The sequence below is a fragment of the Microcebus murinus genome, chromosome 16, assembly GCF_040939455.1.
Source record: "Microcebus murinus isolate Inina chromosome 16, M.murinus_Inina_mat1.0, whole genome shotgun sequence".
Taxonomy (NCBI): Eukaryota; Metazoa; Chordata; class Mammalia; order Primates; family Cheirogaleidae; genus Microcebus; species Microcebus murinus.
This window is the reverse complement of record NC_134119.1, coordinates 66,286,321-66,356,750: the sequence shown is the minus strand read 5'-3', so window position 1 is coordinate 66,356,750 and position 70,430 is coordinate 66,286,321. Positions and strand designations below refer to the sequence as shown.

The 70,430-nt window shown below is 50.2% G+C and overlaps 2 protein-coding genes, 1 long non-coding RNA gene and 1 pseudogene across 4 annotated transcripts; 2 read left to right on the top strand and 2 right to left on the bottom strand.

Annotated features, from left to right (window-relative positions):
* Window positions 1–14,793: 14,793 nt before the first annotated feature.
* Window positions 14,794–21,258, bottom strand: LOC142861195 (NADH dehydrogenase [ubiquinone] 1 beta subcomplex subunit 1 pseudogene; annotated as a pseudogene).
* Window positions 18,010–18,652, top strand: LOC105869617 (large ribosomal subunit protein eL29-like). Its single transcript, XM_012761580.2, has one exon. It carries the CDS (start codon window positions 18,049–18,051, stop codon window positions 18,526–18,528), a length of 480 nt encoding a protein of 159 aa, XP_012617034.1. The 5' UTR covers window positions 18,010–18,048; the 3' UTR covers window positions 18,529–18,652.
* A 4,913-nt stretch (window positions 21,259–26,171) lies between the features above and the next one.
* CRX (cone-rod homeobox) lies at window positions 26,172–38,161 on the bottom strand. 2 transcript variants are annotated; one of them, XM_012761579.2, is made up of 4 exons: window positions 38,088–38,161; window positions 30,020–30,154; window positions 28,889–29,040; window positions 26,172–27,322 (listed from the first exon to the last, which is right to left on the bottom strand). In XM_012761579.2, exons 2-4 carry the CDS (start codon window positions 30,117–30,119, stop codon window positions 26,675–26,677), a joined length of 900 nt encoding a protein of 299 aa, XP_012617033.2. In that variant the 5' UTR covers window positions 30,120–30,154; window positions 38,088–38,161; the 3' UTR covers window positions 26,172–26,674. The 2 variants fall into 2 exon arrangements, with proteins under 2 accessions (XP_012617033.2, XP_075849495.1); XM_075993380.1 differs by lacking the exon at window positions 38,088–38,161 and adding an exon at window positions 34,975–35,109.
* A 17,389-nt stretch (window positions 38,162–55,550) lies between these two features.
* LOC142861176 (uncharacterized) lies at window positions 55,551–56,380 on the top strand. The gene is made up of 2 exons (XR_012912561.1): window positions 55,551–55,846; window positions 56,060–56,380. It is a non-coding gene; the product is annotated as an uncharacterized LOC142861176 (long non-coding RNA).
* Window positions 56,381–70,430: the final 14,050 nt, after the last annotated feature.

The window sequence follows — 70,430 nt, the reverse complement described above, 5'->3', positions numbered from 1 at the left end:
CAGCCTCCCGAGTAGCTGGGACTACAGGCATGCGCCACCATGCCCGGCTAATTTTTTCTATACATATTAGTTGGCCAACTAATTTCTTTCTAATTTTAGTAGAGACGGGGTCTCGCTCCTGCTCAGGCTGGTTTTGAACTCCTGACCTTGAGCGATCCTCCCACCTCGGCCTCCCAGAGTGCTAGGATTACAGGCGTGAGCCACCGCGCCCGGCCTACAGTGTTTTTTCTAATGAACAAAGGATTTGAACAAACACTTTGCCAAAGTGGATTAGCAATGGCAAACAAGCACATGGAAATACTTTTAGCTTCATTAGCCCTTAGGGAAACATAAATTAAAATCACAGTAAGACACCAGTGCATACTTATTACAATGGCTAAAAGGAAAAATGGTGACATAGCCAGGTGACAACAGGGGTGACTGCAACTGAGTCTCCGAGGATTGCTGGCGGAAATGCAAAATTGTGCAGCCACTCTGGAAAACAGACAGTTTTTTTATAAAGTGTCATTTATTTTTGTACTTTCTATAAATTAAACATTTTGGTACCTGGCTTTGTCTTTATGCACATAAGATTCACGCTCGTGTACAGAATTTCACTGGGTCAATCCACCAAAGCTTATTTTATCCATTATCTTGTTGACGGGAATTCGGGAAGTTTCTAGGTTGGGGTTATCAATCCTTAAGGCACCGTGTGACGTGTCTTTTTTGCTTGTCTCGTAGTGGCCATCTCTGTTGGGTATGCATGCACCCAGGACTGGAACTGCTGGATCATTCGACGAGTGTACGTTAGGATTTAGTAGACGCTGCCAAACTATTTCCCAAAGAGGCTGTTCCAGTTTAACCTTCCACCAGCCATGATTCCAAATCCTTGCCGGATTAGTATTTTCTAGCTGTTTGGTTTTAACTTAAGTTACATTAATGGAAAGAAATATAACGTTGCCTCTGTGTGTTTTCCCCGTTTTTCTCCCGCTGGAATGTAGATGCCCCTTGTGTGTAAACAGCAAGGCTAGGAGGGTCCCCAAGAGACGCCAGGACCAAACTCGCCCCGGCTGCTCCCCGGGGCTGGAACGGTGGGGTGTTGTTGCCCCCTGGTGGCCGTTGGGCATCACGACAGGTATGTGGACTCCTGTCTTCCGGTTCTGTTGGTGCTTCTGAGTGAACCAATGACCGGACCCCATTGTGTCTCTAGGGACATCTAAGTGACAACAGTGAAAACCCACACTCCTTTAAGTCAGTTGCAAAAAAATAAAAGAAAGAAAGAAAAAAAGAACACACACACACACACACTCTTCTTATTTCCTGTCAGGCATTTTCTTTAGAAGAATTTCAGGGAAAAAGTCAGTTATTAGGCCGGGCGCGGTGGCTCACGCCTGTAATCCTAGCACTCTGGGAGGCCGAGGCGGGAGGATCGCTCAAGGTCAGGAGTTCGAAACCAGCCTAAGCAAGAGCGAGATCCCATCTGTACTAAAAATAGAAAGAAATTAGTTGGCCAACTAAAATATATAGAAAAAATTAGCCGGGCATGGTGGCGCATGCCTGTAGTCCCAGCTACTCGGGAGGCTGAGGCAGGAGGATCGCTTGAGCCCAGGAGTTTGAGGTTGCTGTGAGCTAGGCTGATGCCGCGGCACTCACTCTAGCCTGGGCAACAAAGCGAGACTCTGTCTCAAAAAAAAAAAAAAGTTTAAGTGGGTTTTGAAACATTTTTTAACTTTTTAATCCTATCTGTGGCTACTGTATTCACTTACTATAAAAAAAATGACCACTCCAAATCTTTCTCCTTATGGCCCTTGATTTCAGTTAGATGGATTTCTGTGAAAGGACCAATCAGATAAGGCAATGTTGAATTTTCTTTTAGTGAAATAAAGTTGTGGTTATGGTCTTAGTCATGACAGTCATACATGAACACTCAAGTCCATCCACTCTCCAGTGGAGAGCCGCAGTTGTCAAGCTCTGCACACCGATCTCACCTGGCAGTTTTAAAACATACTGGGTCCCCATGCACACGGCTTTCCTGTTGTTAGAGACGGGGTCTTGCTATGTTGCCCAGGCTGGTCTCAAACTCCTGGGCTCAAGCGATCCTCCTGCCTCAGCCTCCCAAGTAGCTGGGCTTCCAGGTGTCAGCCACCAGCTCTGGACACTGCTTAATTGTTCTGGGGTATGTGAATGTTAAAAAAAAAAAACAGCTCGTTGTAATGTGTGGCAAGCTTGAGACCCTCAGTTTAGAGCAGTGGTTCTCAAACTGTCACCCCCAACCAGTGGCATCATTTGGGAACTTGCTAGAACTGCAAAAATCTCAAGCCCCACCCCCAGATGTACCAGGGATCTAGGATGACACAGGGTGTTAAACCAAGTGGCCTGGCTGGGATGAGCATCCTGCGGGGACCCAACTAGCCCTGGCAGCCTTGGGGTTCGGGTGTCTAGTTGGACGAAGGAGTCCCATGAGCAGAATCCAAGTGAGGACAGGTGAGGTGTCTCATGTCCCCGCCGTCCCTCCAGCCCGGCTGAGGAGCCAACACACCTGGGTCTCAGGTGATGCGTCTGTGCCACTCAAACAGTGCCCCATCCTCTGTATCATTCTGAGACTCAGTTGGCCCTTGCCAGAAGGTGGGTTACCTGTCCTATTTTTTTCTGATTCCAGTTTATTCATCATGGAAATGAAGCCCATGAATAGAAACTACCCCTGCAGCGCCCTGGACAATAGTTGCAGTCTTTGTATCATCTTTTCTTTTTTGAGACAGAGTCTCACTTTGTTGCCCAGGCTAGAGTGAGTGCCCTGGCGTCAGCCCAGCTCACAGCAACCTCAAACTCCTGGGCTCAAGCGATCCTCCTGCCTCAGCCTCCCAAGTAGCTGGGACTACAGGCATGCGCCACCATGCCTGGCTAATTTTTTCTATATTTTTAGTTGGCCAATTAATTTCTTTCTCTTTTTAGTAGAGACGGGGTCTCACTCTTGCTCAGGCTGGTCTCAAACTCCTGATCTTGAGCAATCCTCCCACCTCGGCCTCCCAGAGTGCTAGCATTATAGGCGTGAGCCACCGCGCCTGACCTATATCATCTTTTTCACACTTGGTTCCACCAGGACTAGGGGGCACCTTGTGTCTGTGAGTCTGACCGTGTCTCCCACCCATCCTTGAATGTCTCAAAACGTGTTTTCCCTTCCCTATCCATCTGTCTGTCCCCCCCCACCCCAGCAAACAGCCCCCCATTCCACCTCCAGCCCAGAACACCCAGAACAGAACCCATCTTGAACTAGACCCGGGTGTTGAAGGTTCAATGATCTCTTCTCATAGATACACTCGTACACACTTTGAGGATTGGAGGGGGGGGTGTATGTTTTGTTGTTTTGGTTTGGTTTGGGGTACAGACAGGAAAACCAAGAGAAATTCTGGCTGCGGCACACCCCCAAGAACAAAGATGTGGGGAAGTTCCAAGACCTGCCTTCCGGAAGTCACCTCCTCCCCTGGCTCCTGGGCTGGGTGGAAAGTTCCAGATGCTTCCACCGGGGGTGCTCAGCCGACAGCATGGGATGATGAGGAAGGGTGGGAGAGCTTCCCAGGAGATGGTAAAATTCCCAGATTCAGGAGGGACTGGGAAGGCTCAAGAAAAAGAAAAGGGGGGGTGGGAGACAGAAATAGAATTGAGAGGGTGAGGTAGAGAGGAAGCTTTTTTTACTTAATCCATTCACTTTCTGTTCAGCTGCTCATGGCAAATGCAGACTTGGTCTCTGTTCATTAATAAGTTAATCCATTTTCCATTCCCTGGGGTTCCTGGATGGCCCTGGGGCACCACCGTCCCTCCCCCAGACCTCAGGTATGCTCTCGAATCTGCCAGGCCAGACCACCTCTCCCCCTGTCCCCAGGATGTACAGGGCCCCTCCCCCCCAGCCCTCTCACCTGGGACACACGGAAAATTGGATTTCTCCCCACCCTTCCCGCAGAGTCAGTCTGGCTAGGGTGGAGTTGCAGTGCGTGTGTCTGTCTCTACCGGGGTCTATTAGATAAGGAGGGGCTTTCGTGCTATCCCCAAAGTCTGTCCCCACGCACACAGCCGTCCTCCCTCCCCCACCCCGTCTGATCTAATTCTGTCTCTGCTCTGATCAGGCCCGCCTGGAGTAAGAGGATTAGGGCATTTGGTAAATGGGACCAGGCCAGGGTCAGAGAACCGGCTGTGGGGAGACCGGGGTGCCCGGATGGCCACCAGGGGGCGGCAGAGCAAGTGGGACAGGAGACAGCCGGCCCAAGCTGAGGGGCTGCGAATACCAAGCAGCAGGTACACCCCCCTGGCCTTGCAGGAGACAGGATGACCATGAACTTGACAGTGAACTTTATTTTCAAATGAATGTCCAGATAAGTTAGACCGAGGCGGGAGGATCGATCAAGGTCAGGAGTTCAAAACCAGCCTAAGCAAGAGCGAGACCCGTCTCTACTATAAATAGAAAGAAATTAATTGGCCAACTAAAAATATATAGAAAAAATTAGCCAGGCATGGTGGTGCATGTCTGTAGTCTCAGCCACTCTGGAGGCTGAGGCAGGTGGATCGCTTGAGCCCAGGAGTTTGAGGTTGCTGTGAGCTAGGATGATGCCATGGCACTGTAGCCCAGGCAACAGAGTGAGACTCTGTCTCAAATAATAATAATTATTATTATTATTATTTATTAATAATAATTATTATTATAATTATTATTATATAATAATATATTATATAATAATATATTATTATTATTATTATAAAGAATTGAGCTAAGCTCCTGGAAATTAAATAAATACATCAACTGAATCCCATATACAAGACTGATTGAAAAATGAAGTTAAAAATACCATCTAAGATATCAGACACTAACAAAGAGGAAGCATGAGAAGCAGGTCTGCAGAAAGATCCATGCAAGACTTCTATGGTTAAACAAACACTTCATGGATAGCTCTTATAAAAGACCAAATGAATGAAATATGAATAAATACTCTTAACTAGATTAGAAAGCTCAGTATTGTAAAGATGTGAATTCCTCCCTGAACACATTGATAGATTTCATTTAATTCCAATTAAAATCCCCCAAAAATTTCTTGAAGAAACTTCAAAGCTCATTTTTAAACGTTGTAGAAAGGCAAAAAGCCAATGAGAGCTGAGGCAAAACTTAGAGATGTCTATAACAGGTTTTGGCTAGTGAATCTGTATTTTTAAGCCCTGTTTGTATTTAGGATATCTTTGGGGTTCTGGGGTGCAGTGGGATTTTACTAAAGTATCAATCTGCCAACAGAATATTTTTAGTGATACCATGAGTGATCCATTTAGCAAAAGTAAAATGACAAGCCACAGCATAGGAGATATTAGCAGTATAAGTTTTATGTTAAGAAACCATAAATATTAATAAAGAAACAAATCAACTACAAAATCAGGCCAAAAAAAAATACCAAAAAGGCAAAAACTCATGAATACCAGTATACAAGGAGCTGTATTTGCCCGCACACAGTACCCAGCAGTGAAGATCAAGCCCCTCCAGGCCTTCTGGTCCCCTGGGATCCTCAGGGCACAACGGCTCCCCTCTATAAATCCAGTAACAACCTGGGGCCTGAGTCTTGTTTATCCCACAAATCATCCCCCTCTAGGTCCCCAGATGTGGTGTTGGAGACCGAGGAGACCCCAAAAGGGTCTTGGGATGAGAAAAGCTTTGTGATGCTGGAGAGTGAAGAAGTGTCCGAAAGTCAGGGATATAGGAGCTTTGAGGACACAATGGGCTTGGGGTTGGCAATGAGGCTGAATATGGGCATGAGGTTGGGCCTGAGGTTGGGCCTGAGGTTGGGCCTGAGGTTGGGAGTGAGGTTGAGAGTGAGGTTGGGCCTTGGTTTGGGAGTGAGGTTGGCCCTGAGGTTGGGAGTGAGGTTGAGAGTGAGGTTGGGCCTTGGTTTGGGAGTGAGGTTGGCCCTGAGGTTGGGAGTGAGGTTGGGCCTGGGGTTGGGAGTGAGGTTGGGCCTGGGGTTGGGCCTGAGGTTGAGAGTGAAGCTGAATATGGGCCTAAGGTTGGGAGTGAGCCTGAATATGGGCCTGAGGTTGGGGCTGGGGCTGGGAATGAACCCTAGAATTGGCCCGGGAATGGGTTTGGGGTTTGGCTTGGGATTGGGCCTAGGCTTGGGCCTGGGAATGAACCCTGGAATTGGCCCGGGAATGGGTTTGGGGTTTGGGTTGGGATTGGGCCTAGGCTTGGGCCTGGGCTTGGGTCTGGGAATGAACCCTGGAATTGGCCCGGAAATGGGTTTGGGGTTTGGGTTGGGATTGGGCCTAGGCTTGGGCCTGGGCTTGGGTCTGGGAATGAACCCTGGAATTGGCCCGGAAATGGGTTTGGGGTTTGGGTTGGGATTGGGCCTAGGCTTGGGCCTGGGCTTGGGTCTGGGAATGAACCCTGGAATTGGCCCGGAAATGGGTTTGGGGTTTGGGTTGGGATTGGGCCTAGGCTTGGGCCTGGGCTTGGGTCTGGGAATGAACCCTGGAATTGGCCCGGAAATGGGTTTGGGGTTTGGGTTGGGATTGGGCCTAGGCTTGGGCCTGGGCTTGGGTCTGGGAATGAACCCTGGAATTGGCCCGGAAATGGGTTTGGGGTTTGGGTTGGGATTGGGCCTAGGCTTGGGCCTGGGCTTGGGTCTGGGAATGAACCCTGGAATTGGCCTGGGAATGGGCTTGGGGTTTGGGCTGGGCCTGGGATTGTGCCCTGGCATTGGCTCAGCAATGGGCATGGGGTTTGGGTTGGGATTGGAGTTGGGATTGGGTTTACCAGTGAGTCCTGGAATTGGCTCTGGGATGGGCCTGCAGATGGGCCTGGGCTTGGCATTGGGCCTTGGAGTGGGGCTGGGGCTGGGAATAGGCCTGAATAAGGGTTTGGATGTGGGCGAGAAATTGAGCCCTGGCCTGGACCTGTGGCACACAGGACGCCCTCCTGGGCGTGGTACCTGGGGCCCTCCCAGGCCTGGTGGAGGCTGTAGAGGGCGGGTCCGGCTGCAGGGAAGACTCCCGAGGGGCCGGGCAGAGCGAGGTTCTGCAAACCCGGGTCCTCCGAGATCACCGGGTCGTTTGGGGCGGGGGCTCCGGGGCAGGCGGGCTCGCAGGCTGCGCCTCCTCCCTGCTGTCGTTGCTGGAGCCGATGTCCTCTGGCTTGTTTGGCCCTCCGGTTCTTGAACCACACCTGGGTGTGTCGGGGTGGGGAACAGAGGGGGGAGGCGGTGTGAGACACGCTTCAGGCCTCTCGAGTGGAGGGTGCCCGGGCAGGCCTGGCTGCCAGGAGCCCAGGGCCTGGGAGGCTCTGCGGGACAGAGTCCCCGGGGTCACAGGGGAACTCTGAGGTCCCCCCGCCGGGAGGCCCGAGAGCCACAGTCTGGGCCCATGGTGTTGGGGGTGCGTGCCAGCGCAGGCGGAAGCGGGACTGGGGTGCCGCCCTGGGTCCCCCGCAGCGCGTCCCCTTGCCAGCTAGGCCCCGGTGGGGTGGGGGCGCCTCGCCTCGCGGAGGGAGGGAGGGAGGGCCGGAGAGTGACAGTGGGGGGGGGGGTCCTGTCAGGGGGTGCAGACCTGCACTTGGTACTCCTGCAGCGTGAGTCGTGCAGCCAGGGCTGCTCGGTCCGCGTGGGAGGGGCGGCTGTTCATCTCGAACTCTCTTTCCAGCTCTTGCTGTTGCTCTTTGGTGTAGACCGTGCGCTCCCGCCGCTGCTTCTTCAGGTCCTCTGAGCACGGTGGGCGGCCCGGGGCACCTGAGGTCGGTGTGGGGCCCGGGGCCCCTGAGGTCAGTGTGCTGCCCGGGGCACCTGAGGTCGGCGTGCGGCCCATGGCACCTGAGGTCGGCGGGCGGCCCGGGGCACCTGAGGTCGGCGGGCGGCCCTGGGCCCCTGAGGTCGGCGGGCGGCCCGGGGCACCTGAGGTCGGCGGGCGGCCCGGGGCACCTGAGGTCGGCGGGCGGCCCGGAGCACCTGAGGTCGGCGGGCGGCCCGGGGTCTCCGAGGTCGGCGGGCGGCCCGGGGTCTCCGAGGTCGGCGGGCGGCCCGGGGTCTCCGAGGTCGGCGGGCGGCCCGGGGTCTCCGAGGTCGGCGGGCGGCCCGGGGTCTCCGAGGTCGGCGGGCGGCCCGGGGCACCTGAGGTCGGCGGGCGGCCCGGGGTCTCCGAGGTCGGCGGGCGGCCCGGGGTCCCTGACGGACGGAGGGGAGCAGGGTCAGATGAACCCCAAAGCAGCCCCCAGCCCCCTAGGGACCCCCCCCAGTCCCCTGGGCCCGGCTAGGCGCTCACTCAGGGTCTAAGGTGGGGGCGGCCCCTGGTGGCAGTGGCTACCCCGACCAGAGGCCCTGGGTCAGACCCCGGCTCTCCACCGCCAGCCCAGACCTGCACTCTCTGGGCCTCAGCATGATACGCCCGCGGCATTAGGACCCACAGCTGGGGAAGCGGGCAGGTGGGCTCCTCGCCCCTGGCTGGTGCCTGCGGCCTGCTCTGCCCTCCCCCAGCCGCCCTCCCATCCCAGGGCTAAGGGGCCCTGGCACGTGGGGGGAGGGGACCGTGTGCCCGTCCTCTGCCCAACTCACTTGCAGGATTTCCTTCCGCCCCAACCCGCTAAGTCCTCCCCACTCTACTTTACTTTTTACCTTTTTTGTTGTGTGTTTTTTTTTTTGTTTTTTTTTTTGAGACAGAGTCTCGCTTTGTTGTCCAGGCTAGAGTGAGTGCCGTGGCATCAGCCTAGCTCACAGCAACCTCAAACTCCTGGGCTCAAGCGATCCTCCTGCCTCAGCCTCCCAAGTAGCTGGGACTACAGGCATGCGCCACCATGCCCGGCTAATTTTTTATATATATGTATCAGTTGGCCAATTAATTTCTTTCTATTTATAGTAGAGACGGGGTCTCGCTCTTACTCAGGCTGGTTTTGAACTCCTGACCTCTAGCAATCCGCCCGCCTCGGCCTCCCAGAGAGCTAGGATTACAGACGTGAGCCACCGCGCCCGGCCTTTGTTGTGTTTTTTTTTGAGTCAGAGTCTCACTTTGTTGCCCAGGCTAGAGTGAGTGCCATGGCATCAGCCTAGCTCACAGCAACCTCAAACTCCTGGGCTCGAGCGATCCTTCTGCCTCAGCCTCCCAAGTAGCTGGGACTACAGGCATGCGCCACCATGCCCGGCTAATTTTTTATATATATATCAGTTGGCCAATTAATTTCTTTCTAGTTATAGTAGAGACGGGGTCTCGCTCTTGCTCAGGCTGGTTTCGAACTCCTGACCTCTAGCAATCCGCCCGCCTCGGCCTCCCAGAGTGCTAGGATTACAGGTGTGAGCCACTGCGCCCAGCCTCCTCCCCACTCTAGAGGGCAGGAAGCCCCATCCTACACAAGCCCGGTCCCTCTCTGGGCGCCCCAGTTGGCACTCTGCAGCCGGGGCCACAAAACCAGCCTGGGGCCAGCACGTCCCCATCACCACTCACCCTGGAAATCACTGGGGTCTTCCATACTGCTCCCACTGTGTCCGGAAACAGATGGTGCACTCTCAGGACCCAGGGCTTTAACATATATTACCTCCATGCCCACCCAGTCCCACCCTGCTGGGACCCTCCCTTTCCTGCCCTACCCTGCAGTCCCTGCCCCCTGGAGGAGCCGAATGTTGATCCTTTCAATATTGAGCAGCTACTGCTTCTGGGGCGGGGACAGGGCAGGGCTAGTTGTCCCCAGTGGCCATCACAACCTTGCTCTACCCCCACGGGCTCTAGCCCAGGGGGAGGTGGCATTCCACCAGGGGCTGGGGGAGGGGCGTCACTGAGCATCGTTACCCATGTTAGGGTCCCCATCTCAGGCCAGGCAGCCATTCCCAGGGAGCCAAGGCCAGGGAACCTGCCTGCTCCTCCCACCTCCCTCGATGCCCACCTTGTCCAGCCTCCAGCTCTCCTGCCCGGGTGGTCCAGCAGCCTCCTCCCTGGTCCCTCGTGGCCACTCTGGCCTCTACTGTCCATTCTTGAAGTTGTCCTCTGGTGCCTGGGTGTGGGAGGGCTCAGTGCACATGGGCCCTGGTGCTGGCTGGTTTCTGTACTGGGATGTCCCCAGTGGGCCGTGGTCTGGTGGATATTCAAGTGGAGCCTTGCTGGTTTCTCCTTTTAAGTAAACGACGTCGCCTCTGGTGTACTCCACTTTCTCTGTTGGGCTCCTGAGCTTAGTTCACATGAGTCCAGCCCCTCTGAGCTGCACAGACCTGCATCTAAACATTAGAATCAGTGGGAGATAAAAAATTAAATAGGAAATCAAATACAAAATTAAACAAAACCAATAGATGTTGTGATTTTAAATTTACTTGCGCTCAAACTGCCGGTTAGTATCTCATAGTAGCACTCTACCGTAATTGGATATTTATTTTGCTTCCTTTCTGAGAACTTTCTAGAACATTCTTCCTTTCTGAGAACATAATTGGAGATTGTATTCTGCTTTTTTGGGTGGCTGGGAAGGCATTGGTCACCAAGATTCGTGACAGCCCCACTATCAAGAGGAATGATCCAGCAATTTCCTTGGTCTTTAAGATGCAACTGGATGGGCCCCCTCTCTATAAATTGTCAAAGAAATTAAATGTAAAATTTTGCTTATTAGGTTGGTGAAAATGAAGAAGAGAGACCATGCCTGGCATTAGCAGGGGAAGGGATAGGGAATCTGGTGTTTTCCCAGATTACCTGTGCTTTTGGAGCACAGATTGATTTTTGAGATACTGGTCAATATCGCTCAGCCAGAGACCCTCAGAAGGATATAAGTGGTCGGGCCAAGTTGGGTTTATTGTCTTGTTGCTCAGAGAAGAGCAGGGCAAAGGAGGGGGTCCATGGGGTGTCACAGAAAGAGAAACAGATGGTAGGATTTGGGCTCGTGTTTGATGATTTGGGAAAGAGTTCAAAATAGAATGACTTTTATACCTAAAAGAATTTAAATCAGGGACTCAAACAGATATTTGCACACTACTGTTTATGGCAGCATTATTCTCAATAACCAAAAGGTGGAAACCATCCAAACGTCCATCAATGAATGAGGGGGATAGAAAAAAAGGGGGTGTCTCCTCATACGATGGAATATGCTTCAGCCTTAAGAAAGAAGGAAGGAAGTTCTGCCACATCCTGCAATATCCGTGAATCTATGAAATAAGCCAGACAAAACAGGACAGGGAGGTTGAGGCAGGAGGATCACTTGAGGTCAGGAGTTCAAGACCAGCCTGGGAAACATAGCAAGATCCTGTCTCTTAAAAAATGAAAAAATAGGCCGGGCGCGGTGGCTCACGCCTGTAATCCTAGCACTCTGGGAGGCCGAGGTGGGCGGATAGCTCGAGGTCAGGAGTTCGAAACCAGCCTGAGCAAGAGCGAGACCCCATCTCTACTATAAATAGAAAGAAATTAATTGGCCAACTAATATATATAGAAAAAATCAGCCGGGCATGGTGGCACATGCCTGTAGTCCCAGCTACTCGGGAGGCTGAGGCAGGAGGATTGCTTGAGCCCAGGAGTTTGAGGTTGCTGTGAGCTAGGCTGATGCCACGGCACTCACTCTAGCCTGGGCAACAGAGTGAGACTCTGTCTCAAAAAAAAAAAAAGAAAAGAAAAGAAAAAATAAATAAATCAGCTGGAGTGTGGTGGCACCTGCCTGTAGTCTCATTGGGAGGCTGAGACAGGAGGATCGTTTGAGGCCAAGGGCTATGATAGCACCACTACGCTCCAGCCTGGGTGACAAAGCAAGACCCTGTCTCTTTTTTAAAAAATGTGGTGATGGTCGTACAACCATATGAATATGCCTAATACCATTGAACCGTGTGCTTAAAATGGCCACAGTAGTAAATTTTATGTTATGCTTATTTTACTGCACTATACAAAAAAAGCCAAGTGGTTTTGCTGTGGCTTGGATGCAGGAAACGAGGGTCACTCTATGGCTACCTTATGTTGAAGGTGAGGAGGGTGGAGCGTGGCTACAGCTCTGATGGGTATAGAAACGTTGTCACCCGTCATAGCCAGGATAGGGGGACACTGGTCTCGGCGGTGGTTTGGATGAGGTTTGTGTTTGTCTGTCTTCAGACAGGGTTTCTCACAGATCACTGCAACACCATCAAACAGTGACTTTGTCCATTTGTGTCGTGTGAGATCGTTTCTATCCAACCAGGTTGGGGGGGGCTGGCTGTGGGTGCTAGACCAGCTCCCGATGTCGGGGGGCTGCTTTTCTTTCTGGTATTCAGCAAACTCCCTTGTACTGTTTCGTTGCAGGCGTAGGTCTGAGAGCAGCTGGCAATGGCCGAAGGTCTTTGTCATCAGCGGCTGCCTGACCCAGGCCAAGGCCTTGCTGCCCACCCCCCCACACCCCTACCCCACCCCACCACCCCCACCCCTACCCCACCCCACCACCCTCCTACCCCACCCCACCCCATCACCCCTACCCCACCCCACCACCCTCCTACCCCACCCCACCCCCCCACCCCTACCCCACCCCACCACCACCCCTACCCCACCCCACCACCCCCCTACCCCACCCCACCCTCCCACCTGTACCCCACCCCACCACCCCCCTACCCGACCCCACCCTCCCACCCGTACCCCACCCCACCACCCCCCTACCCCACCCCACCCCACCCCAACCCCTCCCCACCCTCTGGGCTCCCGTATTTCCCCACCTATACATGGGATTATCTCAACTTCCGCTCCCAAGAAGCCTTTGGTCTTATCATGACATCTGCTCAGGAGAGGACTATCCCAGTGGCTCAGAGAACCCTCCCCTGTGCCCAAGGTTTGTCCTCAGGGCAAAGTCACTGCCTGACATCCACCCTGCAGGAAACTGCCACCACCTTCCCAGGCCAGGCCAGGGATCTTCAAGGTCTCACCAGGGATGCCCTGGAGAGCTTGCTGAAATGCAGGGTCCCCGGCCTCAGCCCTAGGGTTTCTGATTCAGCAGGTTAGGGGTGGGGCACATAAAACCTTGAACATCTTCCATTTCCCCCCTCGCTCCCCCCCAACCCTGGCAACCACCATTCCACTCTCTGCTTTTATGGGTTTGATTTATTATTTAGGCTCCACATATGAGTAAAGCAAAGTAGAGAGACGAGGACGTGTAGAAATTTGAAAACGGGACATAGGCACCGTTTTGCTCCCGTATGCTCAGCCTGTCATCCAGGACGACACGCAGGGAGTGGCTGGGAGTGGCAGCCCGTGCAAGGACAACTGTGGGGTGGGGGACAGTTTTCACGGCACATTGCCGTGCATTCCCCATGGTGCAGAGGTATTAACCATGCAGAGTATAAGTAAAATAAGATCTATTCTTTGTTTTAGAAAATAGCGTCCTTTCTTCTGAGCTCTCTGGACCACGTTCCCTTCCTTCTGCAAAAAACAGCTCCTTTTTTCCTAAGCTCAGGTTTTCTGAGCCTCAGGTTGACTCCGTGGGAAAGAGCCCCTTTCCATCTGCTGCTCTTTGCTTCAGGTTTGCTTCTGGAAAATGTCTCCATTTGGGCCCACCTGGAGGGGCACTGAAGGGTGACATGGGTTGAGGACAATGCACAGGTCCATGAATTCTCACCAAGGAAACACACTTGCGTAATCACCACCCAGCATGAGTGGCAGAATATTCCCAGCGACACCGGAGTTCCCCCACGACAGCTCCCAGTCTGGACCCCCCCCCCAAAGATGACCACTGCCCTGCCTCCTGGTGAACAGTGTTGCTTGGCTTTGAACTTTCCATGCACAGGATCGTAGAGTGTGCCTTCCACAGTGTTTGACTTCATTCATCAAAGTTTGCAAGATTCATCCATGTTGCCTATAGCAACGGTCAGCTCCTTCTGATGTCCATGTGGTTTTCATTGTGTGATAGAGCACATTTAATTTATCCATTCTTTCACTGGGGCACCTTTGGGTTGGTTCCAGCTAGGTTGTTACAATGATGCCATGAAGTCTCTGGCATATATATTTATGCATTTCTGTTAATATATTCCTCGAAGTGGAATTTGGGGGTGACAGAGAAGTCATTTGTTCAAATTTACAGATACTGCTTAATAGATTTCCAAAGTGATTTTAGCAGTTTACACTTTCCGTTTCTCAATATCCTCAACCAAATATGGCATCGTCTGTCTTTTCATTTTAGCCATGCTGGTGGCATTGTGACAGCAGTTGAGGAAGACCCCGAGGAAGAAATTATGGCTTCATTTTGTGTTTTTCTGATGACCAATGAAGTTGAGCGCCTTTTCCATTTATTATGGTCTACTTTAAGTTTGTTGTTGTTGTTATGTTGCGTATAGTTTTCTGTGTAGAGATAATCCACAGATATTGTTAGATTTTTTTTCCCTACATATTTGATGTTGTAAATTGCATCGACTTTTTTTTTTTAATAATAAGCATGTTTTTATTTCTCTCATGACTTTAAAAATGTTCAGGCCGGGCGCTGTGGCTCACGCCTGTAATCCTAGCTCTTGGGAGGCCGAGGCGGGCGGATTGCTCAAGGTCAGGAGTTCAAAACCAGCCTGAGCAAGAGCGAGACCCCGTCTCTACTATAAATAGAAAGAAATTAATTGGCCAACTGATATATATATAAAAAATTAGCTGGGCATGGTGGCGCATGCCTGTAGTCCCAGCTACTCGGGAGGCTGAGGCAGAAGGATCACTCAAGCCCAGGAGTTTGAGGTTGCTGTGAGCTAGGCTGACACCACGGCACTCACTCTAGCCTGGACAACAAAGTGAGACTCTGTCTCAAAAAAAAAAAAAAAAAAAATACACATGCATATGTCCATTATAAAAAAATAAATAAATAAATAAAATAAAATAAAAATGTTCGCATTTTGTAATTCAGCCAGTTTTTTACTTGTAGGTAACTTCTTCATTGGGTCTCAATTCCCTTCTATATAACATACTTTTATTCCGGAAGGCAGTTAGCTTTTCATCATTCTCTGTCTAGATAGCACCCAATGACAAATCCCATAGGGACAAGAACATGAACCCAATGGTCACCATGATTGCTGTGACCCCAATGTCAACAAGGAGCCCGGCCACCGGCGCCAGCGGAAACCTGCATCGACTTTTTAAAATTTGTTTCCTAATTGTTTGCAGCTGTAATGTATTAAAATAATCAAGTTTTGTTGCATTCACTTGTATCCAGTGACCTTGTGAAATTCTCATATTAATATTAAATGATTATCTATAGATTGCTTGGATTTTCCACCTAAACAATCATGTCACCTGCAAATAATGATAGTTTTATTTCTTCCTTTCTAAACGATATACCTTTAATATTTCCTTTTCTTTTTCTTTCTTTCTTTCTTTTTTTTTTGAGACAGAGTTTCGCTTTGTCGCCTGGCCTAGAGTGAATGCCGTGGCATTAGCCTAGCTCACAGCAACCTCAAACTCCTGGGCCCAAGCAATCCTCCTGCCTCAGCCTCCCAAGTAGCTGGGACTACAGCCGAGAGCCATGACACCCGGCCAACTTTTTGTTTCTATTTTTAGTTCACTGGCTTATTTTTTTTTCTATTTTTCATAGAGACGGGATCTCGCTCTTCCTCAGGTTAGTCTCAAACTCCTGACCTCAAGCAATCCTCCTGCCTCAGCCTCCCAGAGTGCTAGAATTACAGGCATGAGCCACCACACCCGGCCTTTTCTTTCTTTCTTACCTCTTAATTTTTTTATTGCAAAAGCCTTCAGTACAGTGTTGAATAAAAGCAATAAGTACTAGACGTTCCTGTCTCATTCCCAATAATAATAGAAGGAAAGTTCTCAACATTTCAACATCAGACATGATGTTCTCTATAGGATTCTTTTGCACCTACCCTTTATCAAGTGAAGGAATTCACTTCTCTTCCTCGTTGGCTAAGAGTTCGTTGCTTTTAATCACAAGTGAATTTTGAGTTTTATCAAATGCATCCCCTGCATATATTGAGACGATATTACTTTCCCTTTATTGTGTTAATGTAGCAAATTGCATTGGTTTGTTTTGAATATTAAACCATGTTTACATTCTTGGAATAAACTCAACTGGGTCAGAACGTGTCATCCTTTCTTTATGTATTCTAGATTTCATTGGCTAATATTATGTCTTGGACTTTTGTATCTACATTCGTGACCTATAATTTTCCTTTATTTTAGGGTTCTTGCCTGGGTTTTTAGACCAAGATTATGCAAGTCCCGTGAAATAAAAAGGAAAATGTTCCCTCTCTTTTAATTCTCTGGAAGTTTGCATAAGATCAATGTTATTTCTTTCTTAACTGTTTGGTAGAATTCACTGACAAAGCTAAATGTGCATGGAGTGTTCTTTGTGTGAATATTTTTTTTTTTTTTTTTTTTTAGAGATGAGGCCCTGTCGTTGTCACCAGGCTAGAGTAAGTGCAGTGGCACAATCATCGCTCACTGCAGCCTCAAACTCCTGGGCTCAAGCGATCCTCCTGCCTCAACTGACAAATCTCTGGGATTATAGGCATGAGCCATCGAGATTGGCTGTGTGAAAAATTTTAAGGCTGGATTACTGTTTCTTTAATAGGACTATTCAGATTTGTGGGCGTGTCTGTGTGTGTTCACTATGTAGTAAGGTGTATCTGCTAGGAATTTGTCTTCTAAATTTTCAAATTTCTTGGCATAAAATTGTTCATCTATCCCATCCAACTAAGTGAAGTATCACAAGAATGGAAAAACAAGCACCATAAGTACTCACCATCAAATTGATCAACAAACGCACATATAATAGTAACATTGATTGGGTGTTGGGCAGATCATAGGAGGGTGGAGGGGTTGGGTTTATCCATACCTAATGGGTGCGGTGCACACCGCCTAGGGCAGGGACACGCTTGTAGCTCTTACTCAGGCCGGACAAAGACAATATATGTTACCTAAACATCTGTACCCCCATAATACAATAAAAAAATAAAATAAAAAAATATAATAAATAAAAAACAATAAATAAATAAAATAAATAAATATTTATTTATATAATAAATAAAAATAATAAAAAATAAAAATAAATAATAAAAATAATAAATTAATTAATAAAAATTGTTCATATAGCTTATGACCATTAATGTCCTTAAATGGGATCTTTAGTGGTACCTTCTTTTTCATTCTTTTTTTTTTTTTTGAAACAGAGTTTCACTTTGTTGCCCAGGCTAGGTGAGTGCCATGGCGTCAGCCTAGCTCACAGCAACCTCAAACTCCTGGGCTCAAGCGATCCTCCTGCCTCAGCCTCCCAAGTAGCTAGGACTACAGGCCACCATGCCCGGCTAATTTTTTGTATATATATTAGTTGGCCAATTAATTTCTTTCTATTTATAGTAGAGACGGGGTCTCCCTCTTGCTCAGGCTGGTTTCGAACTCCTGACCTTGAGCAATCCTCCCACCTCTGCTTCCCAGAGTGCTAGGATTACAGGCATGAGCCACTGTGCCCAGCCTCTTTTTCATTCTTGATATTGATAATTTTCTCTCTTTTTCTCTTTGTTACTATTTTGGGTCACTATTGATTTTATGACTCTTGAACAAAACAAAGTCATATGTCTATTGGGTTTTTTTCTATTGTACATTTATTTTCTTAATTTCTCCTCTCACCTTTATTATTTCTTCCCTCTGTTCCTTTTCTAACTTTTTAGGATGATGTTAACAATGATTGATGTTAGTCTTTCTTCTTATTTGGTACCTATAACACCATTTACAGTAAAAGATAAATCAAATGGATCTTAGAATATTATGAAAAAATGTATGCCAATAAATTTGACAAATTTAGAGGAAATGGACAAATTCCTTGAGAACTAGAACTTACTGAAACTGACACACAAAGAAATTTTAAAATATAAATAATTATATGTTTATTAAAGTAAGTCCATAATTAGCCTTTCTAACAAAAAACTACAGGCCCATTTGCTTCACTGGTAAATTCTATCACATACTTAAGAAAGACATAATATCTTGCACAAACTCTCCTACAAAATACCAGAGGAGAATATTCTTCCCGTTTCATTTTATGAAACCAGCATAATTGTGACACCAAAATCTAATATGGACAGACATTACAATAAAAGTAAATTATAAGTCAGTCTTCCGGTCCCAGGCTCTTCGGCAGACGTGTGTTACAGTGTAGACATGGCCAAGTCCAAAAACCACACCACACAGAACCAGTCCCGAAAGTGGCACAGAAATGGCATCAAGAAACCCCGATCACAAAGATACGAATCTCTTAAGGGGGTGGACCCCAAGTTCCTGAGGAACATGCGCTTTGCCAAGAAGCACAACAAGAAGGGCCTGAAGAAGATGCAGGCCAACAACGCCAAGGCCATGAGTGCACGTGCTGAAGCTATCAAGGCCCTTGTAAAGCCCAAGGAGGTTAAGGCTAAGATCCCAAAGGGCATGAGCCGCAAGCTCAGTCGACTTGCCTACATTGCCCACCCCAAGCTTGGGAAGCGTGCTCGCGCGCGCATTGCCAAGGGTCTCAGGCTCTGCCGGCCAAAGGCCAAGAATCAAACCAAGGCCCAGACCGCGGCTTCAGCCACAGCACCAGCTTCAGTTCCAGCCCCAGCTCAGGCTCCCAAAGGTGCCCAGGACCCCGCAAAGGCTCCAGAGTAGAAGTCTCTGTCTGCCAACATGAGGACAGAAGGACTGGTGTGACCCCTGGGCTGCTGTCTGCATGGGGCTGGGGTCCTCCTGTACTATTTGTACAAATAAACCTGAGGCAGGAAAAAAAAAAAAAGTAAATTATAAGTCAGCATCCGGGCCGGGTGGGGTGGCTCTTGCCTGTAATCCTAGCACTCTGGGAGGCCGAGGCAGGCGGATCGCTCAAGGTCAGGAGTTCGAAACCAGCCTGAGCAAGAGCGAGACCCCGTCTCTACTATAAATAGAAAGAAATTAATTGGCCAACTAATATATATAGAAAAAATGAGCCGGGCATGGTGGTGCATGCTTGTAGTCCCAGCTACTCGGGAGGCTGAGGCAGGAGGATCGCTTGAGCCCAGGAGTTTGAGGTTGCTGTGAGCTAGGCTGACGCCACGGCACTCACTCTAGCCTGGGCAACAAAGTGAGACTCTGTCTCAAAAAATAAAATAAAATAATAAGTCAGCATCCGTCACAAACATAGATGCAAAAACTCCTAAATCAAATCAAACAATAGATAAAAAGAATAATACATCAGGACCAAGTCGGGTTTAGCTCAAGGATGCAAGTTGGTTAAGCATCCATAAATCAATCAATGTGATTAGCCTCATTACCAGAGTAAAAGGAAAAACACAGGATCATCTCAATAGATGTGAAAGAAATATGTGATAAAATTCACACCCTGTGGTCCCGGCTACTCAGGAGGCAGAAGCAGAAGGATCATTTGAGCCCGAGAGTTCGAGGCCAGCCTGAGCAACATAGTGAGGCTTCATCTCTAAAAAAAAAAAAAAAGAAGAGAAGAGAAGAGAAGAAGAAAAATGATATTTCAAATGCTCAGGCAAACTAGAAATAGAATGGAATTTATGTAATCTGATAAAAGGCAACTATGAAAAAGCTACAGGTAATACGATCCTTCGGGATGCAAAATTGAACACTTCGCCCCTAAGATCAGGAAGAAGACCAGGATACCTGCTTTCATGGCCTCTTCACCACAGTCCCAGAGTCTCTGAGTAGGAAAGTCTGGTCCTTCTAGCAAGTTCTGGCCCAGTGCCATGAGGCCCACGCAGGGACTACCTCCCCTTCTGTTATTTCCTGAGACAAATAATCGCTCAGATCCAACTTCATACCCTGTCCTGGTGTTGGAAATGCAACTGTGACCAAGACAGTCTTAATTCCTGATTTCTAGGACTTGCAATAACAGTACAGGACACGGAAAATAAACACAAGAAAAGGGGAAAACCCGCTGGAGTGCTGTAGGCTTGAGGGCTGGTGGCATGGCAAATGAGGAGGAAGACCCCATCTTTAAGCATGAAAATGAAGAAATTGGAGGAGGTGGACAAGATAAAAGAAAGAGACTTTTCTTTCTAAAGAACTGAGATGTATATCTTTGGAGGTGGCCAGAACCCTTACACCAGGCGTCCTCAAACTATGGCCCACGGGCCACATGCCGCCCACCGAGGACATTTATCGGGCCCACCGGGTGTTTTTGCAGCCGCTGCCTGTCCTGCTTAGCAGCCGACTGGTCCCGGGCCCACAGTGCACACTCTCCAACAGCCTGAGGGACGGTGAACTGGCCCCCGTTTAAAAAGTTTGAGGACCCCTGCCTTACACCGAGTCAGGAGACATTCTTGAAGAGCTTGTCATCGAGTTCATCACAAGGCAATGTCATAGTTGGAAGACAAGGTCATGCTCAAGTTGAAGATATCAACTTCATGATTCCAAAGGACCCCAGGAAGTTTGCTAAGGTTAAAGACTTGCTTCCTATGAGTGAAGAATTGAAACGAGATACCAAAGCATCTGATCAAACGAACTGTGGATCATGACACCTTTTGTAGTTTGTGCAACTCCATAATGTTCTAGGGAAAACATATGTAATAATTGTATATATTCCACAGTAAGGTCTTGATAGCTACCTATCTAAATGAAAAGTGGAGAAACATGGAGTGTTCTGCTTTTATTTTCATGCCTTTCATTTTAGAGTAATATTGGATGAATTGCCTGCCTTTATATGATCATACTTGAACTACTTTTTGGTTTTAATGACCACACATAAGTTAAAGTACCTTGCAAGCCAGGCAGCTCCTTCTGACTTTGACTATCTAAAGGATGAACTAGTATTTATGCGTTAGGTATATTTGTGCATTGTAAGCTCTACTTGCTGTTTAATACGCTAAATCCAAATGGCATCTTTATAGTCAAAGGTCATATTGGGTTAAAATAAAAAAAAAAAAAAAAAGAAATGGCATCTTTGACTATATGATAGCTGAACCATGTGCTTTATGTAATTCTGAAATTTTTAAACAAAAGTGTTTTTTTTGTTTTGTTTTGTTTTTGAGACATAGTCTCACTCTGCTGCCCGGGCTACAGTGCCGTGGAATCAGCCTAGCTCACAGCAACCTCAAACTCCTGGGCTCAAGCAATCCTCCTGCCTCAGCCTCCCGAGTAGCTGGGACTACAGGCATGCGCCACCATGCCCGGCTAATTTTATATATATATATATATATACACACACATATATATATGTTTAGTTGGCCAATTAATTTCTTTCTATTTATAGTAGAGACGGGGTCTCGCTCTTGCTCAGGCTGGTTTCGAACTCCTGACCTTGAACAATCCTCCCTCCTCAGCCTCCCTACCTTTCTTGATTTCACACTCTCTTTCTCTGTCTCTTTCACCTCCCCCATACTTCCTAGGGGCTAAAGGCATCGTCTTTGAAGTTACCCACACAGAGGTTGCCTCCCTTGCTGTGTGACCCCAGGGCCTTTGCACTCTCTGCTCCCAACCAGGTTTCTTCATCTTTAACCTGAGAAGCACCTGGAAGGCTGGGGCTGGGTTCTGTTGCCTTAGGGAAGTCACTTAACCTCTGCTGATCCTTAAGACGAGGGAGGAGGATGGCCTGGGGAGATGTCATGAGGTTTGAGTGAGTGAGGAATACAAAGAAAGTGCTTGTTGGAAGCACCCAATGCAGAGTGTCACCTGTGATTTGATGAGTATGGTGTGTCTCAGGCAGCACTGATTTCACATGGAGGGGACAGCGGGGGGAGGGTGCATCATTTAGTTAAAACTCCCCTCCCCTCTGGGTCGTGAGTCCACACCTAATCCTCCCTAATTCCCCTGCCGTCCTGCTGAGGCTGGGCCATTGTCATAAGAGGATTGGAGCATTTGCTAAATTAGTCCTGCTCAGGGACAGAGGGAGCAGCTGGGGTGGTGGGAGGGGTGCGGTTCAGAGGCGGGAATCGACAGAGAAATATGGGAGCGAGGAGAGAGACAGAAAGAGGGAAACAGAGAAGGGGAGAATTAATTGTACCCAAGACCCAGGAAGGAAGAAACAGGGGAGAAGAGAACTAAAATGAAGTACCAAAAGTGGAGGGGAAAAGGCCCACACCCCGACAAGCTGAACGTAAATGCCTCGCTTTGGGAAGTCACCCAGCCCCCCTCTGCCTCACTTTCCTCACCTGTGAAATGGGCATAATAATTAGCATCTAGGGCCAGGCGCGGTGGCTCACGCCTGTAATCCTAGCACTCTGGGAGGCCGAGGCGGGCGGATCGCTCAAGGTCAGGAGTTCGAAACCAGCCTGAGCAAGAGCGAGACCCCGTCTCTACTATAAATAGAAAGAAATTAATTGGCCAACTAATATATATAGAAAAATTAGCCGGGCATGGTGGCGCATGCCTGTGGTCCCAGCTACTCGGGAGGCTGAGGCAGGAGGATCGCTTGAGCCCAGGAGTTTGAGGTTGCTGTGAGCTAGGCTGACGCCACGGCACTCACTCTAGCCTAGGCAACAAAGCGAGACTCTGTCTCAAAAAATAATAATAATAATAATTAGCATCTATCTGATGGGCTGTTTTGGGAATTAAACGAGTTAGGACCAGCTTGCCCCAGTGTCTGTCAAATAGTACCTGCTCGTTAATTTTTCTTTCTTTTCTTTTCCTTCTGATACATTGAGGTATAACTTATAGTCTATCAAATCCACCCATGCTGAGTGTCAGTTTGATGAGTTTGGGCAATTGTGCACAGTCACGGAACCACCACCATAATCAAGATAAAGATACTTCCAGCACCCCCCAAAAGTCCTTTTTTGTCCCTTAGTGGGAAAGCCCATTTGCTTTCTCCAGCTCCTGGCAACACTCTCTGCTTTGTGTCCTATATCAGCTTGTCTTTTCCAAAATTTCGTATATGTGGAATCGTGCATGGACCACTTCGTGCCCAGTTTCTTTTACTCGCCACTATGTTGTCATCACTCAAGGGTACCTTTTGTATGGATGCACACGGCCTGTGTCCCCATTCACCTCCTGGCAGCTTCCAGCTTGGAGCCGTTATAAATAAAGCTGCCTTGAATGGCACAAGTACAAGTTAAGTTAAAAAAAAAAATACCAGGTTAACATACATGTTTAGCATGACGTTTCCAAGGTTCGTCTATGTTGTAGCATGTTATCACTGCTTCGTTTCTTTTGGTGGCTGAGTGACATCCCCTGCTAGGGCCAGACCACATTCTGTTTCTCTGTCCTTCCGTGGATAAATTGTTTCCATCTTTGGGTTATTGTGAATCACTCTGCCCGAGAACTTGAGTGTACGAGTTTTTGTTTGAACATCTGTTGCTCTCAGTTATTTTGGGTATAGAGTTAGGAGCGGAATTGTTAGGTCACTATGCGGTTTCAGAACTTTTTTGTCATCCCAAAAGGGAACTCCATATTCATTAAGGAGTCACCCTGCTCCCCAATTCAAAGGTCCACCCCAGACCCTGCCAGCCACTCCCCTGCCTTCTGCCTCACAGCTTTGCCTATTCTGAATATTTCATATAAATGGAATCATACAACATGTGGCTCTTTGTGACTGGCTTCTTCTGTCAATGTATCAATACTTAATGCCACTAAATTAATTACCTTAAAATGGACAAAATGAATTAGGATCCTTAAAATGGGAAAAATAGTACGTTTCACAGTGTGTGCATTTTACCACAAAATTATATAAATAAGTATTTATTAAGCTCCTACCATGTACTAGCCTTCAAGACCAAGTATGTAATATAATAACTTCATTTCATTCTCTTGAGATGGGTCTTCTTGGAGGCTCCACGTTACAGGTGGGGAAACTGAGGCTGGGAGAAATGAACCCCCCCCCCAAGGTCAGATGACCTGAAGGGGCCGAGCCAGGCTGGGACAGCAGGCCTGCCTGACCCCCTCAATCCAATGTTCGATGTCCACCCCCGTCCCTCCAACAAAAATAACCTGAGACTCAGCAAGTGAGAGGAATGGAAGCAGAAAAAGCCAACTTAGAGCTGGAGAAAGAGAAAGCCAGAGGCAAAGGAAGAGACAGAGGGGGGAAAGAAAGGAAGAAGATGAAAATTCAGCAAAGAGAAAAGGATGCCTGGGAGTCTGAGAGCCTGGAGCAAAAAAGGAAAGAGACAGAGAAGAGAAGAGAGAGGAAGGGGGGAAGTTAGTTGGAGATCCTGCAGGGCTGAGAGACAGAGCTGCAGGGGGAATGTCCCCAGGGCTGGGCGGGGCTCCCCACGCTAGCCAGAAGCCCTGGAGCCTCTTATCGGCTTTAGGGAGATAACAAGGAAAAGACTGTGATGGGAGATAAGAGAGGAAGCCCATGGCTGGACCCATGTCCCCAGGGGCACAAGGGACAGAGGAGTCCCTGTGCCAACCGCCCCAGTCTGCCCCTCCAGGGAAAATCATGGAAATCAAGAAAAAAGAAAGAAATCACCCAGACTTTAAATGGGACTCAATATTTTAATCAGTTTCACTGTGTGGGTGGCCAGAGAAGGGAGACCTGGGATGCCAGTGTGTGGGAAGGGGGGACAGAGAAAGTGACACAGAATGAGGGAGGCTCCTGGCCTCTTCCCTCTGTGCCCACTTGCCTCGTCCCCCGTCCTGGCTTTAGGAAGTAGGACAAAGGACAGCAGAAGAGCCAGGTACAGGAGGCCGGCCCAGGAAAAGGGACTTGGAACCTCCTGATCAGATGCAAATCCTGGAGAAGTCTCAGAAGACCCTCTCCTCCACGCCCTCCTTGACCCCCTTGTCAAGTCTCCTTTGACCTGTCTGCACAAGACACGGCCTCCCGGAGAACCGGTTGTCGCCCGCGCCCCAGTCCCCAGCCGCCAGCCCAGAGCCTGGGCGTCTCTGCAGAGAGAAACACTGACGCTGGATGCTGGTCCCAACCGAGCCACAGACCCAGGGCGCCATGTCATCTCATCCCTGTCCCCCCCGGCCCCCTGTGACTTCTGTCTGGGTCTCCCAGCCTCCACCCTGCCATGGGTTGTCGTCCCCTATTTATGCTTTTGTGTCCCACCTCCGGGCCTCTCTCTTCACACCGCGCCTTTCTCCTGACTTTGGGGTGCTGGTGCCAGCTTGGACCAGCTCATGAACGCAGAGATGCCACATCTCTTCCCAGCTCCAAGTTCAGTGACCTCAAGTCGGTAGCTTGAAATCAGCCATGGTGGGAGCATTTACACCACGGAAATTGGCCAACTCCAAACCAGGGCTTTTCCACTTCCGTGCAGAGCCGGTTGTTAAACCTCTACCCGGCGCACCCCTGCCTTCCTGCCCTGCTTTCTTTCACAACCTGCCTTCAGACATCCCCAGTGAAAGGCTTTTTTAAAGATCCCGCCTCCCTTTTTTAAGATCCTGCCTCCCCTTCCAAAAGCGAAAAGAGAACTCAGACTGAGGAAGCAGGGGCCAAGCACCAAGCTTCTCAGAGTGTCAGAATACCCGAACCCTTCTTGGACTCCTCACAGAGATTGTGTCGCTGTGTATGAAATTGTATTTCAGGAAATAATGGTGCCACCCCAGGAAAACTTCCTCAAGCCAAGCTCTAGTTTCCAATCCCACAATCAAAACTGAAAACAAAACAAAAAACCTAAAAGAGAGAACACACGTTGAAAATGCGGAGCCACCTCCAAATCCGTGTCTCTCTCCCTCGTTTGTTGTTTATTTACAGGTGGGAAGCTTGTCCCCCTGCCTCCTCTCTTTCAAATAGCCTCAACTACAGGGGGTGCACCCCACGTAATCACCCCAAATCCACCAATGTTTGGGTGAAATTCACCTTTTTTTTTCAGCTCTTAAGTCTGAGGGATTCTGTGACAAAATTCACCTTTCGACAATCCTAAGGCAGGGTGCAGTGGCTCACACCTGTAATCCTAGCACTCTGGGAGGCCAAAGCAGGAGGATCACTTGAGGCCAGAAGTTCAAGGCCAGCCTGAGCAACATAGGGACACCCCAGCTCTACAAAAAATAGAAAAATCAGCTGGGCACGGTGTGGCACATGCCTGTAGTCCTAGCTACTCAGGAGGCTGAGGCAGGAGGATGGCTCGAGCCCAGGAGTTCAAGGCTGCAGTGAGCTATGATGGTGCCACTGCACTCCAGCCTGGGTGACAGAGCAAGACCCTATCTCTATTAAAAAAAAATAATAATAATAAGAAAATCCTAAAACAAAATAAAAAAGAATAGGGATAGAACAGGCAACTTGCCTTTCATTCTTTTACCAAATATGTTCATTTCCAGTGTGCTAATGAGTGAAGGAATGATAAAATGTCTTTAAAAAGAAACCAAGAAGAAAATATATATGTATATACATACATATATGTATCAAAAACCTAACACATAAGCCTGATATTTGTGAAGACTGTAACATTTTTTAATGAATTTTTTAATGTAACTGTATAATTAGCCTAAGGTTTCCTGATGGGGCTTCTTAAAGTCTGTCTTTGGGATTTCTAGAAAGATCCCTAATCCTATGCTAAAAAAAGAAGACCCAAATGGAAAGTTCGGGAACTAAGCCGCCCACCTGTGTGTTCAAGGGCATGGTGATTCTGACCTAAGCATCACTTCAAATCAACTGCCAGTGTGGTTTAATTTCTCCGTAGGGGAAGTTCTCAGCACCGGTTTCTGGAGTAGGAGCTAACGAGACAGTGCTGGGGTTGAGAGTCACTGAGACCTGCTGTCTGTCCCTAAGGAGGGAAGGGTGGACGGTGCCAAGCAGGCTGCACCTGGAGAGGCCAAGGAGGCCACACCCTTGGAAGAGTCGTTAGTTCCAGCTGTTTTCGCAGGGATTCCTCCGGATTTAGATAAGAGAGGGTCCTGAGGCCAGACGGAGAGGTGCAGAGACATGCAGAATCTTCTACAAGATCTGAAACTTCCAGGCACTCTGATCCTTGTAGTCCAGAGGATCCATGGGGTTGTAGGTGAATTTCCAGGTGCCCGAGGGGTCCTTGAATTCCAAGCTGTCCACAGGGCTGTAGGGGCCATAGCTCTGGCCTGACAGGGACGTGGGGGACTGGGCCAAGGAGGGTCCCACGGAGGGGCCGGAGAGGGGGCTGAGGGCCGGGCCCCCCAGCTGGGGCACCATGGGAGACAGGTAGGGATCCAGGCCACTGAAATAGGAGCTCGGAGACCCGTAGGCGGAGGGGGAAGAGCAGAAAGCAGAGGCTGGGGCGTAGGTCATGGCATAGGGGGCAGAGGTCAGAGAAGGCCCCGAGGCCACCAGCCCAGCCCGCTGGGCCTCGGGCAAAGGGGACTCTGAGGCCGGACTCCAAATGGACACCGTGGCCACTGCCGTGGTGGGGGAGCCCGAGGGGCCGGGCAGAGGGGGGCTGTAGGAATCTGAGATGCCCAGAGGGTCTGGACACACATCCGTGGAGGGGCGTGGCGACGAGCCCGCCTTCCTCTTGGCAGGACGGGCCTTGGCCTGGCCCCCCGGGGGCTGCTGCTGCTGTTTCTGCTGCTGCCGCTGCTGTCTGCACTTAGCCCTGCGGTTCTTGAACCAAACCTGGGGGGTAAGAGGAGAGATTGGGGTGGGTCAGTGAGGAAGAGGCCCAGGAGAGCCCTCGGGGTTCCCAGGAATCAAGATGCTTCTTGGTAGCAGGTGCTGAAGTCGCAACTCCCAACTTTGCATTCAACTGCGGGGCATCTATTCATCCACACACCCATCCATCCATCCATCCATCCACCTACCCATCCACCCACCCATCCATCCACCCACCCACCCATCCATCCATCCACCCATCCATCCACCCACCCATCCACCCACCCACCCATCCATCTATCCATCCACCTACCCATCCACCCACCCATCCATCCACCCATCCACCCATCCATCCATCCATCCACCCATCCATCCACCCACCCATCCACCCACCCACCCATCCATCTATCCATCCACCTACCCATCCACCCACCCATCCATCCACCCACCCACCCATCCATCCATCCACCCATCCATCCACCCACCCATCCATTCACCCACTCACCCATCCATCCATCCATCCATCCACCCATCCATCCATCCATCTATCCATCCATCCACCCATCCATCCATCCATCCACCCACCCACCCATCCATCCATCCACCCATCCATCCACCCACCCACCCATCCATCCATCCACCCATCCATCCACCCATCTATCCACCCACCCATCCATTCACCCACTCACCCATCCATCCATCCATCCACCCATCCATCCACCCACCCACCCATCCATCCATCCACCCATCCATCCACCCATCCACCCATCCATCCACCCACCCATCCATTCACCCACTTACCCATCCATCCACCCACCCACCCATCCATCCATCCACCCATCCATCCATCCATCCATCCATCCATCCATCCATCCACCCATCCACCCATCCATCCATCCATCCACTCACCCAAATCACCCACCCAGCCAACCAGCCACCCATCCATTCATCCATCTATCCATCCATCCATCCACCCATCCACCCACCCATCCATCCATGCGATCAATGGACAAGCATGCATTAACCATCTTCCCCACTCTGGGCACCCATTAGTGGCTCTGACATTCCAGTTGGGAGAAGCAGATGATAAATAGTCAATCAACAGGCAAATCATATAGTATTTTAGATGGTAATAAAATACCACTGAGGAAGCCATTGAGCAGGACAAGGGAGGAGGGCAGGAGAGTTGGGAAAGTGCAGAAAGGTGGTCATTTTAAATGCCACGGTCAGCGTGGGTCTCACTGATTGACAAGGTGGCTTGATTGGTTGATGAGCAAAGACCCCGACAAGGCGATGGGCCGGCCACGCGGTCATCAGGACAAAGCGAGCGATCGGGGTAGGAGCGTGCTGGGCGGGCGAGTTGGTGGCTGCAGTGCGTGGGAGGGGGCGGGGGGGGGGAGGTCGGCGGGACGGTGCAGGGAGAGATTACTCTTTACAGCCCTGGCTGCTCCCTTCGCTCTGGGTCCCGGGGGTGGGGGTAGGGTGGGGGTGGGGTGGGGGTGGGGTGGGGTGGGGGTGGGGTGGGGGGTCCCCGGAAGGTCACAGGGAGGGTCGGGCGTGCCGGGAGGGGCCCGGGGACCAACAGCCCACCTGGACCCTGGACTCGGGCAGGTTGATCTTCAGCGCCACCTCCTCGCGGGCGTACACGTCGGGGTACTGCGTCTTGGCGAACAGCGCCTCCAGCTCCTCCAGCTGGCTGCGCGTGAACGTGGTCCGCTCCCGCCGCTGCTTCCGCGGGGCGCCTGCGCGGGCGGGCGGGGAGGCGGGCGTCAGGCCACCGGCGGCGGGGGCGGCATGCCCAGGCGCCCCGCCCGGTGTCCACTGGCCTGCACCGAGGGCGGGGTCGACACTGCCTGCTTGTCACTCTGGGACTCAGGCCTCGCCCCCGGGGCAGTGGCTGTGTAGCCCTGCAAGGTGTGTGAGTTGTGCTTTCCCCCTTTTAAACTTCCTTCCGCGCTGCCCAAGACACGCTCAGGAGAAGCGTGGCATGGCTGATCCAGCCATTTCCAGCCTGCCCGAGTGGCAAGTCCACGCGCACGGTTCCACTTCATGCAAAAATAAATGAATAAAATGGCCCGGCGCTCACCTGCGCTTGGAAATAAAGCTTTGCTTGCCGCCAGGAGAGGTGGCTCAGGCCTGTAATCCTACCACTCTGGGAGGCTGAGCCCCGGGAGGATTACCTGAGGTCAGGAGTTCGAGACCAGCCTGAGCAAGAGCGAGACCACATCTGTACTAAAAATACCGAAATTAGCCAGGTGTGGTGGCCGCAGGCCTGTAGTCCCAGCTACTGGGGAGGCTGAGGCAAAGAGGGTCACTTGAGGCCAGGAGTTCAAGGCTGCAGTGAGCTATGATGAAGCCACTGCACTCCAGCCTGGGTGACAGAGTGAGACTCTGTCAGAAAGAAAAGGGAGAAGAGAAGAGAAGTTTTGCCAACAGATGACAGTTTCTCTTGGAACCTCCTTTCTCTTGGTTCCGCTTCCAGATTGCTTCCTCCTTCCTCGCCCCAAAGGGAGCCACTGTCCTACATTTCTACATGTCCATGTTTTCCTACATCCCTAAGTGACATACAGTAGTGTTTTGCATTTGCAGGTGAACACATAGGGCTGGTGTGTGGCCTCCATGTCACCCCTGTAAGTGCCTTCTTCCTGAGGACAAGGGACCCCAGAGGTCCCCAAGAGAAGAGACGGGGGGGGGGTTGTCGAGGAGAAGGACCGTACTCACTGGGGTAGGGCACGGCCTGGTGCACCAAATCCACACTGGGGCCACTCAGGGCCAAGGCGTTGACGGAATAGTGGGGCCCCGGGTTCATATACGCCATCATGATCCTCGGAGACACTGGGGCCCAGGGCAGGGGGCCTGCAAGAGAAGATAGAGAGGGGGACACTCAAACACTCACCAGTGACTCAACTGTCTGGCGACAGGCAGGCGGAGCTTCAAACCCTGCCTCAGACTCCTCTTAGGTCTGTGGCCTGGGGCCATTTATCTCAACTCTCTGTGCCTCAGTTTCCCTCCCCATAACCTGGCCCTTTTCTTGCGGTTGTCGGAGCTTCGTTGCGACTCAGTATAAAGCAGAGAGCTGAAGCCACAAGGCATCTCGCAAATGAAAGCCTTTTTTCCTACTCTGGCCTTTAAAAAAAAAAATCTGATCCAGACACAGTCCCTTCTCCAAGACCTTTTCTCTCTGTGACCACGGGAAAAGATGTTCAGCCTCGCAAATAACCAGGGAGAACAGGCTGACCAACTGTCCCTGTTTGGCCGGAATGGGGAAGAGGCAGTTTCTTGGGATGTAGGATTCTCAGTGTTAAAACCAGAACAGTCCCAGACAAACCGGATGGTCACCCTAAAAGAGAGACATTAAAATGACAGTGAGCAATGATCTTCCACAGCCATTTTGGACCTATCAGGTTGACAAACATGAAAGAGACTGGTAACTCCCAGCTCCGGCCTCAGTGGGGACAAACAGGGACCCCTATGTCATGTCAGTACCAGTGCAGATTGGAACAAACCAGAAACAGTTATCAGAGCAAAATGCCATCTTCCTTTTGTCCCTGCTACTCACCTCCCACGTGTACCTCAGTTGCCTTGTTGGAAAATGAGAATGAAAGTAGCATTTATGTGTCAACAATATCTACACCATAAAAAGAAAAAAATAAATTAAAATAAAAAATTAAAATAAAAGAAAGTAGCATTTATGGCCGGGCGCGGTGGCTCACGCCTATAATCCTAGCACTGTGGGAGGCCAAGGTGGGAGGATCGCTCAAGGTCAGGAGTTCAAAACCAGCCTGAGCAAGAGCGAGACCCCGTCTCTACTAAAAATAGAAAGAAATTAATTGGCCAACTAAAAATATATAGAAAAAATAAGCCAGGCATGGCAGTGCATGCCTGTAGTCCCAGCTACTCGGGAGGCTTGAGCCCAGGAGTTTGAGGTTGCTGTGAGCTAGGCTGATGCCATGGCACTCACTCTAGCCTGGGCAACAAAGTGAGACTCTGTCTCAAAAAAAAAAAAAGAAGAAAGTAGTATTTCTATGTTTGGGTAGGTGTGACAGTTAAATGCATTCATGCTCTGCGGGGGCTTTGAATAGCACCCGACACATAATAAGTGCAATGCGACTGTTGGTGGTTATAGTTGTTATTTGCAAACAGATGTTTGCACAGACTTTACACTAAGATTGTTTTTGTTTTTTAGAGATGAGGTCTTGCTATGCTAACCAGGCTGGAGTGCAGTTACTATTCACAGCTGTGATCATAGTTCACTGCAACACCGAACTTCTGGGCTCAAGCGATCCTCCCACCTCAGCCACCCTAGTAGCTGGGACTACAGGTGTGTGCCACCTAGCCCATCTACACTAGGGCTTTTTTCTTGTAAAAGTGCAACCCGAATACAATAGGATTTTTAGATGCCAAAATGTAGACACAGCCAATATGTTCACCAAAGGGGATATATTAGCTAAACTATATTAAATAAATTATGAGGCCAGGCTTGGTGGCTCAGGCCTGTAATCCTAGCACTCTGGGAGGCTGAGGTAGGAGGATCGCTCGAGGTCGGGAGTTCGAGACCAGCTCGAGCAAGAATGAGACCCCATCTCTACTAAAAAATAGAAAGAAATTAGCTGGGCAACTAAAAATATATAGAAAGAAATTAGCCCGGCATGGTGGCACATGCCTGTAGTCCCAGCTACTTGGGAGGCTGAGGCAGAAGGATCGCTTGAGCCCAGGAGTTTGAGGTTGCTGTGAGCTAGGCTGATGCCACGGCACTCTAGCCCGGGCAACAGATTGAGACTCTATCTCAAAAAAAATAAATAAAAGTAAAAATAAATTATGGCATACCTATGTAGGGGAATACTATAAAGTCATTAAAAATTATAAAGCTGCTCTCTATGAACTGATTTTAAAAGATCTCTAGTATACAATTAAGAAACAACATCCTAGGCTTGGCAATAAGACAAATGGCTGACGACATGTCACTTCCAAGTCATTCTGGAACCTGGTCGAACAGACCCACCCACAGATTACTTTCTAGGGGACTGTACCAGAGTTTGATTTAAGACTCACTTATTGATTTTCGATTAGGGTCTAGACTCTGACAAGGTAAATGGTAACTTCTGGAAGTTTGGTTGCAAATGATTTCTCTCTAATAGAGAAGATAACCTCATAGGTTACAGTTTTATTGTCCGGTTTTGTATCTAACCGGGCAAACTTTTTTAAGAACACCTTTCCGAATAATCATATTAACCTCTGTCCATGGAATTCTTTGAAACAACTGCTTCCTTTATTAATGACTTAAATAAACCTTTGACCTGCACTTATTATATATGTGACTTAGAGTCAGATTTTTAAATTTTTTAAAATTACACTTTGATAAAATAATAATATATTTATCCAAATAATAAAAGTCTGGTTCTGAGCAGTGTGCATATATAATATGCTGTTATTGGTGATTTTTAATACAAGGCAGGGATTATGTATATAATTTATGCTCGTACAGGCATGGAAAATTCCCAGCAAGGAAACAAGCTACTAGTTACAATGGCTGCCGTCAGAAAGCTATGCTGTGTCCATACGTTGCTTTTACAGTTGGATTACTTTTTCACTGTGTGTGTGTTACTTTTTCAAAAACAGAAGCAACAATGAAATCTCCAAAAAGCAATCAAAACATGGAAACTTTTGGGGGGTTCCCCACTGAGGGGCGCTAGGATGGCCTCAGACAACCTCAGGCCCTGCAGCTTTTGCATAAGCCCTTTCCTGGGCCAGGAATGTCTCTGCTGAAGTCCAGAGTCCCTCTCACCAACTAACCCCTCCTCCTCCTCCCCAAGGTCCCCCGCTGAAACCTAATTTCCCAGGGAAGCCATCCTGCACCCTAAGCTGAATGGATTTCTCACACACTCCCAATAAATATTTGAAAAATAAGGAAATGAATAAAAACCAGGTGACTTTTATTTTTACCTCCCACCAGCTTCCTTCCTCCCACCAGCCTGTTTACTGCAAGTTGAGGTTCTCCTGCTCACTCGGTAAACGTTTCCTGAATGCCTACCCTGCTCCAGGGATGTCGCAGGAAATGAGACCCTGTTCTCATGGAACTGAACTGCTAGGATCCGCTCAGAGAAACTGACAAGGAACAAGGAAGTGGATTTTTTTTTTTTTTTAAATCAAGATGTTTTCAGAGGGTTTCAAGAACTCCTGGGGAAACAAAGCAGGGTAATACAGCAGTGAGGGAGTTTGGGGTGGCCGAGGCAGCTAATGAAGTTGAGTAAGATCTGAGGGTCCCCAGCAGAGGGGACTAGCAAGCGGCGAGTTGGAAGATGGGCTCACTTTGTCTCGAGGGAGGAGAAACAATGCGTCCCGTGTGACCACAGCAGAGTGATCAAGGAGGAACAGGCAAAGGTCATGTAGAACCTGATAGGAATATCGAGACTGATAAAACCAAAAACAGCAGCATTAAACCCAGAGAATCAAATCGCCTCCAAGGCAACCCCCAATAATCCTTACACCGTGATATTCACTATTCACATCCTTGTGCAGTCCCGGGCTCGAGGGTGTGACCAGCAGGACATTGCAGAAATGGCAGTGTGATTCCTAAGGCCAGCACTGGCTCCAAGGGAAGCCAGCTGCCATGTTGTGAGGAAGCTCAAGCAGTCCGGTGGAGAGGTCCACGTGGGAAGGGACTGAGGCCTCCTGCCAAACTCCACATGGGCTACACCGGACGCTGATTCTCCAGCCCCAGTCAAGCCATCAAGTGACTTCAGTCCTGGTCAACATCTGACTGCAACTTCATGAAATACCCTGAACCAGGCAGGGCGCGGTGGCTCATGCCTGTAATCCTAACACTCTGGGAGGCCGAGGCGTGCAGATTGCTCGAGGTCAGGAGTTCGAAACCAGCCTGAACAAGAGCAAGACCCCATCTCTACTATAAATAGAAATTAATTGCCCAACTAATATATATAGAAAAAATTAGCCGGGCCTGGTGGCACATGCCTGTAGTCCCAGCTACTCGGGAGGCTGAGGCAGGAGGATCGCTTGAGCCCAGGAGTTTGAGGTTGCTGTGAGCTAGGCTGACGCCACGGCACTTACTCTAGCCTGGGCAACAAAGCAAGACTCTGTCTCAAAAACAAAAACAAAAAAATACCCCAAACCAGAATTACCCAGTTAAGCCACTCGTGGATTCCTGTCCCTCAGTAACTATGTGAGATCGGAAGTGTTGACTGGTTTAAGCCACCAAGTTTGGGGGTCATTTGTTACACAGCACCAGCTAGCTAATCTATGCAGGATGTCGTTAAATCCTCAGCATGATCTTAGGAGGTAGAGACTGTATTATTATGACACTCACACTTTAAAGAGGAGAGCATCTTCAGATGCAGGTGCTGTGACTCACCCAGGGCCACACACAGGCTGTCACTGGGGACCCAGGATTACAACTCAGTAGTATTCCTGAACGTCCTATTCTCCCAGCCCCCTAACCTGGAGCTGTCCCTCTGTCCTCTTCCACTTCTCCAAAATGCAAAAATGCTTAATATGAACCTCCAGACAGTGGAAACAGGGAGACTTGTGAAGTTGTCCCACTAGGGACAATCTGCAGGGGCCGGAACAAAAGCACCCACTTTCACTGTCTTCACCGTCAAATCTGAGCCCGACTGCCCAGTGAAGCAGGTGACCTTCCAGGAAAGCCAAGAATTTCTCACGTTTAAGACGATCCCTTGGGCCGGGCGCGGTGGCTCACGCCTATAATCCTAGCAATCTGGGAGGCCGAAGTGGAAGGATCCTTTGAGCTCAGGAGTTCCAGACCAGCCTGAGCAAGATCGAGACCCCGTCTCTACTAAAAATAGAAAGAAATTGATTGGCCAACTAAAAATATATAGAAAAAATTATGGCCGGGCGCTGTGGCTCACGCCTGTAATCCTAGCTCTTGGGAGGCCGAGGCGGGCGGATTGCTCAAGGTCAGGAGTTCAAAACCAGCCTGAGCAAGAGCGAGACCCCGTCTCTACTATAAATAGAAAGAAATTAATTGGCCAACTGATATATATATAAAAAAAATTAGCCGGGCATGGTGGCGCATGCCTGTAGTCCCAGCTACTCGGGAGGCTGAGGCAGAAGGATCACTCGAGCCCAGGAGTTTGAGGTTGCTGTGAGCTAGGCTGACGCCACGGCACTCACTCTAGCCTGGACAACAAAGCGAGACTCTGTCTCAAAAAAAAAAAAAAAAAAAAAAAAAAAAAAAAAAAAAATATAGAAAAAATTAGCTGGGCATGGTGGCACATGTCTGTAGTCCCAGCTACTCGGGAGGCTGAGGAAGGAGGATCGCTTGAGCCCAGGAGATTGAAGTTGCTGTGAGCTAGGCTGACACCACGGCACTCACTCTAGCCTGGGCAACAAAGTGAGACTCTGTCTCAAAAAAAAAAATAAAAAAATAGAAAAAAGATGATCCCTTTCCATGGACAGGGAATCTGAGCCCCAGGGGGAGAAACGGGCCTGCCCAAGACCAAGCAGCTGGTAATGATCCTGACCTTGAGAACTGAGTATTTACCTACTCATCCAGCATCCGTCTATGTAAACAAGACGTCAGCAAAGAATAATAACAAAAATAATATTGAGGCCGGGCGTGGTGGCTCACGCCCGTAATCCTACAATTCTGGGAGGCCGAGGCAGGCAGATTGCTCAAGGTCAGGAGTTCAAAACCAGCCTGAGCAAGAGCGAGACCCCGTCTCTACTATAAATAGAAATAAATTCATTGGCCAACTAATATATATAGAAAAAATTAGCCAAGCATAGTGGTGCATGCCTGTAGTCCCAGCTACTCGGGAGGCTGAGGCAGAAGGATCACTCAAGCCCAGGAGTTTGAGGTTGCTGTGAGCTAGGCTGACGCCACGGCACTCACTCTAGCCTGGGCAACAGAGTGAGACTCTGTCTCAATAATAATAATAATATTGAACATCCATTGGAACCTCTGCCCAGGTTTGGCAACGAGACGAGACAGCTCATGATACAAGAAGCTCCAGTCACTCAGCAGACACTGGCAATGGCTTTATACACAAGATATGACAGGTCCCAATGACAAGAACAGTTTCTACCTTTCACTGGGAATGGACGACGAGCCTGACACCAACACCTGCCCGGTTGGATTTCACGGCAATGACGTTTCGTGACCTCAATGGGGCAGTGAGGGTCGCCAGGGTCCCTGTCCCGGGGGTCCACCTTGAGGCTGGTCTCAGAGCTCAGGTGTTCAGCATCACGGGGGCCGGGTTCCCACCTGAGCAGCGGCCCTCACAGGTGAGGGCTGAACACTCACAACCACCCGGTGTGAGGCAGGCATGTCGATTAGCCCATTCTACAGGTGGGGAAACTGAGCCCGGCAGGAAGGAAGGTGCCCACCTCACGTCAGGCAGCTGATGACAGTAAGGACCTCTGGGGGTTCCCCACTGCTCAGACACCGTGTGCACCCAGGACCTTGAGGACCAGAGCTTGGGGAACAATAACCCAGTGCAGACTGCCTATGAGTAGCTCCTAGTGTCAGCCCCACTGCACAGAGCAGGAAACTGAGGCTCAGAGAAGCTGAGTGTCCGCTTTTGTCACACACATCAGTGGCAGGGCCAGGACTGAGCCAGCACCTGTCCCCACAGCCTGTGCCCTCCTGAGCCCCAGGCTACACGGCCTCTTAGGACGCTCACCACAGCCCCACGGAGCCCAGAGGTCCATTTCTCAGATGAGGAAACTGAGGCTAGCAGAGGTTCTGTCAATCCTGAGGTCACACGGGTGGTGAGTGGCAGAACCAGGGGTGGAATCCAAATCTCTCTGGGCCCAGAGCCCCACCCTTCACCCCCAAATCTACCTGGGGTCCCTGGAAGTGGGATGAGCCCAAGCCCTCCCCTGACCCCACCATGGGCCAGGCCTGTGACACAGGTTTCTTGAGGCTCATCTGATAGGATTGTCATGACAACTTGTCATTGTCCTCATGTTACAGATGAGGAAACTGAGGCTCCAAAGCCACACAGCGAGAAAAGGGCGTGGTGTAAGCCCAGGGGCACGTGCCCACACATCAGCCCTTGGCAAGGCCACCCCCAACCCGCCTCTGCCAGGTTCAAGGCCCCCCCCCCGCCCCTCCAGCCTCCCTCTGCTGCCCCCGGGGCCACTCGTCCAGTGGGGACAGGGAGCTGGGTGCTGGGCCCAATACTCAGGTAGGACCTTGGGTGCAGCGAGACCCCCAGCGGTCGATTCACCGCCCTGTGACCCCCAGACCGTCGCACTCCCGGCCCCTCGGGCAGTCTCTGAAGTCTGCCCTCAGTCCCTCCCGCCGCAGCCCCACCCCGGGCCCCATTTCTGCCATCCGTCCCTCGGCTCAGCAAATGATAAGCGAATCCCAACCCCACGCCGGGCACTGGGCGAGGGAGACGGGCAAGTAGTGGGTAAACTCGCAAACGAGAGGGAAATTTCGGGCAGCGATGAGTTTTAAAGGAAATACAAGCAGGATAAAGAGTTGCTTTGAAACCAGGGTGAGAAGTCCCCACCCTGGACGCTGCTGGGGTCTGATGGCATCGCCTGGCCAACAAGCCACCCCGAATGCTCGGTACCCCGCCTGCCTGCCGTGGGCCAGTCCCTCACTTCCTCCTGGTGCCGGCACAGCCCGGTCCCACGTCCCCAGAGGCCAGGACGGGACCTCTGTCCCATGTGTGACTGTTCAACAAACATCACGCGCCAGCCACAGATAAAACACGGCCACGGATAGAATCCACCCGCCTTCTGCCGTCTGTCTGCCCCTTCCTGTCCCTTCCTCGGTGGCCCTGCTCCTGCAGACACTCACCTTCAGCAAGGAGGGACAGGTCTCCCCGGGTGGCCCAGGTCCTGGGCAGAGGCTCCAGACAGCAGAGGCTGGAGGAAACAGGCCCCCTCACAGGGGGAGATTTTAAGCCCGGGCTGGGAGTGATGTCATTTGCCATGGCCTGGATCTCGGAGGGTAATCCCGGCCAAGGTGGGGGACTCGACTGGGCACCAGGAGGTGACATTGGCCGGGAGGGGGAGGGGCACCCGTCTGCTTAATCCCCTCCCCTCCCCCATGACATCTTGGCAATTAGGGCCATGGGGAGAGGCCCCAGCTCCTGCCCGTGGCCATAATCCCCCCTACTCCTCAGGGAAGTGCTTCCTTAGGTCTGACTGGTGTCCCTCCAGCTTTGGCTATTTATTGTCCCAAGAGAGAAGCATCAAAGAGGAAGGAGAGAAAGGCTGGGTGTTCCTGAGAGATCATTTGGGAAACGAGGGGCTGGGGCTCTCCGGGGTCCCCCTTTCTCTCCCCGACAGTCTGTCTGCCAACCAGCTCATCATCCTGCCTCATCGTTCACTTTTTTCTTGCCTCGGTTTCCCTTTTTTCTCTTCCTTTGTTTTGAAATTCTCCACTTTCTCTTCCCACCTTCTCTCTCTCCCTCTCCCCACACCTTTGGTCTTTGCTTGGGGTCTCTCTGCCTCAGTTTCCCTTTTGGGGGGCCTCAGGCTCTGCCATTTCTGCCTATCTGCCTGTGAACTCCTCCATCACGCTCCGCCTGCTCCTCTCTGCCCCTGTCCTTATTGATTAGCCCGTATTACCATCTCGGTCTCTCTTATTCTCTCTGTCTCCCCCTCCCCCGCGTCTGTCTGTCCCTCCGTCTCTGTGCCTGTCCTCCCGTCCCTGAGGCTCGGCCCATCTTGGTCCCTCTGTCTTTCCTTATCCAGCCCAGCCTCTCGGGAAAGCTTCACTTTCTGTCCCTTCTTCCTCTCGGGGTCCCCCTTCTGTCCCCCTTTCTCCCTGTCTTGGTACTGCTCTGGCTCTGCACTTCTGGTTTTCTTTGTCTCTGTCCCTGTCTGTGTCTCCTCTCGTCTGTCCTTCTGCATATATCGCCCTGCGCTCCTGGGTCCCACGTGGGGCTGCTCGAGACACACACACACACACACACACACACACACACACACACACACACACTCACTCAGTAATCCCTCCTGTGGCTGGGTCATTCTATGCACCATAAGGGGCCTTTTCTTCCTCCTCCCCCTCCCCCAAGCCCCCTGCTAGGAGGGGTTAAGCCTGCTGGCCTGGCTGGGGAATCAGGGCAGGCCTCATTAGCTTGAAGAGCCAGGGGTGACAGCAAGACAGGGAGGGGCCACCTGACCCTCGGTGGCCCAGTCAGGAGGCCCTGATGGGAAAATCCAGTCCTGGAACAGACCCTCTGGAGCAGGGAAGGAAGGTTGGCTGTCTGGGGACAGGAGGAGAAAACAGGTCCTTGCGAGAGGGAGAAGGTGTCAGCAACTCTAAGTCACCTCCCCTGGGAATTTCGGCATTTTTTTGGCTCTGGGGATGGGGGTGCAGAGAGGTGGGTTTCAGATGATCGTGCATGTGGCCCTGGGGTCAATTAAGCTGAATCAAAGTCTGTGTCCCTCCTCTTATCTGGGTCACCTGAGGCAAGTTGATTTCTTTCTCATCGACACCCACTGGCTCAAGCAGAAATCTGAGCCTTCAGCCTGGTCCCCAACCCCCTCTTTTCACCCAACCTGTCCCATACATCCATAAACCCTGTGATCTCTTCCATTAGATCATTGTCCTACTGAAAACTACAAAAGCACTGCTGGGAGAAATCGAAGAAGACCCAAGTCAGCAGGGAAATATACCATGTTCATGGATTGGCATACTCAACATTATTAAGACGTCAGTTCTTCCCAAACTAGTCTTTTGCTTCACTGCAATCCCAATCAGAGTCTCAGCAGGATTTTTCTGCAAAAATTGACAAACTGATTCCGAAGTTTCTATGGAAATATAAAAGATCTAGAAAAATCAAAATAGTCTTAGGGGGAGGGGGGGAACAAGTTGAAGAACTCATACTACCTGACTCTGAGACTAATTGTAACGTCCATGACTATAGCAGGAAGGAGTGGGGTTAGACTTTGGCGGTCCCCAGGGCCTGTGGGATGCTGGAACATCCTTGGATTGGATTGTTGATGGGTTTCAGTCCACACTCTACTGCAGGACTGTGGGCCTCCTCACGCCTGCACCCCTTACCTTCCCTAGCACGGTCACCCTACTTTATTTTATGCAAAACTCTTGACACCTCGTTTCTTGTCTGCCCCTGGTCAGGAGGGCTGGCACCTTGCCTGTCTTGTATTCCCAGTGCCTGGGACAGTGTCAGACACAAAGCAGGTGCTCGATAAACAGGGATGGAATGAATGCATGAATGGAAGTAGGACAGAGCGGGTAGAGTGACTCAAAGAAAAAAGGTGAAGCCGGGCACGGTGGCTCACGCCTATAATCCTAGCATTACAGGCGTGAGCGGGTGTATTGCTCCAGGTCAGGAGTTCGAAACCAGCCTGAGCAAGAGCGAGACCCTGTCTCTACTATAAATAGAAAGAAATTAATTGGCCAACTAATATATATAGAAAAAATTAGCCAGGCATGGTGGCGCATGCCTGTAGTCCCAGCTACTCGGGAGGCTGAGGCAGGAGGATTGCTTGAGCCCAGGAGATTGAGGTTGCTGTGAGCTAGGCTGACGCCACGGGACTCACTCTAGCCTGGGCAACAAAGCGAGACTCTGTCTCAAAAAAAAAAAAAAGAGGAAAGAAAAGAGCTGTGATGGGGTTTTACCGAAAGGCCCAAGGGCTTGTGACAGCAGCAGAGCAAGGTCAGACGGTGGGGCTGCCACTGATATCTGAAACTCTACCTGCTTCAATGATCACATCATCCCTGAGTCGATTAGTCCAGGCCCTAACTGTGCCATGAACCCAAGTTTTCCCCATGTCTCATGTCTGGTAGTGGGAACATCCACTCAGCTCCTTGTCCCCACTGGACAGAGTGGCCATGGGGGTGGCAGAGGGAGGCTGGAGGGCTGACAAGGGAGGGCCTCAAACGTGGCAGAGCAGGGGGTGGCCTTGCCAAGGGCTGATGTGTGGGCTCGTGCCCCTGGGCTTACACCACGCCCTTTTCTCGCTGTGTGGCCTTGGGGCCTTCATGTAGTCTCAGCCTCTTGATCTGCAAAGTGGGGACAATGATGAGTTGTCATCACGATCCTATCAGATGAGCCTCGAGACACCTGTGTCACAGGCCTGGCCCATGGTGGGGTCAGGGGAGGGCTTGGCCTCATCCCACTTCCAGGGAGCCCAGGTAGATTTGGGGGTGAAGGGTGGGGCTCTGGGCCCAGAGAGGTTTGGATTCCACCCCTGGTTCTGCCACTCATCACCCGTGTGACCTCAGGAATTGACAGAACCTCTGCTAGCCTCAGTTTCCTCATCTGAGAAATGGACCTCTGGGCTCCGTGGGGCTGTGGTGAGCGTCCTAAGAGGCCGTGTAGCCTGGGGGTCAGGAGGGCACAGGCTGTGGGGACAGGTGCTGACTCAGTCCTGGCCTTGCCACTGATGTGTGTGACAAAAGCGGACACTCAGCTTGTCTGAGCCTCAGTTTCCTGCTCTGTGCAGTGGGGCTGACACTAGGAGCTACTCATAGGCAGTCTGCACTGGGTTATTGTTCCCCAAGCTCTGGGCCCCAAGGTCCTGGGTGCACACGGTGTCTGAGCAGTGGGGAACCCCCGGAGATCCTTACTGTCATCAGCTGCCTGACCTGAGATGGGCACCTTCCTTCCTGCCGGGCTCAGTTTCCCCACCTGTAGAATGGGCTAATCGACATGCCTGCCCCACAGCAGGTGGTTGTGAGTGTTCAGCCCTCACCTGTGAGGGCCGCTGCTCAGGTGGGAACCCGGCCCCCGTGATGCTGAACACCTGAGCTCTGAGACCAGCCTCAAGGTGGACCCCCGGGACAGGGACCCTGGCGACCCTCACTGCCCCCGTTGAGATCACGAAACATCATGCCTTGAAATCCAACCAGTTTGTAGAAGCCTTGGGCATTTCAAAAGTGAGGATGGCAACTAATCTATCAACAAATAACACAGGGCTCACGTTCCTCAGTCATAAGAGAAATGCAAATTAAAAGCTAGTAGTGATAACTCCATGTCCCACCAGGATGGCTAAAATGAAAGACTGATAATACCGTGTGTTGGCAAGGACGTGGCGCAATTGGAATTCTCACATACTGCAAGTAAAGTATTAAACTGTAGCCCCCTTTGCAAACTGGTTTGGCAGTGTTTTTATAAATCAAATATATGCCTACTATATGACCCAGCACTTTCATTCCTTGGTATGTACCCAACAGAAATTGGTCTTCTTTCACCAAAAAGACAAAGAACAAGAACTTCCTAGCACCAGTCTTCCCAATAGTCCCAAATTGGAAGCTACCCACATGCCTGTCTAGCAGAATAAGCAAGTTCCTTCTTTTTTGTTGTTGTTTTTTTTTTTTCCTTTTCTTTTTTCTTTTTTTTTTTCATATGAAACAAAACAGAGGCATAGCAAGTTACTCCTGCTCCATCCACATAGAACAATCTGCCCAGAGACGGGTCTACACCTCCTTGGTCACAGGATTTTCTTATGTTCTTAAATATCATTGAATACCCAAAGAGCATTTGTTTATATCAGTTATAGCTATTGCCATTTACCTTAAGAAACATTAAAATTGAGAAACAAAATAATCTATTCAACCCATTTAAAATAACTGAAATAAATTCATGACACGTTAACATAAAATGGCATGTTTTTTAATGAAAAACAAATAACCACATTTTCCAAAATGAAATGTTAGTGAGAAGAGCGACATTGTTTATAGTCTTGCTCTTGCCAATCTCTTTAATGTCAGGCCCAGTTGAAAACAGCTAGATTCTCATAGCTGCTACCACGTTGGGTCTGTTGAGATCTCTTACAGGCTCTGGAAAACTCCACTGTCAACCAGTGATGTAAGGAAGGGAAACATGGAAAATATTAGCATTATTACGACGATAATTGTGGTGTCACCAGGCTTGTGTGATGGTCTTGATGGTCCCCAGGAGTCCTCGGACCCCCTTTACGAACAACTGCCAGCCAAGCCAGGGCACAGCGGCTCACGCCTATAGTCCCAGCACTATGGGAGGCAGGAAGCTCACTGGAGGCCAGGAGTTCGAGACCAGCCTGGTTAATAGAAACAGAACATGTCTCAATAAAAAAATTAAAAAATTTAGCCGGACATGGTGGCACACGCCTGTAGTCCCAGCTACTCGAGAGACTGAGACAGGAGGATCACTTGAGCCCAAGAGTTTGAGGAAATAAAGAAGACTTTCCCCAAGTCCCCAAGACACACCCCAGGGTCCTCCCCAGCTCTTGAAATTTGAAGCAACTGAGGATCCAAAGAGCTTCTGTTGATATCAGTTATATCTATTGCTACCAACTGTATTAGAAATTAAAACTGTGGAATTTTTAAAATATTTTTAAATATTTTAAACTTCATTTAAAATGTCCTTTGGCCAGTCGTGGTGGCTCACGCCTGTAATCCTAGCACTCTGGGAGGCCGAGCCGGGCGGATTGCTCAAGGTCAGGAGTTCGAAACCACCCTGAGCAAGAGCGGGACCCTGTCTCTACTATAAATAGAAAGAAATTAATTGGCCAACTAATATGTATAGAAAAAATTAGCCGGGCATGGTGGTGCATGCCTCTAGTCCCAGCTACCTGGGAGGCTGAGGCAGGAGGATCGCTTGAGCCCAGGAGTTTGAGGTTGCTGTGAGCTAGGCTGACGCCACGGCACTCACTCTAGCCTGGGCAACAGAGTGAGACTCTGTCTCTAAAAAAATAAAAAAAAATTAAAAATAAAGTGTCCTTTGAATTTTGTATCACATTTTTTTGCAACATGCTTTGCATCAGGGAGAGACCCCAGGGCGGGGCAATATTTCTAACCCTAACAATATTTGTACCTCCATAATATGATGAAATAAAAGGGGAAAAAAAAACACAAAGATGCTGGCGTCCTTCTACCCCCTCCAACCCGGGTTGTGCGGGTGTGAGCGGGTGTGCGCGCCCCGGCCCCGCGCCCTCTGCCGCCCCCTGGTGGCCGCCCCGGCGCCGCGGTCTCCGCACAGCCGTTCTCTGACCCCGTCCTGGGCCGGGTTAGCAAATGTCCCAATCCTCTTAGGCCAGCCGGCCCCGCAGAGCAGAGACGGAATTAGATCGGATTTGGGGGGGGCGGGGGCCAGGACATGATGAAAACTCCTTCTGCTTATCAGACGGAGCCCGCAAGGGGACGGGCACGGCACAGCTCACACACTGAGACCCCGTGAGGGGCAGCCAGAAGGGGAAACTGAGGGATGGGGGGTAGGCGTGGCGCGGAAGGGGGAACAGAGGGGCAGGAAGAAGGGGACACAACGGGGTAGAGAGGGGACCTGGAAGCTGAGATGTCTTGTATGTGTGTATATATATATATATATATATATATATATATATATATACTAAGAAACAGTGACAGAAGGCTGAGATGTCTTGCTCCCTGTGACTGGGAAGTGTGTCCCCAGCGTGGCTGTCACCTCCACAGGCACTTTAGTGTCCAACGCCTCTGCCTGCACTTTTGGAACATCTCCCCTGTCTGTAGGACCTTATTTTCTCATCCAAAATTATTCATTCTTGGCATGTGTGGGGTTTTTGTTGTTGTTGTTGTTTTTGTTGTTTTTTTGAGACAGAGTCTCGCTTTGTTGCCCAGGCTAGAGTGAGTGCCGTGGCGTCAGCCTAGCTCACAGCAACCTCAAACTCCTGGGCTCGAGCGATCCTCCTGCCTCAGCCTCCCGAGTAGCTGGGACTACAGGCATGCACCACCATGCCCGGCTGATTTTTTCTGTATATATTAGTTGGTCAATTAATTTCTTTCTATTTATAGTAGAGACGGGGTCTCGCTCTTGCTCAGGCTGGTTTCGAACTCCTGACTTTCGATGATCCGCCCTCCTCGGCCTCCCAGAGTGCTAGGATTACAGGCGTGAGCCACTGCGCTGGGCCTTGTGTGTTTTTATAGGGACAGGTGTTGGCAGTTCATCCTTTCCCTCCAGCTGGGGAAGCCGGAGCCCCGGCGCTGGGGCCCGGAGCTGTCCAGAACAGAGGGGCAGGCAGAGCACCTGTTTTCCTTCTGACATCTGATAAAGGCTCTGGGCCTCTCCCTCCCCCCCCCCAGGACCCCATTCCCGGACCTCACAGATTCCACGAATCACATTCTTTCTAGAACCTTCCAAATAGGTGAGGGTGAGACATTGAGAGGAACTTCCAGAGACAGCCAACTCTTCCCACGTTCCTAGCACCTTGCAGGGAATATTTGGACTCACCCCACCGCACCCCCCACCCAGATTAGATCAGAGACCCGGTGAAGCCTTTGCAAAGCCACCTCCCTTCGAAGTGCTGATGCGAGTTCAACTTTTGACATTCTTCGCTGTGATCCTGTGGTCCTGCCTTCCCCTTGGACGGTGCGCTCCGTGAGGACAGGGACTGTGTGTGCTGACTCGCTGGAGGAACACAGATCAGTCCCTTGAATGGTACCGAACACTTGATAGACATAGTCAGTTCCCATTATTCTCACTGGTTAATTTCTATGAAGTCCCCATGAACTAGCCAGTATAGAACCCTTGCTCCTAGAGGAATATAGGGACAGGTTCCTACAAGCCTCTGTTCACAATGTTGTCCCCAACAGATCAATCCATCACCTTGGTTTAGGTGTACTTCTGTTCAAAGCCACCTCATTTAATATAAATTGTCAGGCTGGGCGCGCTGGCTCACGCCTGTAATCCTAGCACTCTGGGAGGCCGAGCCGGGCGGATTGCTCCAGGTCAGGAGTTCGAGACCAGCCTGAGCAAGAGCGAGACCCCGTCTCTACTATAAATAGAAAGAAATTAATTGGCCAACTAATATATATAGAAAAAATTAGCTGGGCATGGTGGTGCATGCCTGTAGTCCCAGCTACTCAGGAGGCTGAGGCAGAAGGATTGCTTGAGCCCAGGAGTTTGAGGTTGCTGTGAGCTAGGCTGACGCCACGGCACTCACTCTAGCTTGGGCAACAAAGTGAGACTCTGTCTTAAAAAAGAAAAAAAAAAAAACACAATGGCACAAAAATACCTTATGACCCAAGCAGAACCACTCCAAGGTATAGCTGCAAAAGAATTCGATGCAAGGACTCAAACAACTACTTGCACAGGCATGTTTATTGCAGCATTATTCATGAGACTGAAAAACAGAAACAACCTGAGTGTCCATCAGCAGATGAGTGGATCTACAAAATGCGGTATATACATGCAGTGGACTATCATTCAGTCAAAAAAAGGAATGATTTTTTGTTTCGTTTTGGTTTTAGAGACAAGGTCTCACTCTTACCCAGGCTGGAGTCCAGCGTCGTGATCATAGGTCACTGCAACTTTGAACTCCTGGGCTCAAATGGTCTTTGCACCTTAGCCTCCTGAGTGGCTGGGGCGACAGGCACGTGCCACCACACCTGGCTCATTTTTAATTTTTTTGTAGAGACAGGGGTCTCACTATGTTACCCAGGCTGGTCTCAAACTCCTGGCCTCAAGCAATCCTCCCACCTCGGCCTCCCAAAGCGCTGGATATACAGTCGTGAGCCACTGCACCCAGCCAGGAATGAAATTATGATATATGCTACAACATAGATAGACCTTGAACACATGCTCAGTGAAACAAGCCAGACACGGGACAGATATTACATGGTTCCACTTATAATGAGATACTTAGAGTAGTCAAATTCTTAGAGGCAAAAGGTAGAATAGAAGTGACCTGGACTGGGGAGGAGGGAGGGGGAATTATTGTATAATGGGTACAGAGTTTTTATTGGGGATAACAAAATAGTTTTAGGTATAGATGGTGGTAATAGTGTGTAATAGTAATAATATTGTGAATGTATCTGATGCCACTGTGTACGCTGGTTAAAATGATAACTATTGTGTTATGTGTATTTTACCACAATTTTTAAAAAGCACAAAGATACAAAAACAGGGCACTAAATATACCTCAAAAAGGGCATTTGTTTACAGCATAAGAGCTGAAACAAGGCAGAGGGTAGCTCTGTTCGAACTCTGCTGGGAATGTCATGATGGGGTGACTCCATTTTTTTTTTTTTTTTTTTTTTTTTGCTGCTCTGCACATGTCTGAGAATGACTAGGAAAACACACTGAGTGTTGATTTGGGGGTTACAAAGAAGTTTTAGAATGCAAAGAAATTTGCAAATAAGGATTGACAGTATTTCAAGAATGAATGCAACAACAGAAGGAGGCAGACAGCAATGTCTAGACACTAACAGGAGCCCCAGTGACAAAGAGACAGCTGGGCCAGAAAGTTCTAGAAGGCAGGCAGACACCAACCCTGCTCTTTCACCCCCCACCCTCCATCCACCTGACCTTGTCTTGAAAGTCCAAACTCTTCATTGCCCACACATCCTTCATGAGCTCCCACCCTCTAACTAGGTCAAGAGACACGCTCACAACGCAGAGACGGTGGGAACGGGTCCGTGGGCATGTTTGGGGTGGGGGCAAAGATGATTTGACCCTACAGGAAGCCCCAGGGTCAGGGCTTGCAGGGGAAGGAGTGAAGGAGGAGATTAAGGGCCGGGCGGTGGCTCACACCTATAACCCTAGAGCTCTGGAAGGCTAAGGCGGGAAAATTGCTTGAGGTCAGAAGTTCGAGACCCACCTGAACAAGAGTGAGACTCCGCGTCTCTACAAAAAAATAGAAAAATTAGCCAGGCGTCCTGCCTGTAGTCCCAGCTGCTTGGGCGGCTACAGGAGGGTTGTTTCAGCCCAGAAGTTTGAGGTTGCTGTGGGCTGTGATGATGACACTATACTCCATCCAAGGCCACAGAGTGAGACTGTGTCCAAAAAAAAAAAAGAAAAAAAAAAGAGATTAAGGAATTGACCGACAGGGAGAGAGCCATTGTTTCTGTTCTGTGTGAATCAAAAATGGATGGGTTAATCCTTTCCTCTTAGCACGAGTTTCCACTGACTTCACTGCTACTCATCTCTCTCTTGCCCAAGTGGATGCCAGGCGTAGGTGACTTCCCTACATCCATCGAAATCTAGGAATACAGTGGTTGCCTGAGAGGCCCCAAATTCTCGAAGATTCCTGCCCCCACTATTGAGAGTGGCCTCTCTCGGGATTTCCACCCAACCCTGAAGGCGGCAGGAGAACAGAGGGCAGAGGGGGACTTGGGGGGGGGGGCCGAGACAGCATGTCACAGGCCCCAGTGTGGCATCAAAAGCCACAAATTTTTTCTCTTTGCCTACTTGTAAATTAAAAAAGAGAGAGAGCAGTAAGAAAAAGAGAAAATGTTCACTGACTTGATGAGATAAAGACAAAATGGAAGAGAAATTTAAGAATAAATAATTTTAAAAAGAAAATGGACATTCCCCATAATCCTTGGGTGATTGATTTTGGGTGGGTGTTTTATTTTGTTAATTTAAACATGTTATATATGTGTATATGTTTTTGCACGTGCTCATTAAGTATATGCACGAATTGAAATAAACAACATGCCTGAAATAGCACTCAAGATGAAAAACTGCAGGCTCAATCATTTCTTATGTCATTAGCCAGTAACTCTGAGCTTTTCCTATTGCAGACGTGGAGAGATTCGGGAGCAAAAAAGAAAAAAACCAAGAAAAGAAAGCAAAAAACAAGCCAAAAAAAAAAAAAAAGCAAAAGAAAATAATTCTAACGGAGTCCCTGTGTTCAAGACACACTTATTTCTGCAAGAGGAAGACAGACATCCACCACAGAAATAAAACAATATATGCACTAAAAATCATTCATTGTTAGTAATAGTGTTTCCCCCTTTATTCCTTTTTTAACTGTGAATTAGCATGCCATAGTCTAAAGTTGCCACAAATGCCTTCTAGCTGCAGCATATTAGAGAAAGATAAAATTTTAAAGAATTAAGTTGCTGGGGGGAGGGGGGAATGGGCATTTATTGAAAGCTTAAATCTGTACCCCCATAATATGCTGAAATTTTTAAAAAAGGATTAAAAAAATAAGAATTAAGTTGCCACAAAGTATTTAACCATCCTCTTATTCACGAGCCTGAATGAATCCAATTAGCTCCATTAGTTGATATTTCAAATGAATGCTACACTGGACGTCCATATATATTTATGCTTGTTCACATGGGAGCAAGTATTTGTCCCAGGATAAATCTCTTACAATGCAATCAATGAGTCCAGGGGTACTAGATACATTTTTTCCTTTAATAGACGCCAACAAGTCAGTTTCCAAAATCTCCAAACATCTCTGCCAAGCTGCACTCCACCAATGGCAAGAGAAAGCCATTTCCCAGGTTTAGGTGCATGATCCATGTCTTTCTTCTTGGCTGGTCCAGTTGGCAATATAATGAGCATTGCATTAGTTTATATGTATACACACACACACACATATATTTAGAGACAGGGTCTCCCTTTCTCCCTCTGTTGCCCGGGGTTGGAATACAGCCACACAATCACAACTCACTGCAGCCTTGAAGTCCTGGTCTCAAGCGATTTTCCCACCTCAGCCTTCCAAGTAGCTGGGGCTACAAGTGCCAGCCACCTTGCTAGTTTTATACTTTTTAATGATAAGTAATTCACATACATAAAATTCACCCCTTTAAAGTCTACAATTCAATGTTTGGGTTTTTTGTTTTTTTTTTTTTTTTGAGACAGAGTCTTGCTTTGTCGCCCAGGCTAGAGTGAGTGCCATGGCGTCTGCCTAGCTCACAGCAACCTCAATCTCCTGGGCTCAAGCAATCCTGCTGCCTCAGCCTCCCAAGTAGCTGGGACTACAGGCATGCGCCACCATGCCCGGCTAATTTTTTCTATATGTATTAGTTGGCCAATTAATTTCTTTCTATTTATAGTAGAGACGGGGTCTCGCTCTTGCTCAGGCTGGTTTCGAACTCCTGACCTTGAGTGATCCACCCGCCTTGGCCTCCCAGAGAGCTAGGATTACAAGCATGAGCCACCGCGCCCGGCCGGGTTTTTTTTTTTTAATTAAGTATACTGCAAAGTTGCAATATATATGTATATATGCATCAACACAATCAATTTCAGAACATTTTCATTCCCCCCAAGAGAAACTTCATAGCTATTAGCAATAAGTCCCAATTTTTCACTCCCCCCAGCCCCTGGCCATCACTAATCTACTTTCTGTCTTTATGGGTTTACCTATTCTGGACACTTCATATAAATGGAGTCATAACAATATGTGGCCTTTTGTGTCTACTTCACTTAGTGCAATGTTTTTAAGGCTTATGCATGTTGTAGAGCATATCAGTGCTTCGTTCCTTTTCATGATTGAATAATATTCCCCTTGTGTAGTTACATGGCATTTTGTTTATTCACTGACCAGTTGATGGATGTTTTGGTTGTTTCTCCTTTTAGGCTATTGTGGATAATGCTGCCATGAACTTTTTATATTTAAACTTATATTTTCACAAATTAGTATCAGTGAGCCTGTTCATCTATTTACGCCTTTTTTAGCCAAGTAAATAGCCACAGTGAAAAATCTCTGAAGACAGGGACATTGCTCTCATGGTCACCCCTGCACCCAGCGTGTACTGTATATAAAGTGTGTGGCCGGTGTGGTGGCTCACGCCTGTAATCCTAGCACTCTGGGAGCGCGAGGCCAGAGGATCGCTCAAGGTCAGGAGTTCGAGACCAGCCTGAGCAAGATCGAGACCCCCGTCTCTACTATAAATACAAAATTATTTAAATAAAGTGTGACAACATTTGAGATGAGGGACAGTTGATGAATATGGCACCTATATGGGCAGAACTCCAAGGAGCAACTGAAAATAACGCATAGACCTGTGATAACAATGTCTACATTTTATTGAATTTTGGATTTGATAACCTGGGTCGTCTCTGGCTGCCAGGACTGTGACCTGCTCAGTCTCCCTGACCCCTGAGCCCATGCAGGCCCTGCCATGAGGGCAGCCAGGTGTCTGGCAAAGTGGTTGCACCTCTGAGGGGTTGGACTCACATGACCAGCTAGCGGGTCCTGTGTGGCATCAGAAGCTGGTTCACTCACAGGCCACCTGAACGCCCATCAGACCTTTGCCCCATGCCCAGGCACAGGGTCAACTACAAGGAGGGATGGTGGGGGCTAGGGTGGCCTCGAGGGACCAGGGAGGAGGCTGCTGGATCACTCGGGCAGGAGGGCTGGAGGCTGGACAAGGTGGGCATCGAGGGAGGTGGGAGGAGCAGGCAGATTCCCTGGCCTTGGCTCCCGGGGACTGGCTGCCTGGCCTGAGATGGGGACCCTAACATGGGTAATGATGCTCAGTGACGCCCCTCCCCCAGCCCCTGGTGGAATGCCACCTCCCCCTGGGCTAGAGCCCCGTGGGGGTAGAGCAAGGTTGTGATGGCCACTGGGGACAACCAGCCCTGCCCTGCCCCCGCCCCAGAAGCAGTAGCTGCTCAATATTGAAAGGATTAATCAATCATTCGGCTCCTCCAGGGGACAGGGACTGCAGGGTGGGGCAGGAAAGGGAGGGTCCCAGCAGGGTGGGTCTGGGTGGGCATGGAGGTGACATTTACTTAAGCCCTGGGTCCTGAGAGTGCACCATCTGTTTCCGGACACAGCGGGAGCAGTATGGAAGACCCCAGTGATTTCCAGGGTGAGTGGGGGTGGACATGGGGACCTGTGACCTGCGCTGGTCTTGTGGCCCCGGCTGCAGAGTGGCAACTGGGGCGCCCAGAGAGGGACCAGGCTTGTGTAGGATGGGGCTTCCTGCCCTCTAGAGTGGGGAGGACTTAGCGGGTTGGGGGGGGGAGGAAATCCTGCAAGTGAGTTGGGCAGAGGACGGGCACACGGTCCCCTCCCCCCACGTGCCAGGGCCCCTTAGCCCTTGGATGGGAGGGCGGCTGGGGGAGGGCAGAGCAGGCCGCAGGCACCAGCCAGGGGCGAGGAGCCCACCTGCTTGCTTCCCCAGCTGCGGGTCCTAATGCCGCGGGCGTATCATGCTGAGGCCCAGAGAGTGCAGGTCTGGGCGGGCGGTGGAGAGCCGGGGTCTGACCCAGGGCCTCTGGTCGGGGTAGCCACTGCCACCAGGGGCCGCCCCCACCTTAGACCCTGAGTGAGCGCCTAGCCGGGCCCAGGGGACTGGGGGGGGTCCCTAGGGGGCTGGGGGCTGCTTTGGGACTCAACTGACCCTGCTCCCCTCCGTCCGTCAGGGGCCATGGGCCGCCCGCCGACCTCCGGGGCCCAGGGCTGCCCGCCGACCTCAGGGGCCCCGGGCCGCCCGCCGACCTCCGGGGCCCCGGGCAGCACACTGACCTCAGGTGCCCCGGGCAGCACACTGACCTCAGGTGCCCCGGGCAGCACGCCGACCTCGGAGACCCCGGGCAGCACGCCGACCTCAGAGACCCCGGGCCCCACGCCGACCTCCGGGGCCCTGGGCCGCAGGCCGAGCTCGGAGACCCCGGGCCCCACGCCGAACTCAGGGGCCCCGGGCAGCACGCCGACCTCGGGGGCCCCGGGCCCCACGCCGACCTCGGAGACCCCGGGCCGCACGCCGACCTCGGGTGCCCCGGGCAGCACGCCGACCTCGGAGACCCCGGGCCGCACGCCGACCTCGGGGGCCCCGGGCCCCACGCCGACCTCGGGGGCCCCGGGCCCCACGCCGACCTCGGGGGCCCCGGGCCCCACGCCGACCTCGGGGGCCCCGGGCCCCACGCCGACCTCGGGGGTCCCGGGCCCCACGCCGACCTCGGAGACCCCGGGCCCCACGCCGACCTCGGGTGCCCCGGGCAGCACGCCGACCTCGGGTGCCCCGGGCAGCACGCCGACCTCCGGGGCCCTGAAGAAGCAGCGGCGGAAGCGCACGGTCTACACCAAAGAGCAGCAGCAAGAGCTGGAAAGAGAGTTCGAGATGAACAGCCACCCGTCCCTCGCGGACCGAGCAGCCCTGGCTGCACGACTCACGCTGCAGGAGTGCCAAGTGCAGGTCTGCACCCCCTGACAGGACCCCCCCACTGTCACTCTCTGGTCCTCCCTCCCTCCGCGAGGCGCCCCCACCCCACCGGGGCCTAGCTGGCAAGGGGACGCGCTGCGGGGGACCCAGGGCTGCACCCCAGTCCCGCTTCCGCCTGCGCTGGCACGCACCCCCAACACCATGGGCCCAGACTGTGGCTCTCGGGCCTCCCGGCGGGGGACCTCAGAGTTCCCCTGTGACCCCAGGGACCCTGTCCCACAGAGCCTCCCAGGTCCTGGGCTCCTGGCAGCCAGGCCTGCCCGGGCACCCTCCACTCGAGAGGCCTGAAGCGTGTCTCACACCGCCTCCCCCCTCTGTCCCCCACCCCGACACACCCAGGTGTGGTTCAAGAACCGGAGGGCCAAACAAGCCAGAGGACATCGGCTCCAGCAACGACAGCAGGGAGGAGGCGCAGCCTGCGAGCCCGCCTGCCCCGGAGCCCCAGCCCCAAAGGACCCGGTGATCGCGGAGGACCCAGGTTTGCAGAACCGCGCTCTGCCCGGCCCCTCGGGAGTCTTCCCTGCAGCCGGACCCGCCCTCTACAGCCTCCACCAGGCCTGGGAGGGCCCCGGGCACCGCGCCCAGGAGGGCGTCCTGTGTGCCACAGGTCCAGGCCAGGGCTCAATTTCTCGCCCACATCCAAACCCTTATTCAGGCCTATTCCCAGCCCCAGCCCCACTCCAAGGCCCAATGCCAAGCCCAGGCCCATCTGCAGGCCCATCCCAGAGCCAATTCCAGGACTCACTGCTAAACCCAATCCCAACCCAAACCCCACGCCCATTGCTGAGCCAATGCCAGGGCACAATCCCAGGCCCAAGCCCAAACTCAATCTCAACCCGAACCCCAGGCCCAACCCAAACCCCAAGCCCGTTCCCAGGCCAATTCCAGGGTTCATTCCCAGGCCCAAGTCCAGACCCAACTCCAGGCCAATAGCATCCTCTGAGCCCCAGTGCCTCCAACTCAACACATTTATCCTCTGACGTCACAGAGCCCTTCTCACCCCAAGACCCCTTGGGAGTCTCCTCGGGCTCCAACACCATGTCTGGGCCCCAGGAGGAGGATGACTTTGTGGACGAAAATGACTCAGGCCCCAGGCGGTGACCGGAGTTATAGGGGATCCTGCCTGCAAAGCCGTCTTCACCGCTGGGCCCTTTCTGCAGGTGAATGTGCCACTTTTTACCTAGTCTGCTGCCAAGGTTCCAATTTGCTGCCTTTACTGTGCACCCTGCTACGAATGTCCCCACCAGTCCCCTGGGTGGAGCCTGAGCATTTCTTGGCACTGGGAGAGAATCGCTGCTCGTGGGAATGTTTAGCGATAGCCAGGAGCTTCCTAAAGGGCTTTTCCCAGCGCTTCTGGGGGTCAGCGCCCCCCCTTCGGGTTTTGTGACTTTAATGTTTGCTGTACTATGGACTTGTGACTTGGTTGTGGTCTTAATATGAATGTCCCCAATGACAGAGATTGAGATATTCCGCACATGTTCATTGAACATTAAAAATCCTCATAATGTGTCACTTTTGTATGTTTTTCTTTATTTGAATTCTCATATTCTTTTTTTTTTTCTTTTTTTGAGACAGAGTCTCACTCTGTTGCCCAGGCTAGAGTGAGTGCCGTGGCGTCAGCCTAGCTCACAGCAACCTCAAACTCCTGGGCTCAAGCGATCCTCCTGCCTCAGCCTCCCGAGTAGCTGGGGCTACAGGCATGTGCCACCATGCCCGGCTAACTTATATATATATAAATTTTTTTTTTTTTTTTTTTTAAGTAGAGACAGGGTCTTGCTCTTGCTCAGACTGGTCTCGAGAACTCCCGAATTCAACCCATCCGCCCGCCTCGGCCTCCTAGAGTGCTAGGATTACAGGCGTGAGCCACCCCGCCCGGCCTGTATCTACAAAATTTTTAATTTGGGTTCTTGGGTCTCTAGCTCCTTTCATCAATACCACCCTGCCCCTTCCCTCTGCCCTCTCCTTTCCTGCATCTTTTGCCCGTCCCCTGTGGCCATCCTGGCCCCTGAGTCTTCCCACAGCCAGGTTCCCTGACCCAGTCCTGTTCTCATTTAGCAAATGCTCCAATCCTCTTAGGTCAGGACAGCCTCAGCAAAACATAGGGAGAATTAGTGGGGATTTGGAGGAACATGTGAGAGGCTGAGGTTGGGGGTGGGGACAGACCACCTGGATATAATGAAAAAACCTTCCCGCTTAACAGAGAGACCCTGGCAGGAATGAAACAGACTGAGACCCCACAAACAGACGGAGGGGCAGGAAGAGAGGGAAACTGAGGCACAGGAGTTTCTTGCCCTCGAAACCAGAACAGGCAGGGTCCCCCCCAGCATGTGTCACTTTCCATGCGATAGCAGCTGCCCTATGTGCTCTAATAACCTTAGCAAAGGTCCCTCGAGGTTGGCAGCCTTTAATCTCTTTGCCTAGGCAGGGTTACACTGAACATCAGCATGTTTAAGTGCCTTTCTGAGCAGACAGAAAATACCCAAACTGAGCATCCTTCTGGCCGCCCAGCCGGAGGACGGAGAGCACAGCCTTTAACCCCTCTACTCTCATCGAGCTGTGACGAGCCCGTCTGCTTCTTGGACTATTTGGAGAAAGACGTGTGAACAGCTGGACATTTCTGACACCGAGTAGCAACTGCGCCTTCTCCCTGCACGTGGAGTCGCGACACTTAGACACCCAGCGCACAGTCTGGCATGCAGGGAGCGCCGAGTAAAGGGGTGACTTTATTCTGTCATTTAGACAACACCCCCCTCCCCTAGCTCTTCCCTCCTCGGACTCATCTCCCCCCTCTCTGCCCTGGGTAGACTCGGGTCCCCCCTTCCCTCTCCTTCCCTGGTCCCTCTCCCTCCCTGGCAGTCCCTGGGCTTCTTCCTAGCAGGTTTCCCTGGCCTTGACCTAGTGGAGCTCATCACCTGCCCCAATCCTCTTAGAGCCAGGCCAGCACCTGCAGAATCCCGGCCAGTCAGAGGAGAGTGGAAGAGAACACGGGACATGCCGGCAGATGATGTCAAAACCCCCCTCAGGCCCCAGCTGGCACGTCCTCACACCACCTGAGTGACAGAGACTTTGGTGACAGCAGCAGGTGCTGCCGGGGGCTCTTGCATCCCCTCCCCCGCATAAGCCCCAGGGAGATGCTGTCCCCAATTTGTCATCAATGACTTGGGCCGCCCCTGAAACGACATGCTGTACCTGTTCACAGACACGCTTGGTCGTCTTTGCACAGTAAATGGAAACAATGTAAAACCTTCCAATTTTTGTTCTCTCTTTTGGCTGCGCTCAGCTCTGGAAATGGGAATAGGATGGATATTCGTTTTTACTACTGTAATCATTCACTTTTGTGTATTTGGAATGTCTTGTTAGAGAAGTGCTTTTATCTTTAAAAACTGTAGCTAGGGGCTGGCTGCAGTGGCTCACGCCTGTAATCCTGGCACTCTGGGAGGCCGAGGCGGGCGGATTGCCCGAGGTCAGGAGTTCGAAACCAGCCTGAGCAAGAGCGAGACCCCGTCTCTACTATAAATAGAAAGAAATTAATTGGCCAACTAATATATAGAGAAAAAATTAGCCGAGCATGGTGGCGCATGCCTGTAGTCCCAGCTACTCGGGAGGCTGAGGCAGGAGGATCGCTTGAGCCCAGGAGTTTGAGGTTGCTGTGAGCTAGGCTGACGCCATGGCACTCACTCTAGCCTGGGCAACAAAGCGAGACCTTGTTTCAAAAAAAAAAAAAAAAAAAAAAAAGATCCCATTAACACTCTTGAAGCTCTGACTCCGGGGAGGAAGGGAGGGGAAAGGCAACACATGTAACCTAAACATTTGTACCCCCATAATATGCCGAAATAAAAAAAAATGTTTTAAAGAGATCCCATTAATAAAATCAGTAAATAAGCCACAAACTTGGAAAACATATTTGTAGTGCGTTTACATGATGAAGAACTCATATCTGGGCTCAATTTTTTAAATCCTACAAATCAACAATAAAAAGACAAGCAGCCTAACTTTTTGAAATGGGCAAAAGACTTGAAGAGACCTCACAAAAGAAGACATACAAAAGGCTGATAAGCACATGACATAATTAGTTATCAGGAAAAGGCATATTAAAACCAAAATGAGCTGCCAATTCACACCCATAGGAATGGCTAAAATCAAAAAGACTGACAATCTTAAGTGTTGGTGAGGATTTGGAGCAACCAGAACTGTCTTTGCTGGTTGGTAAGTGCAAATGGTATAAAACCATTTGGCAGTTTGGGGTTTTGGGGGCTTTTTTTAAAGACAGGGTCTCACTATGTTGCTAAGGTTTATCTCCAACTCCTGCTCTCAAGCGATCCTCCCACCTTGGCCTCCAAAACCGTTGGAATTACAGGTGTGAGCCACCATACCCAGCCCAAAATTTACACAACTTTAAAGCATCAACTTTTCTTGTCTTCTTTCTTTCTTTCTTTCTTTCTTTCTTTCTTTCTTTCTTTCTTTCTTTCTTTCTTTTTTTGTTGTTGTTGTTGTTGTTGAGACAGAGTCTCACTTTGTTGCCCAGGCTAGAGTGAGTGCCGTGGCATCAGCCTAGCTCACAGCAACCTCAAATTCCTGGGCTCAAGCAATCCTCCTGCCTCAGCCTCCCGAGTAGCTGGGACTACAGGCATGCGCCACCATGTCGGGCTAATTTTTTCTATACATATATTAGTTAGCCAATTAATTTCTTTCTATTTATAGTAGAGACGGAGGTCTTGCTCTTGCTCAGGCTGGTTTCGAACTCCTGACCTGGAGCAATCCGCCCGCCTCGGCCTCCCAGAGTGCTAAGATTACAGGCGTGAGCCACCTCGCCCAACCAAAAGCATCAATTTTTTAAAAATAGATGTTTTATTTACATTAGATAAAATGCAGTGGTCTTAGGTGTTCAGTGTAATTGACTTGATAAATATATGCCACTGTGTTACCAAGACAAGAGGCGCCCATCACCCTAAAAAGTTCCCTGGGGACTCTTTGCAGTCATTTTCTCTCTATTTCTCCTTCACTGCCCCTCCACAATCACTGATCTGCCTTCTGTTACTGTAGATTAGTTTTGCCTATTTAGGATTTCATAAAAATGAATTTGCACCATGGATAGTCTCTTGGGTCTGGCTTTGCTCAGCATCATGATTTTGAGGTTCTTCTGTATTATTTTGGGTACCTGTAGCGTGTTCCTTTTTATTTCTGAGTGGCCCTTCATTGTATGGATGTACCACAATTTGCTTAGCCATTCATTTGGGCTGTTTCCATTTCTGCCTCTTAGGAAGAAAGTTGCTATGAACATTTTTGTGCAAGTCTTTTTGTGAACGTATGTTTTAATTTCTCATGTGGAAATACTAGTAGAAGAATTTCTGAGTCATATGGTAAGTTTATGTTTAACTTTATTAAAAACTGCCAGGCAGGGTGTGGTGGCTCATGCCTGTAATCCTAGCACTCCAGGAGGCAGAGACCAGCTTGGGCAACATAGTGAGACCCCATCTCTACAAAAAAAATAATTAGCTCGGCGTGGTGGTACAAGCCTATATTTCCAGCTACTCAGGAGACTGAGGCAGGAGGATCCCTTAAGCCCAGGAGTTTGAGGTTGCTGTGAGCTAGGCTGATGCTACTGCACTCTAGCCCGGATGACAGAGAAATACCCTGTCTCAAAAATAATAATAATATGTAGGGAGGAATATATACAGAAATTCTCTATACCATCTTCTCAATTTTTCTGTAAAAACAGAATCATTCTTAAAAAGTAAAACCTGGGCCGGGCGTGGTGGCTCACGCCTGTAATCCTAGCACTCTGGGAGGCCGAGGCGGGCAGATTGCTCGAGGCCGGGAGTTCGAAACCACCCTGAGCAAGAGCGAGACCCCGTCTCTACCATAAATAGAAAGAAATTAATTGGCCAACTAATATATAGAGAAAAAATTAGCCGGGCATGGTGGCGCATGCCTGTAGTCCCAGCTACTCGGGAGGCTGAGGCAGAAGGATCGCTTGAGCCCAGTAGTTTGAGGTTGCTGTGAGCTAGGCTGACGCCACGGCACTCACTCTAGCCTGGGCAACAAAGTGAGACTGTGTCTCAAAAAAAAAAAAAAAAAAAAGTAAAATCTGTCAGGTACAGTGGCTCACACCTATAATCCCAGCAACTGGAGAGTTCAAGACCAGCCTGGGCAACATAGTGAGACCCCGTCTCTTTTTTTTTAAAAGTCTAAAAAGTGTATTTTAATTAAAATTAAAAAATTTTAATATGTGTCCATGTATGTGTAACAGATTTGTGAGAGTCAGTGAGTTCTAGCACAATGACTAGACCATATCGCTTCCAACTCTGACAGTTTTCCTGCTGTCTCTCAGTTCCTCCATGCCCGTCTTCCTCACACCCTCGGCATTCATACGTTGTCTATTTTATTTCTTAAATATGTGTCTGGTGACCATGTGACTACTGCTGACCCGCCCTGGCAGGGGACACGAACCCTTTTTCCATACCTTCCCGGCCTCCCGGCCTCTGCCGCCCCCTGGTGGCCGCCCCGGCGCCGCGGTCTCCCCACAGCCGTTCTCTGACCCCGTCCTGGGCCCGGTTAGCAAATGTCCCAATCCTCTTAGGCCAGGCCGGCCTCCGGGAGAGCAGAGACAGAATTAGATCGGATTTGCAGGTGGAAGACACATGACAGGCTACTAGGAGAGGGGCCAGCGACAGAGGGCTTGGACAAAACAAAAGCCCTCCTGCTAATGTGACAGACCCTGGTAGGGACAGACACAGACGCCCACGGGGACACAGAGGGGCAGAGGCACAGAAAGGATTAGAATGAGTCTCCCACCCAGAGAGGGGTGCACAGCATTCTACCTCTTTTTTTTTTTTTTTTTTTTTTGAGACAGAGTCTCACTCTGTTGCCCAGGCTAGAGTGAGTGCCATGGCATCAGCCTAGCTCACAGCAACCTCAAACTCCTGGGCTCAAGCGATCCTCCTGCCTCAGCCTCCCGAGTAGCTGGGACTACAGGCATGCACCACCATGTCGGGCTAATTTTTTCTATACATATATTAGTTGGCCAATTAATTTCTTTCTATTTATAGTAGAGACGGGGGTCTCGCTCTTGCTCAGGCTGGGTTCGAACTCCTGACCTTGAGCGATCCTCCCACCTCGGCCTCCCAGAGTGCTAGGATTACAGGCGTGAGCCACCGGGCCCGGTCGCGTTCTACCTCCTGACCACAGAAAGCCTGGGGATTTTGTTATGTCTCACCTAGATTTCTAGGTGCCCAGATTATTGTCTCTAAATATAACAGCATTTCCCCTGAAAGGAACCTGAGTTTCTTGGCTCAAAGGCTCATTCGGGTCTTGCCTGGTACATCTCCTCAAGGCTGAAAATAGGAAGCTCTCAAAAATGCCTGTAATGCTGGCACTCAGGGAGGCCAAGGCGGGAGGATTGCTTGAGGCCAGGAGTTCGAGACCAGCCTGAGCAAGAGTGAGACCCCGTCTCTACTAAAAATAGAAAAATTAGCCCCACGTGGTGGCGCATGCCTGTAGTCCCAGCTATTCAGGAGGCTGAGGCAGGAGGATCGCTTGAGCCCAGGAGTTTGGGGTTGCAGTGAGTTGTGATGATGCCACTGCACTCAACCCAGGTGACAGAGCAAGATTCTCGTCTTCCAAAAAAAAAATGACAGGGGTTCTGTTGGTAGAACTCAGGCACCAACCTGAAGAAGTGAAAGGCAGAACAATTTAACAATTTGAGCTTCAAAAGAAAAACAGTTGCAATGAACTGAAACCTATTAGATACATTGAAGTCCATGGGTTCACAATGCTCCTCAAAAGAGAAAGAAGGCCAGGAGAGGTGGCTCACACTTGTAATCCTAGCACTTTGGGAGGCTAGGGTGGAAGGATCACTTGAGGTCAGGAGTTCAAGACTAGCCTGAGCAACATAGTGAGATCCCATCTTTACAAAAAAATAAATAAAACAAAAAATTAGCCAGGCATGGTGGCATGGGATTGTAGTTCCAGCTACTTGAGAGGCTGAGGTGGGAGGATCGCTTGAGGCCTAGAGTTCGGGTCCAGCCTGAGCAACATAGTGAGACCCCCATCACTTAAAAAAGAAAAAAGAACCACTGCATTTAGGACTGAGGGGAACTTCATAAACTAGGGAGGGTGCCATGCTTCTAAAACAGGTCTTATTAAACATGGAAATAAAATAAGAAGGAAACTGAGGACAGATATAGAAAGAAAAGACACTAGAAGAACACATGGCCCAAATGTGATGTGTCGATCTTGTTTGGGATCTCACTCAAAAAACCAACTTTAAAAAAGTATCCTTTTTTTCCATAATAAAAATCAATTTTAAAAACGTGAGAAGGCCTAGCACAGTGGCTCACACCTGTAATCCTAGCACTCTGGGAGGCCGAGGAGGGTGGATCATTTGAGCTCAGGAGTTCGAGACCACCCTGAGCAAGAGCAAGACCCCGTCTCTACCAAAAATAAAAAAAATTAGCCGGGCATGGTGGCGCGTGCCTGTAGTCCCAGCTACTCGGGAGGCTGAGGCAGGAGGATCGCTGAGCCCAGGAGTTTGAGGTTGCTGTGAGCTAGGCTGACGCCACAGCACTCACTCTAGCCTGGGCAACAAAGTGAGACTCTGTCGCAAAAAAAAAAAAAAAAAAAAAAAAAAGGAAAAAAAGGAAAAGGGTGGAAAGATGCTGAGTATATGCCCAAAAGAACTTAATGTCCGGCCGGGCGCTGTGGCTCACGCCTGTAATCCTAGCTCTTGGGAGGCCGAGGCGGGCGGATTGCTCAAGGTCAGGAGTTCAAAACCAGCCTGAGCAAGAGCGAGACCCCGTCTCTACTATAAATAGAAAGAAATTAATTGGCCAACTGATATATATATAAAAAAAAAAATTAGCCGGGCATGGTGGCGCATGCCTGTAGTCCCAGCTACCCGGGAGGCTGAGGCAGAAGGATCACTGGAGCCCAGGAGTTTGAGGTTGCTGTGAGCGAGGCTGACGCCACGGCACTCACTCTAGCCTGGGCAACAAAGTGAGACTCTGTCTCAAAAAAAAAAAAAAAAAAAAAAAAAAGAACTTAATGTCCAACAGGTGTTCAAACAGATACATCGTAGCACTATTTACAACAGCTAAAAGGTGGAAACAACCCAAATGTCCACCTACCAATGAATGGATAAACAGTATGAGGTCTAACTGTACAATGGAATATCATTTGTCAATAAAAAGAAATGTAATGAGGTACTGATATGCACTACACCATGGATGAGCCTTGAAGACATGATGCTAAGTGAAAGAAGCCAAACACAAAGGCCACGTGTTGCATGATTCCATTTATTTATTTATTTATTAGGCAGAGACTCGCTTTGTTGCCCAGGCTAGAGTGAGTGCCGTGGCGTCAGCCTAGCTCACAGCAACCTCAAACTCCTGGGCTCAAGCGATCCTTCTGCCTCAGCCTCCCAAGTAGCTGGGACTACAGGCATGCGCCACCATGCCCGGCTAATTTTTTTTTATATATATTAGTTGGCCAATTAATTTCTTTCTATTTATAGTAGAGACGGGGTCTCGCTCTTGCTCAGGCTGGTCTCGAACTCCTGACCTTGAGAGCAATCCTCCCACCTCGGCCTCCCAGGGTGCTAGGATTACAGGCGTGAGCCACCACGCCCGGCCTGTTGCATGATTCCATTTATATAAAACATTCAGAATAGGCAAATCCATAGAGACAGAAAGTAAATTAATGTATACTGGGGTGGGGTTGATGGGGGATGGGGTGTGACTGCTTAACAGGGTCAGGATTTCTTTTCAGAGTGATGAAATATTTTGGAACTAGAAAGTGATGATAGTTGCACGATGTGAGGAATGTACTAAATGACCCTGAACCAACTGTACACTTTAAGATGATTAAAACGGTGAGTTTTGCATCATGTGTATTTTAACAGGATAAAAAAAAAAAAATGTAGCTGCATACTAGGTACTAAAAAAAAAAACAAAAACAAAAAAAAAAATAAAAAAAAAAAATGGTCCGGGGTAGAGGCACGACAGGAGAGTGGGCACCTTCCTCCTTCTTCCTCCTTTAGACATGGATTTGATGCCTGGAGATGCAATGGCACTCTTAGCCATCGGCAAGTACTAAAACCAAGCAGATGAAAATCCATCAACCTAAAGGCGAGAGAATTAAAAGATAGAAAAATTCTGAAGCCTTGAGCTAACTGCCAACCTCGAGACCTCTTGGCAATGAATGAATTGTCCTTGAAGTTAAAAAAAAAAAAAGTTGAGGGCTGGGCGTGGTGGCTCACTCCTATAATCCTAGCACCATGGTAGGCTGAGGCTGGAGGATTGTTTGAGCTTACGAGTTCGAGACCAGCCTAAGCAAGAGCGAGACCCCGTCTCTACTAAAAATAGAAAGAGGCCGGGCACTGTGGCTCACGCCTGTAATCCTAGCTCTTGGGAGGCCGAGGCGGGCGGATTGCTCAAGGTCAGGAGTTCAAAACCAGCCTGAGCAAGAGCGAGAGCCCGTCTCTACTATAAATAGAAAGAAATCAATTGGCCAACTGATATATATATATAAAAAAAAATTAGCCGGGCATGGTGGCGCATGCCTGTAGTCCCAGCTATTCGGGAGGCTGATGCAGAAGGATCACTCGAGCCCAGGAGTTTGAGGTTGCTGTGAGCTAGGCTGATGCCACGGCACTCACTCTAGCCTGGACAACAAAGCGAGACTCTGTCTCAAAAAAAAAAAAAAAAATAGAAAGAAATTATCTGGACAACTAAAAAATATATATATATAAAATTAGCCGGGCATGGTGGCGCATGCCTGTAGTCCCAGCTACTCGGGAGGCTGAGGAAAGAGGATTGCTTGAGCCCAGGAGTTTGAGGTTGCTGTGAGCTAGGCTGACACCACGGCACTCTAGCCCAGGCAACAGAGCGAGACTCTGTCTCAAAAAAAAAAAAAAAAGAAAGAAAGAAAGAAAAGAAATTGGGGGGAAAGATCATGCCTGTCACAAGGTGCTTGCTGTAAAGTAGGGTTGCAGAGACGATGAGCTGCGGGGAGAAGAGAACTTGGCCTTTTCCCAGGTTGGAGAAAAGTGAGCGAGGCCAGGAAGGCCAAAAAAAAGGCAGTTCTCTGAGTCAGGAAGACCCCAGATGTCCAAGAGACATCGAAGGCAAAATCTCTCATTTTGCACGTGACCTTGGTCGTGCTGCCCTCACGTGCCCAAGCTCAGCAGGGAGTTGCCTGGATCCCCCACCCCCGTTTCCCTTCCTTCCTGCCTCCACCAAATTGTCACCGGAGAGACAAAGTCCCTTTCCTCTGAGGTCCCAAAGCGAGCAAGTAGAGAGGCCAGGCCGGGTTATAGTCGGAAGGTGTCTGAAGAAAGAAAGATTTGACATTTTTTTTTTCTTTAAAAAGTGTCACGTCACCAAGCCAAGGCCGGAGTGGTGCTGGTGGTCCACAGCGCCCCGCGGGGACCCAGGGGGATTGCACGGTCTCGGCGGGACCTGAGGAGGAGGAGAAGGCGCAGCTCTCGGACTCGGCCACGCGCTGTCGCTGTCGGGAAGGAAGTCACTGCGTTGCCGCCCTGTTGGGGCCGAGTGACGTTCCAGCCGAGTCCCCTTCTCTTGGAGGTGCGAACTGTCTTCGCGAAGCCAAAACAGGGTCGCGGCCCTTTCAGGCATACGGTAAGATGAGGACCAAAGGCCCCGTGGTCGATGCGTCTCGGGGGTCACCGATGTGCACGTTCTCGTCCGCCCGCTGCACTTGGAAGACCCCGCTGCCCAGCCCGGGGCCTGCAGGTGCGCCTTGTGGGCGGGGCTCCGACAGTGGGCGGGGCTCGGACAGTGGGCGGGGCTCGGACAGTGGGCGGGGCTCTGCCAGTGGGCGGGGGCTCTGTCAGTGGGCGGGGCTCGAACAGTGGGCGGGGCTCTGTCAATGGGCGGGGCTCAGACGGTGGGCGGGGCCGTGTGGCTGATTCTGGCCAATGGGCTGTGACTGAAGGGGATGCGCTCACTCCCTGGTGAGGACGCCTTTCGGGGCGGGAGCGCGCGTCTGTCGCTCTCCCTGCTCTGCCCCCTGCAGATGCCGCGGGCCGGGGGCCGCGAGGGGAGAATGGCGCCTCCGTCGCTGCAGACCTGCGCTGCCCGAGAAGACAGCCCCCAGCCACACGTGACACGCCTTTGGACGTACGTTCAAGTCAGCTGAGTCCTTCGGTCCCTTAGTCACACCACATCTCAAGTCCTCCGCGGCAGCACGAAGCCGGCGACAGAGAGAGGAATTCCATCGTGCAGAAAGTTCTACCGGACCGCGCTGCTCAGGGTCGCCGGCTGGGCGCATAGGGGACGGTGGCCCGGGGGAGGGCTTTGCATGTGTCGTGCTCATCCATGGAGATTGGAGTTTGCTCACATGGCCCAAATGCGATGTGTCAATCTTGTTTGGGATCTCACTCAAAAAACCAACTTTAAAAAAGTATCCTTTTTTTTTCCATAATAAAAATCAATTTTAAAACAGGTGAGAAGGCCGGGCGCGGTGGCTCACGCCTGGAATCCTAGCACTATGGTAGGCTGAGGCTGGAGGATCCTTTGAGCTCAGGAGTTCGAGACCAGCCTAAGCAAGAGTAAGACCCTGTCTCTACTAAAAATAGAAAGAAATTATCTGGACAACTAAAATATATACATAAAATTAGCCGGGCATGGTGGCGCATGCCTGTAGTCCCCGCTACTCGGGAGGCTGAGGCAGGAGGATTGCTTGAGCCCAGGAGTTTGAGGTTGCTGTGAGCTAGGCTGATGCCACGGCACTCACTCTAGCCTGGGCAACAGAGCCAGACTCTTGTCTCAAAAAAAAAAATATTCCATGTGTTTAAAACTATTTGAAAAAAATAAATAAATAAATAAATAAATGAAAAGAAATTGGGGGGAAAGATCATGGCTGTCACAAGGTGCTTGCTGCAAAGTGGGGTTGCAGAGACGATGAGCTGAGGGGAGAAGAACTGGTTAGATCCCACTCGAGCATAGACAACCTAGCCCGGCCCTGCCAGATTGCTTATTTAAACAAAGATTGTTAAGAGTCTTGCATCGTTGAAACTATCAACGGGTGCCGGGATGTGCCTTAGCTGCCACAGAGAGCCAAGAGCTGAGAGTGTTGATATCCCACGCTGACCCCAAATCTAAGAGAAGCTGGCAACTGAGGTTACAGTCAACTCCTTTGGATCTCAGTGGCTCCCATGTCACTTTTGGTGATCTCTCTCTACCTGGCTTAGAACAACGCCACCAAAGGATTGTGACACTAAGAAAATCATCAGTGTCATTAAAAATAAAGACATGTGGGGGCTTCGTTTCTTGTCGCTATTGTTGATGGTCATCTTGTGGCTTTTCCCAGATGTCACTGGGCATAGAGCCATGGGACATGGGTGGCTTCAGGAGTCACCAGCATTTGGCTTGGGGGAGAAAGCATTTTATTTATAGAATGAGTAGGTCAAGGTTTGAAAGTTAATCAGATTAGAATTGTATTTGCTTCGAGGAAAGTATGTGCTTCATGACCCGGCCAGAGGCTGAGTGTGGTGGCTCACCCCTGTAATCCCAGCACTTTGGGAGTCTGAGGCGGGAGGATGGCTTGAGGCCAGGAGTTCGAGACCATCGTGAGCAAGAGCAAGACCCCATCTTTACGAAAAATAACAAAATTAGCCAGGCTTGGTGGCGCATGCCTGTAGTCCCAGCTACTCGGCAGGCTAAAGCAGGAGGATTGCTTGAGCCCAGGAGTTTAAGGCTGCAGTGAGCTATGATGACACCTCTGCACTCTACCCAAGCAACAGAGCAAGACCCTGTCTCAAAAAAAAAAAAAAAATTGCAAAAACATTAAGTTCCTCAATTCTGAAGGAACTGAAACATCCAGTGGTCTTCATGTCACCTTCTGCCATGGAGGTCATAGAGTACAGGAGTCCCCCTTATTTGCAGTTTCACGTCCCACAGTTTCAGTGGACCATCATACCCGTGACCAACCATGGTTCAAAAATATTTAAATAGAAAATTCCAGAAATAAACAACTTGCAAGTTTTAAATTGCACACCATTCTAAGTAGCAGGATGAAATCTCATACCTTCCACTTCATCCTGCCCCAGTCATGAAACATCCCTTTGTCTAGTGTACACACACTGTATATGTCACCTGCCCGTTAGTCACTCAGTTGCCATACTGGTTATCAGATCGACTGTCACAGTATCTCAGTGCTTGTGTTACAGGAACCCTTATTTTACTTAATAATGGCCCCAGAGCACAAGAGTAGTGATACTGTCCGTTTGGATATGCTAAAGAGAAGACATAAAGTGCTTCCTTGAAGTGAAAAGATGAAAGTTTCCAACTTAATAATGAAAGAAAAAAAAATCATATGCTGAGGTTACTAAGATCTATAATAAGAACATATCTTCTAGCCTTTAAATTGTGAAGAACAGGCTGGGCGCGGTGGCTCAGGCCTGTAATCCTAGCACTCTGGGAGGCTGTGGCGGGCGGATCACTCAAGGTCAGGAGTTCGAAACCAGCCTGAGCAAGAGCGAGACCCCGTCTCTACTATAAATAGAAAAGAAATTGATTGGCCAACTAACATATAGAGAAAAAATTAGCCGGGCATGGTGGCGCATGCCTGTAGTCCCAGCTACTCGGGAGGCTGAGGCAGGAGGATTGCTTGAGCCCAGGAGTTTGAGGTTGCTGTGAGCTAGGCTGACGCCACGGCACTCACTCTAGCCTGGGCAACAAAATGAGACTCTGTCTCAAAATAAAATAAAATAAAATAAAATAGATTCCGAAGGAAGTTTTTTAAACCTCAATGATTCACCCACATCTTTACGGCCCACATTAGCCAGAATCCACTTGGGTAGTGAAATATCTAAATGGACTTTGTAACCAATAAACAGGCCGAAAGGTTTGCTGGCATACAAGCAGAAGTGGACAGACTGCCATAGCTGTCACAATCTTGGCACATGAAATACTAATAAGTGGGCCTGGAAGACTTCTAGTCACTTCCCAGCGTCCTCCCATTGGTGGAATATCCATGCGATGGCTCGGGGTGCGTTCAGCGAGGCCAGTGCACTAACGGAGGGTGTCAGAGCCCTCCGACCTCAGCGACACACAACAGTGACTGCATAACGGCTGACAGCCAGGTTCTCGGAAGACGGTCCTGGAATCTTGCTAGTCGAGGCTGATCAAGCCAAGCAATTCCTAATCTATCTGGTGCCAAGGCCTCTATCTGAGATCATGTCTCCCATTATAAGACAATTCCCTGTTGCACCTGTCAGTTATTGCTGTGTAACAAACCACCCCAAAACTCGATGGCCTGCAACAACTGTTTTGTTTTTTGTGTTTTGAGACAGGGTCTCACTCCGTCACCCCCAGTAGAGTGCAGGGGTGTCTTAGCTCACTCCAACCTCAAAGTCCTAGACTCCATCGATCCTCCTGCCTCAGCCTCCTGAGTAGCTGGGACTAACCAATGATTGTTATAGCTCATGTGTCCGAGGGTTGGCGGGGGATTGTTTCCATCTAGGACACTCTCGGCTGGGTTTGCAAGCAGGGCTTGCTCGTGTGTCTGTGGGTTTTGTCCTGGGAGAGGGTGGCTCTGCTATCTTTTTCCTTAGGGCTCTTTGGCTGGGGCTGCTCTGCTCCACGTGGCTCTGTTCTCCTCTGGGACCAGCAGGGGGCGCACAAGAGCAAGGCAATGGGAAGCGCAGGCCACGCCCTGCTTCTTCTGCCTCGTTCCATTGGCCAAAGGGAGTCACGTGGCCCAACCCACTGTCCCGCGTCCAGGAAGTAACCATTCCTCTCTAGCAGGAGAGGGTCATAAAGGGTGGAAAGGCAGGGGTGTGAGGAGGGGTGAGATACTGGGACCCAAAACGCAATCTCCTGCACTACCAGCTAGCACTTTCTTCCAATCAGCTGCAGTTTTTCTCCCAAACACAGGGATCAGGGACCCCCTTCAAACCACAGGTCCCTGGAAGCTCCTGGTGCTGTCCCAAGACAACCTTACCCTTGGCCACTAACCAGCAAAAGTTCAACCCTGAGTACATATTAATAATTTCAATGTTAATATAAATATTCATAACAATATACATATTATGACATATAGCATATAAATATTAATATATAACATATTACAATATACTGGGAGACAGAGCAAGACCCTGTCTCAAAAAAAAAGAAGTAGGAGGCCGGGCGTGGTGGCTCACGCCTGTAATCCTAGCACTCTGGGAGGCCGAGGCAGGAGGATTGCTCCAGGTCAGGAGTTCGAAACCAGCCTGAGCAAGAGCGAGACCCCATGTCTACTATAAATAGAAAGAAATTAATTGGCCAACTAATATATACAGAAAAAATTAGCTGGGCATGGTGGCGCATGCCTGTCATCCCAGCTACTTTGGAGGCTGAGGCAGGAGGATCGATTGAGCCCAGGAGTTTGAGGTTGCTGTGAGCTAGGCTGACGCCACGGCACTCACTCTAGCCTGGGCACCAAAGTGAGACTCTGTCTCAAAAAAAAAAAAAAAAAAAGAAGTAGGAGCTGCTTATTGGCAAACACGCTGACCAAGTCACCCAGCCTAGAGCACAGTGGCGTCATCATAGCTCCCTGCAGCCTCAAACTCCTGGGCTCAAGCGGTCCTCCCGCAGCTGGGACTACAGGAGCGCCACCAAGCCCAGCTAATTTGGGTTTGTTTGTTTGTTTTTATTAGAGATGATTTTATTAGAGATTATATTGCCCAGGCTGGTCTTGAACTCCTGGCCTCAAATGGTCCTCCCACCTCGGCCTGCCAAAGTGCTGGGATCACAGGCGTGAGCCACCACGCCCAGTGAAGCCAGTTCCTGCTTCCGACTGCCCACTCACCCCAAGGGGGCAAATGCGGCTTGAAATGTGTCTAAGAACACAGAGGTCTAGCCACGTCTCCTTAAAGCTGGGAACAGAGACTGCCCGTCCCCTGCAGCTGACTGAATTAACAGTCCCAATTCTTCACCCTGTCTGCTCCCACACGCTTTGCCAGGTGACTTCACAATACCTCCCACCGAAAAGAGGGAGTACGTTATTAGCACATGTCACCTCTGTCACCCCTTGGATTTGGGTTCAGCCGTGGGACTTGCTTTGGCCTATGAACCGTCAGCAGGAGCGAGGACTCCATTGTGCCTGTGTGTGGCTTCTCCTGACCCTAACCCTGGAAATCTTGTGGCACCAGTTCTGCCGCATGCTCTGGGTGGAAGGAATCACCCATTCAGATTCAGAAGGAGAGGCGTAGACCCCGGCTCCCAAAGGCAGTCATTATGGGCCAAATTGAGTCCCCTCCAAATTCTTCTGTTGAAACCCTAACTCCCAGTGCCCCCCAGT

Coding starts and splice junctions, on each gene's coding strand:
- LOC105869617 (XM_012761580.2), top strand. CDS start 18,049: ATGGCCAAGTCCAAAAACCACACCACACAGAACCAGTCCCGAAAGTGG.
- CRX (XM_012761579.2), bottom strand. CDS start 30,119: ATGATGGCGTATATGAACCCGGGGCCCCACTATTCCGTCAACGCCTTG. Junction 29,041..30,019: donor CCAGGCCGTGCCCTACCCCA/GTGAGTACGGTC, acceptor CCGCCCGCGCAG/GCGCCCCGCGGAAGCAGCGG. Junction 27,323..28,888: donor TGCCCGAGTCCAGGGTCCAG/GTGGGCTGTTGG, acceptor CTTACCCCCCAG/GTTTGGTTCAAGAACCGCAG.